Source organism: Chiloscyllium plagiosum, unplaced genomic scaffold (genome assembly GCF_037043375.1).
Source record: "Chiloscyllium plagiosum isolate Xiang-an unplaced genomic scaffold, Cpla_swu_hap1 HiC_scaffold_40, whole genome shotgun sequence".
NCBI classification, from domain to species: domain Eukaryota; kingdom Metazoa; phylum Chordata; class Chondrichthyes; order Orectolobiformes; family Hemiscylliidae; genus Chiloscyllium; species Chiloscyllium plagiosum.
Window position 1 is genome coordinate 55,593,201 of NW_028270178.1, and position 72,089 is coordinate 55,665,289.

The 72,089-nt window shown below is 41.1% G+C and overlaps 2 gene segments (V, D, J or C); both read right to left on the bottom strand.

Annotated features, from left to right (window-relative positions):
- Positions 1-13,074: 13,074 nt before the first annotated feature.
- Positions 13,075-36,158, bottom strand: LOC148138545 (Ig heavy chain C region, membrane-bound form-like). The segment is given in 8 exon segments: positions 13,075-13,539; positions 13,679-13,806; positions 16,616-16,945; positions 17,403-17,711; positions 20,349-20,660; positions 24,994-25,299; positions 35,024-35,116; positions 35,758-36,158. Coding segments are annotated over 7 exon segments (1,413 nt in total).
- LOC148138546 (Ig heavy chain V region-like) lies at positions 35,511-36,817 on the bottom strand. The segment is given in 3 exon segments: positions 35,511-35,526; positions 36,217-36,600; positions 36,753-36,817. Coding segments are annotated over 2 exon segments (402 nt in total).
- Positions 36,818-72,089: the final 35,272 nt, after the last annotated feature.

Sequence of the window (72,089 nt, forward strand, 5' to 3'; positions counted from 1 at the left end):
TACGGAATGGATTACAACAACTCATTAGACTTACACTGAAAGGACCTTTCCTGTCTATAATCTCTATTTCTGAAGAGAACTACGATCAGCTCAAGGCCTGTTACACCTGATTCTGACTTTGCATGGATATCTCTGTTCTTTTCTTATCACTATGGCAAATAATGCGATTTATTAAAATTGCACAGTCATTGACTAACTTAAGAAAACTAGTAAATCAGGCTTGGAATATTGAACCTCAAGTCTGCTATTTTTTTGTTGTTAAATTGCTTTGGACTTAATTCTGGATAAGGTTACTGATGTTGAATGACTGAATTTCTGCTCTTTGATGAATTGCAGTTCTGGAAACATTGTCAGTGCAAACAGTGAGGGAAATGGGAATGCAGGTTCTCCTGGATCAAGTGAAGTAATTGCAAAGTAAGTTTAGTTGCAGGCAAGACTAAGTTAGTCATTATATCAGAATATGACAAACCATTAGGAAAAAACTGGTGAGCTGGTAGTTTGTGCAATGCTATACAACGATCAATGGTAACAAATCGGACGCAATGATTTGATCAGCTCTCAAAGAGGAACTTGCCTATGTTCACTCCCAAGTCCTTTTACTATGTGATACTGCAAAACATCTCCTTATGAATATTGTAGATTCCTTTTGAAGACCTCAGTTGAAGCTGCCTCCTCCACTATAGCATTAGGCAGAACATTCCAGTTTCCGAACTATGCTTTTTTAAAAAGTATTCCTTGTCACCATTGATTTATTTTGCTGATCATCTTAAATCAGTGTCCTATTCTTCTCAAGCCTTTTTTAAATATAATCCGCACAGTATGGAAACGGGCCACTTGGCCCAATAAATCCACACCAACCCTCCACAGAGTAACCAATCCGGATGCTTTCTCCTACCCTTTACCCTACTATATTCAACTCCCTCATGATTTTGAACACTTATAAAATGTCTTATTTATCTTCAGTTCTCCAAAAAGAGCAACCCGGGCATCTTGAAACTATCCAAATAGTTGTCCAGTTGCTCATCTCTGGTACCAATTTTGTGTACCTTTTGTGCACCATCTCAAATCCCTTCCTGAAGCGTGCTGCATAAATACTAGACATGAGGGGAAAGCAGGACTGTTTATAACCATTTGTCATAATTTCCTTATTTTGCATGCGACGGTCCTATTTATAATGTTCAGAATCCTAATGATACCTTCAGTCTGCACTGTCAACTTCATAATTTGTGTGCATACACACAATATGTATAAAATGCATTAAATATTAGACTGGGATCATTTAAGTAAGCATTGATACTTACATCGAAAGAATTTAGATTGTGTATAAAATGAACAAGGAACAATCCAGAAAAGTTCTGAGGTGGAGGAGGGCTGAATTCAATGGGCCAAGAGGGCATTTGAGCAAGGACATTTGAGCACAAATCTGGGCAATGTTCAGCTTCAGTTGTCGAGTACAGCTTAACATTTCCACAAGCAGGAATTGGTGGCAAAAACAATACTCTCATTCCCTGCATGATGTTCCAAAAAATGGAGTATTGTTAACCCCAGTGAGAACCATACTAAATATACACAGTTCAGAGGGGAAATAAAGATTAAGGGAGACTGACAGCTAACTTTAAAACGGAATCTAAAAGTCATCATCAGTCACAAACAGTGAAAGGGTGGCAAAAGAATGAGTGGGGCCAATGATCATGTATCCCCTGTTTAAAATTCACAGATGCAGCGGCCTGGCTGAGGTATTATGAAGAGGAAGTTCATGCCCAGTTCATGGTGAAAAAAAGTAGTTGAGACTTGGATGAGATGAAGTTTGACAGAATTTTAGAAAGGCTAAAATAAATCAAAATTGCAGATGCTGGAAATCTTAAACAAAAACGAAACTGCTGGAGAATCTCAGCAGGTTTGGCAGCATCTGTGACGGGAAAGCAGAGTTAATGTTTTTGAATCCTGTGACACTTGAGCATCTCTAGCTGTTTCTGCTTCATTTAGAAAGGCTGATTGTCATTGAGTGTTGGTAACTGACAACAACTGAATTGGAGACACCTGAGGATACAGAGAAGAGGAGCATTGAAGCTGCAGTGGTAATATCCACAACAACCTAATCCTGTTCAAATACAGACATGGAATCAGAGACTGGAGAATCACAACATTTAAAATATTTTTGTTCAAAATTGTCTGGATATATCCAGCAACCAGATTCATCTTAGTGGTGGGAGAGCTTCAAATGAACTGTAATCTCAGCCTCAAGCAACAATACTGGGAAATCATATGGACTAACTTTTTATGCTGACTAGAAAATCTAATGTGTAACCTGTTTACCTAAATCATCTGATGACGGCTTATAAGTCTGAATCTTCAGTTTTCTTGGGTATTTAAGCCGGTTCAGAAACGTAGAAAATAGGAAGCAGGAGGAGGCCATGCAATCTTTCGAACTTGCTCTGCCATTCATCACGATCATGGCTGATTGTCCAACTCAATAGCCTAATCATGCTTTCTCCCCATAACATTCGATCCCATTTGCCCCAAGTGCTATATCAAGCTGCCTCTTTAATTGTAGTTGATAGTGCTTGCTTGAAGTGTCTTAATTTGTCCTTACGTTCAATTGAAGCTGAGAAACAAACTTGGAGTCCAAACTCTGTCCAAATTCTGAGGAAGTTGACAATTTAAATTCACGAGAAAATAAAGTGACAGTCAAAAAGTAAGTTTGATCCAATGTACGACCATGTTATGCTTCAGCATGTGTTCAGTCTCTTTCTGAACCTGTGCCAACCTTCAAAGTTTAAGTCTGTAGGATGTTGCTTGATTGGAACAGCATTTCCTCAATCAATATTATGTGTAGTGAGATTAGTAATTCCCAGGTTATTCCCACATATCTCCCCATGTGATTATACTAACTCTTTCAGGTCATTTCGATTTTCATCTGGAAGTAACTCAGCAGTTTATCCCAGTTTTCCAGAACGTCCTCATTGTTCAATTTAATTTGAGGAATGTCTAATTCACAATCATCTTGATTAGCTTTTGAACAAAATACATCTCTTCAAGCCACAGAATGGTCACAGAAATAGGTGGAGCAGTAAGCCATTCAGCACCTTAAGCATGCGCTGCTGTTCAAAATGATGATGGCTGATTGTCCAACTCAGTACTCGGTTCCATCATTCTTTGATCCCTTTGATCCCTTTAGTCCGAAAAAAAATCTATTATGTTTTGGAGTAGGTGGGACAGGAATCCAAGTCTACTAAATCTAATTTAGGAACTTAAGCCTACTGACCAAGGGTAGGGAGTCTATCATTCTATCATCAGAGTTCTGTTTTGCATCTCATACAGAATTGATGCAATTGCCCTTAATTGCTTCATTAATCCCTGGGGATGTAAATAATAAGCCACTTGTCAGAGCATTGTGTGTTGCTCAGGTGCCGCTCAGTATAATGCTGATCGTTGAGTCGGAAGATTGAGGGTTCAAGATCTACCATCGGCGTTAGAATACACTAATTGATACTGCCACGGCAGTGCAATCCTGAGATAATCCTGCACATCAGACGTATATGAGGCATAAAACCAAAGCCACTCTGCACTCTAAAGGGACCCTTATTATTTTGAATTAAAGTGAGATTATATCTGGTGTCCCGGCCAATATTTTTCGCTCAATCCCGATGAGCAGACGATCTGGTCATCATCTCCTTCCTGTTTTTCTCACGGTACACAAATTAGATATCACATTTCTGACATGTGACTACATAATCAAAAGTACTTCGGTTGTTGTATAGAACATCTCTGATTGAAAATTGACTTTGTCAGAACCTGCATATATTATTACTCAACTCAGTTCATTTTTCACTCTCTTGACCCTCTTTTGTAAGAAAGCACTCCTTTCCAACTTCCACCAAAGGAGAATGAGACAAAGCTCAGTGCTGTAATATTTCACTCTATACTAACATCTGGATCAAACTGAAATACCATTCAATGCAAATAGAAAACGAACTGAACCAGTTTTAAAGGATTAAAACAAATTATAATTTTCACCAAAGTAGTATGTTGAAATATTTCAATAGTTCTCATTGTGTCAAGTACCAACAAACAGTGGAGTCTATTGCAATCTATTTTATCTTGTCCAAAGAATAGGCTGAGGAAAAGCATTGCAGGCTCTTTAAATTCCAGAATGAGGAAAGGAGTACAGTGTGGAACAGTGACTAACAGCAGGAAAAGTATTCTCCAGATTAGAATTGATGTGTAGTGGAATATACTGAAATGATAGAATGAGAGAAGCTAAAGTGGAATATTATCAGCTGAATGTTTTATAAGCTTGTTATTATCGGGTCAGTCAGGATCTTATTGAATGGTGGAACAGGCTCAAATGGCCAAGTGACCTATTCTCATTGACTGTTCATACCTCAAAAGAATTTTGTTAGTTACTCGAGCGGAGGTATTAAACACATTTTAAACTGTTACATGGGCACATGCTGATATTTCCGTCTATGATTCCCTGGGTTTGATAGTATGTAGTTGACAGTCTCCCCAGGAGCCATGTACTTGTTTCAGAGATCTGGAAAGAGATGTTTAGGATACTCTGAGGTGGCATTAAGATGTTATATAAATGCACAATTTTTCTACTCTGCTAGGATAGAGAGGGTTTTGCTCTCTATCAAACCTGTGCATCATTTGACTTCAATCTGCTTTTCTTTGTTGAATTGCTGTATGGAGTTTATTCTCTTAAGTCAATAGCCTGGGCTTTGCCCAGAGTTTAAGGGGCTCTTACTGACATTCTGCATCCCATGAGGTAGATTCATTGCAATCATTAATGGAAAATATAGCAGATCAAATATAATATTGTTAATTGTTATTACATCTTTTAACATGGATAACTATGTGCTTTTCTATGAACCTCAGGATTTAAAATTGGAGCCACTACTGATTTACCCAATGCGCTATACTGGCGGACTCACTGATACTGAAACCTCTATAATCTGGGACAATGATGAAATAGAAACTGACTGGAACTGCAACTTATCAAGAAAACTAGGGATCGGCGAGAGATTGGGGCTGAAGCTCAGAACACAGAGGCACTGCAAACCCAAACACCCATTGACACAGCTTCTGGAGATGAGTTTCGATGTGGTTCTGCACTATTCAGTTCTGATCTCTGTGGTTTGGTGGAAAAAAGTGATATCTGCTAGAAGGCCACTACAAAGCTCTCTTACGGTAATATGACACAGAATCAAGTGAAATTTGGAGTTCTTCTTATGGGACTTCTTTCATCCTTTCAAGTGGCAGCTGAATTTGGTGATCAGGTATCAGTTACTATCGAATTGGATGAAATTTTGTTAGTGATTCCTTTATTTGCATTTCCCTATTTCTGAGGTTTGCCAAATTTCTTTATTAAAGAGCCAATGGGTGTGAGATCTCTTTAGTACTGTCCATAGGATAGCCGTGCTCCTGCCACTGTGCACTTTCATATTGCTATCTGCCTTTAAAATCAATCGGAATCTATGGTCACATACTGGTATCGGAACTGACCGGGGTTCATAATAGAATGACTAATTATTCAACTGCTGCAAACCAATGTGGGCTAGATTTTCCAACGGTCATTATCACAAAGGTGCTTTTGGTGCCACATTCAGTATTCAGAATAACAATGAGGTTTTCTGTTAGTGCAGAATTTCTCTCTGTTACTTTAAATAATAGTGTGCTGTGCGTATGTGCATGTGGTTTGTTTCTATTTATTTCTGTTCCTCAATGACTTTGAAATTGTTGTTGTATAGGATCAAAGGCAAAGTAATGTCTCCACAAGGACATTGTTGCTGGTTTTCCTCTGAGACCAGTGCCGAACTTTACCAGTTCATTGTAGGCCTGATACATTATAGTTAAGTTTCGCCTCTGCCAGCTGGTACAACATGGAAATTTGAGTATTGATGAAAATAAAGTTTTTTTTTTATTTAAGTCTTTAGTATTGTACTTATCAGGACACTCTCAAGAATTCCAATGGAAAGGGAGAAAGCATTTAATCTGTCTGGGTAATGAGTGCTGATTGGTAAAGGCATGGAGAGTGGACCAGGTGATGGTTGGCAGTTAACTGCCAATGCTTGTTGTAATTCGGCTAAATTAGTGATGGCCATTCTCTGCCTCATTTGGCATGACAATACTTTGACCACTCAGGCAACCTGCCAATTGAAAACATAACAAAGTTCAGCTGTCAACTGTCCATCACCATCTGACCAGGCCATTTTTCTTTTGGGAACATCTCGATCAATCATTGTGCACTTTCCAAAGCATCAGAACTCTTTTCGTGTTCAGCATAAAATGTTGTTTCTCTTTATGTCAAAATATTTCTGTATTTGCAAACAACCATTTGAATTTGGGAACCTTTTGTTAATGGAGTATCCAGCATCAAGCTGATATGATTAAAATGGAATCTAATTTTAGAATTTGAAATGATTTAAACCCCTGACAAGTCCACTTTGTTCATGCAGATCCTCTTTGAATATTGTATCAGTCTGGCTGTTGAAAGACAGCTTTGGAAAGTTGTTTACTTTGGTTAATTTCTATTTAATGAATTGCTGAAACGGTGGAAAATTCATTCTATTTCATTTACAAAACTAAGATATCTTGTGAAATCAGGAGATGTGCACAGTGCAAATGAAAATCCCATTTACTGCTGGCCTGGACAAGACTGGTAAACTTAAACTTGTGCTTATAGAGAAAGGACTAGATCTTAACTGGCTCATTATCATCTAAGGTATTGAGTTTAAACTTATGTCTATCTCTAAATTCTTCAAGGCCTTGATCCATGCTGTCTCTTGTACCCCTTATATACACACTCTGTTCTTTGGTTCTCTGATTGCTTTATATCTTTTTGTCCATGAGTATGGTCTAGCCCCCTTAATTAGCTGTACTTTACTGATAAGCTTCCTCAGATGCCCTCTGGTACTCAGTCTCTCTTTGAAAGCTTGCTTAAAAGCCGGTTTCATGTTTTTGGTATTGGTCCTAACTCTTCTGATTCATGCCAATAAACTTCTCCTATTTGGCATTTGGTGTATCTTTTTCCAGTTTGGAAGTTCCAACTCGAATGAATATAGGGTTAAAGACAGGATTCTTGGCAGTGTGGAGGAACAGAGGGATCTGGGTGTGCAGATCTCTCAAAATTGCCACACAAATGGATAGGGTTGTTAAGAAAGCACATGGTGTTTTGGCTTTCATTAACAGGGGGATCGAGTTTGAGAGCCACGAGGTTTTGCTACAGCTCTACAAGTCCCCGGTGAGACCACACTTGGAATATTGTGTCCAGTTCTAGCCGCCCTACTATAAGAAAGATGTAGAGGCTTTGGAGAGCATGCAAAGAAGGTTTACCAGGATGCTGCCTGGACTGGAGGGCATGCCTTATGAAGAAAGGTTGAATAAGCTCAAGTTTTTCTCTCTGGAGAGAAGGAGGAAGAGAGGAGACCTGATTGAGGTATACAAGATAATGAGAGGAATAGATAAAGTCAATAGCTAGACACTTTTCCCCAGGGCAGGATTGACTGGTACGAGGGGTCATAGTTTAAAGATATTAGGAGAAAGGTATAGAGGAAACGTCAGAGAGGGTTCTTTATGTAGAGAGTTGTGAATGCATGGAATGCATTGCCAGTGGCGGTGGTGGAAGCAGAGTCATTAGGGACTTTTAAGCGACTGCTGGACATGCACATGGATAGCAGTGAGTTGAGGGGTATGTAAGTTGTTATTATATTTTACATTAGGATTAAACCTTAGCACACTGTCGTGGGCCAAAGGGCCTGTTCTGTGCTGTACTTTTCTATGTTCTATGTTAAAGCATCTCATAAATGTGAGTATTAATGTCCACTTTGGCAGATTTAATTGATTCTAATTGGAATGTATCTGCCAAACCTTTAGCAAACTGAATCAGTAAACAGCTTCAAACTGTGCACACATCCAGCATATAACATTGCTGCTCCACATTAACTTTTCAAATTCACTGCTCCATTCCAAATAGCGGACCACCCGTTCCCAATCATAGAAATTTGTTTCTGATGGATGGAAGTTGTTGTTTCTGTAATTCTGCCATTTTTATTGAACTCATCTCAAGTTACACTTTAGAATTTGACAGTCAGGTCAAGAAAGTTTGTGTTGAGGTTTATCAATTTTGACCAGTTTGCTAGCACTTCATGTTCTTGAATATTGGAATGGGACTGGGTTCTATCAGCCCTCTAGGGACAGGCAGCAAGGTCATTAGGTGGATAATAATAAGGGAAGGAAGGAGTTTCAGTGGCTCTCATATTTTCACCTCCGTAGTATTTTATTGATCCCAAATTAGGGAAAGGATGGCCACTCAGGTTGTCAATGTAGAGTCTGTTCCCGCCAATGCTGGCAGTTTATTAGCAGTAGGTGGGTCCTCCATTGTGTGGGAGACCTCCTCCTGCATCCTAGAGACATGCCTGCAGGATGTCCCTCCTAATGAAGTACCTTATGGCTCACAACAGGGTATCCCATCTGCATACTGGAACAGGCTCCTGTCCATGGTAGCGATCATTATGAGAACTGGAAATCAGAGTAAGTGAGTGAAAGAAGCCGTGAGGGCTACAGTGTTCACAAGATTCCCAGGTCCAGGTTGGCAGGTCCTACTGAGACCATGAATAAGTCATTAAGATCCCGCAATTAGTGCATGGACAATGGGTTACTCCTACTCCTAGTAAGAGTACCGTGATTACTGCTGTTTCGGTGCTATCAAGCAAATAGTGAAGTGTGGCCATGTGATAAAATCATTTACATTCAGTGCTGAACACTTGAGACTTTTTTGTGAGAAACGTTATAATTCTTCTAGATGTTCTTAATACACTTTTTGTTTCATACAATGGTGATTTTCTACATAGAATTATAGAGGAAATACAGGCCATTTGGCACAATCAGTTCATGCCAGTGCTTATGTTCCACTCAAGGTGTTTCACATCTTTCCTCATCTAAATCGCTCATTGTAATTCTCTATTCCCATCCCTTCCAAGTGCTCGCCTAGTTTCCTTGAAATACATCTAAACTATTGATTTCGACTATTCCGTCTGGTCACATATTCCCCATTCTCATCATTCTTCCAGTGAAGAGGTTTCTTCTGAATTCCCTTTTGGATTTCTTGAGGTACCATCTTATATTGACAGCCTCTAGTTATGTTCTACCCCGTAGTGAAATGTTTTCTCTGTGCCTTCTCTTTTCAAAACCTTTCATAATTTTAGAACTGTCAGCCTTCTTTACAACTGAGAAGTGAACAGCACAACAATTCTTCCTTGATATCCACAGCCAGAAACTTGTGTAGCATTCTTATAAATCTTCTCTTCACTCTCTCTCTCATACATTCTATAATATGTCAACTCGAACTGCAGGGAATACTCTTAATTATAGTCAACCAAATTTTTATAGGGACCCTACTTTCAAATCTATCCCTTTAGAGATAAAGCTTAGAGCTTTGTTTGCATTTTTATGGCCTTTGGAACCTGTGGTGAAATTGTTAGTGACTGATGTAATTGTCTGAAATCCCTTTGTTTATCTCCCTCACTGAGATGTGCATCTTTGAATAAGTGACCTACACATTATTCCTACCAAGATGTAACACCTTACGTTTATCTGTGTGGATCTTCATTTGCTAATTATTTGAACATACCGTAAATTAATTAATGATCTCTTGCAACTTCTTGTACTCCTCAGAATTGGCTACATTTCAACATTCCTTTCCAATTTGGTGTCATTGAATTGCTACTTTTTTTTGTTGTAATTAGATACAATATTTAATTTGCAGTTTTACTTTATTTTGGTGAGATTATCCGTAGTGCAATAACTTTTTGTCCATTTTTTGGTTGCAGTTTATTTCCCCAGGTCTTTCTGTGCTACTGGTATGAAATTGCAAAGGCACCCAGCCTCCATTTTAAACCAAATGATAATAAAAAAAAGCATTTATATAAAATGAAACATGATTTATGAAGCCATCCCTCTAGGCTTATACATATTCACAGCCATGTAGAGTTATATAGGGAGAGGCTGAATAAGCTTGGGCTGATTTCCCTGGAGCGTTGGAGGCTGAGGAGTGACTTTATAAAGGTTTATAAAATCATCAGAGGCATGGATACGGTGAATAGACAAGGTCTTTTCCCTGGGGTGGGTGGAGTCTCATCGAAACCTATACTCGTGAGTACAGGTTTAGAGTGAGAGGGGATAAAGTTGAAAGTACCTAAGGAGTAACTTTTTCATGCAGAGGATGGTGTGTATGCAATGAACTGCCAGAGGAAGCGGTGGAGGCTGGTGCAATTTCAACATTTAAAAGGCATCTGAGTGTGTATACGAATAGGAAGGATTTAGAGGGATATGGGCCAAGTACTGGCATATAGGACTAGATTAGTTTAGGATATCTGGTCAGCATGGGCAAGTGAGACTGAAAGATCTGTTTCCAAGTTGCACATCTCTATGACTCTATGATCTACCACTTTGCTCTTAATGTACTAGTCAAGTCTCTTTGGATTATCTTTAACATTATCTCCCAAGGTTATATCATTTTCCTTTCTTGCCCTCCTCATTTTCCTCTTTAGAATGTCCCTGCATCTCTTGTACTCTTCGAGATTCACTTGATCTCATATATCTATATCTAATATACGATTCATTCTTAATCTGAACCAGATCCTCAATATCTTTATTCTTCCAGTGTTCCCTCCTCTTACCAGCCTTACCTTCACACTAACAGGAACATCACACCTCCGAACTCTTGTTATCTCACTTCTGAAAGCTTCACTCTTGCCGGCCGTCCCTTTAGCAGTTTACTCCAATCAACCCATGAAAGTTTTTGTCTCATACTATCAAAATTTGCCCTCGTCCAATTAAGAACTTTAACTTATATATAATGCCAATCCTTTCCATAAATATTTTACAACTAATCGAATTATGACCCCGGCCCCAAAAAGCTTCCCTACTAACCATTCAGTCACTTGCGCTGCATATTAATGAAGAAAATTGACTTTAGCACTTACCAAATTCCTCACCATCCAAGCTCTTAAGACGATGGCTGTCCCACTTTATGTTTGGAAGGTTAAAATTTGCTATTATTACAATCCTATTATTCTTACGTAAAAATAAGATCTTTCGACATATTTGCTACTCAATTTCACTCTGACTACTGGGGGGACTATTACAATCGCATCAAAGTAATCATGCTTTTCTTATTTCTGAGTTCCATCCACATAGCTTCACTAGACCATCCCTCAGAAATCCCTTGTTTTAGAACAGCAGTAATGTTTCACCACAAGAAAAGTTGACTCCAATCTCCTTCTAGCTCTTCCTACTTCTGCTGTACCTTTGATGACGGGAAGGGCTTTGGACATAAATTATTCCATTTACAGGTGATGGTTAGTAACTGAAAATAAAGATACTATGGGTGACTTGGGTGATGGGAAATAAAAGGTTACATTGTGTGGAAGGAAAATTCTGGAAATAAACAAGAATTTTAAAAAACGAACTCCATTCTGTCTGCCCAGGTCTTGCCTACACCGCTGTACCTCCAGAGTACTTTCCTTTTATTTTGATGAGTTCAAGTTAATCTCAGCCACTGTTTTGTACTTGTTAACCATTTGTTAACGGGTGTTTGCCGTTTCAGAATGTAGGTTGCCTTATTGTGTACGCTCTCAGAGTTCAGTGTTTGGAGTCCTTGTTGGTTCAACCTGTGCTTTGGTCTATAATGCAAAATTACAGAAAAATATTAATAGCAATTTAAAATAAAATGTTAGGATATCGGAGGCACAGCAAAGAGCTTCAAAGTTTGACAGAGGGATTGTGGGAAAGAACATGGAAAGCTGCAGGGTTTCCAGAACTTCTGATCTCTGGCTTCCCTGATCGAAATCAATCTGTGATTTATCATTTTTGAGGATTGTTATTCATTAATATCGGTGTGTCAGATAGATCGCAGTCTCAGGGAGGTGTGACCTGCTTCTTTGTTTAGTGATGAACTCAGGGGAACATAACAACAGTAAGGGTGTGAAGCCAAAGCGGTGCAGGAGCAGAGGATCCCCCGTGTGTATGTGCACAAATCAGGGAATGACACATGGACATAAGAGCAAATAATCCCAACTTCATCAATAACGCTGTAGAGAACAAACACAAAGCAATTATGTTAAACTGAAATAAAACAGTCTCTTGTCTCACCTGGAATGTTGCATCTAGTTTCAGGTGCCACGTTTTTGAAACAAATGCGAAATTATGAGATTGGGTGCGTGACTGATTCACAACACTATTCCCGGGATGATACACCTCACCAACTCGGAGAAATTGGGACTGTTCCCCTCTGCTGATAGTTTCCTGACTCTGTGAACAGTTGCTGTGATTGGTTCTCAATTCCATCTTGCGTCATATAGATCCCCATGGCTGAATATTTCAAGTACTCATGAGCTCTGCCTTACCCGATCAACATCGACCTCTAGTTTATTATTTTTGAGGGTTGCTGTTCAGTAATATCCCTGTATCAGATAGATCTCAGTCTCATTCCCTGGGATTTGACAGGTGTGGTGTGTCAAGTAGATCCCAGGAATTGTACTCCATGAGATTTATGTGTGAGAAAAACTCCAGCTCTGAGAATCCGCCCTTGGATTGTGCACGTGTTGTGTCTGAATACCTGACTGAACGTTGACATTTTTGGCTGATGAATGTTTCGTTGGGCGCTTTAGGTGGCGAGTTATGCATTAGGGACCCAGGCTGTACTGAAATTGGGAGTACTTTTAGTTTAGACGGTGTAGAGTAAACTTTCAAACTCCGTTGTCTGCCTTTTTTCAGCTTCTGGTGGAGCAAAGCTCCTAATTTGTATCATTAGGTGACCCGAGATCGTGATCCTTGGTGCATAAGAGGAAATGTTCTCTAATCATTCTGCCTCTGGAGTGTTCCATCAGGCACATTGTGTGAAAGGTGCATTTACATTAGTGGGCCGCATGGTAGCGCAGCATTAAACTAAATGACTGGATGAAACACAACCAAACGGAACAAGTGAGTTATTTGGCTGGGAAAGGAGTAGGATGTGGGAAAATGTATTATTACTGACTGGCCTAAAAGAAAGAATTAAGCAAACTCACGGTTAGTGCATATTCATTCAAATTTATTAACCATTTCAGAAAGCATTTTTATCCAAAAAGTTGATGTAAAAGCTAACAGAAGTGAATATAATGGCTGGATGCCACATTGAGACAAGAACACATGCGCTGTTAGGTGGGAATTTTCTGTACATCAGTAACAATCACCAGAAAGGGAATACAACGGCTCATCAGAAAGGGTAGGCAACCATTCCGAGTCAGGAACAAATAAAAACAAAACAAATAGGCTTCAAACAACTGGGAAGCTCCACATTCTTCCAACCACAACCATCTCAAAGATATCATAGTAAAAAGGAAAATCCATCAATAATTGTCTCAGTTATACGCTGATAAACTGAAGTCATCTCACTGTTAGAGTCAGCAACAGGACAGACTGTAGATTGGGAAGTCAGAGGCCTTGATAAGCAGATCAGGAAAATCAAAGGGGTCCACAACTCATTCACTTAACCTGGAAAAGAGAGATAAAGCAATGACTCATTTGTTTATGATCGGGGGCATTCAGATTTAATTTTTATTCAATGGCACACTGAGAGATTTCACAAAACATATTGGGCTGCTTGGCGTGAGAAAGATGTGATTATTCTCACCTTCACTAGAGTGACGGCAGCGCTATAGAAAATACTCAGGAAGAACAAGGTGATGAACGTGGAAGCAGTTGTCCAGATGTTGCTGTTATCATCCTCATAGTCTTCAATCCAGGTGCGATCTATTGAATCTATGAATATAAAGCCGAGAGAACGCATTTAGATTGTTTATTGATCCAGATCGATCTATCTGCATCCAAGTCATGTAATTAGAGACCATTACATCTTCATAAAACAGTCAGGTATTTCTCAAATGTGACTCTTATCTGTATCTATTAGTGCATTATTGATTCTCAGCAAGAAATTACAAATACTAACTGCACATGTTCATTCTTCATTGTCCATGTCAGAACATTTTAAATTAGTTTATTTCTTTATTTATTGAAGGATATTATTATTTGGCGAATGCTTATAACAAATGATTATTTTAATTATTTCATTATATTTTAAATATAGGCTGTGACAGTTTAATTGAAAATTGTGGCCATCGCTGACTAAAAGTTCAAATGTGATTCTCATCTTTATGTATTGGTGACCAATTGCTTGGCAAATCACAAATATGTTACATCACAATCAGAGCATTGCTTCATATTTTTGTTGTAGGATCTGAATATTTAGGAATAAATTTTTGTGCATGTGTCCCTTAATTTATTTGATCTACTGCTTGGTGTTTATGGTTTTCCTTTAATGTTTGTGCATGTGGTTATGAGTGTTTCTTACTTCACTCTTGCCCATGTTGGAGTCTGTGCATGAATAAACCTATTCGTGTGCTCATGTTTGTGTACATAAATTTTGGCCTTTTCCCAGTGTGTAAGCATCATCATGCAAATATGCCACTTCGTTGCTGCCTATGCTTATCTTGTAATGTCTTTGTGAGTGTTCACTTTTCATTAGTGCTATCTAAAATGTGTGTTTATGTGTCTATTTCACATCCTACCTGAACTAGATTATTTTCATGTTTGTGCTTAATAAATGTTAGCATACAACGTCACGTTTTGATGATGATTATATTTATGTGATGATGTCTGCTTGTGTGGCAATCTTTCCTAAACTATATCCTAATAAGCTTGTTTGTGATATTGTGTGTGGATGCTTGCTGATGGTTGTGTCCATTATCCTTGTTTAATAAATGCCCCACTGTTTGTTAATTTATGCACTTGTCTGCATGTGAGACTCTAAATTTGTGTGTATGTGTGACCGTGTATACATGCTGATCAATGTGGTTTAAAAATAAATAACTAAGCTGCCTCTGTCATCGTATGTTTGTGATTATGAAAATGGGAAAATAATGATATTAATGTTTATTCTGTGCACTTATGTGCCTGTGTGAGTCAACATGTGGGAGGACATTTTTCAGATTTTGTATCTGTGTGTTCATGTGTGTGTTATGTCTGTACGCATTGTGCTGTATGAATGTATATGTATTCGTGTCCATTTGTGTGTTACCGTGTTTCTCATGGTTATGTGTGAGTACCCCTGCTCAGTTGTGCAAATGCTTTTCTTTTGGTGTATGTGAGTTTTTGTAAGAGCTTAGGTGAGTGCTCAAGTACCATTTGCATGTGTAGCTCTGTGCAAGTATACGTGTGTGACGTCTTATCTATATGCACATTTGAGTGTGCACAAAAATATGTGTCTTTAGGTGAGAGCCTGTATATGTGTCTTTACATGTGTCATTTGTGAGCATCTCTGTATCTGTGTGCGTTTCTGCTCTTATACCAGACTGCAATTTTTATTATTCTAATTTTATTGTTCTAATTTTAATGGATTGCCCACAATTAGATCTGACCTTGGTGTTGTAGGAAACATTTTCCATCACCGTGGAGAAATAAGCGTTTTATGAGCGACTCTTCTGTTGCAGTGATAGAATTTCTGTTTCTGAGACAAAAGGCCTGAGTTCAAATCCCCACTGTCCCAGAGATAACATTTCTGAATATGTTTATCATAAAATATCTACTTATGTTCTGTATGTGAAACAAAATAATATCAGGTGTTCGAATACAGAATTGATCCCATGTGCTCCAGGAAACTGAGACAACACTATGGAATTCAAACTGGGACGATGCAAACACCAGTTTTGGATTATGGGAATCAATGTTAATCATTTGTTAACAGGGCCAAGCGTGTCTAACATGCTTCAAAGGTATTGTTTTGCATGGAAGTGTTAAATCTTCGGACAGTAAGCAAGAAGCTGACTGTTCCTGTTAGTAACTGGGTTACATTACAGAGGACATCTACCATGAAAACTCTGCGCAGGGAGCAAGAGGACAGACCATTCATCGTTCCCCTCTTCCCTTTGCTCCAGAATAACTTATCTGTCGATTCTCTTTGGTGTGAAAGTGAAGATACATTCTGTCAACTCATGCATTGGTGCAAGATCTCTGGCAGTTCCCCAGAAACAAAGGTTACATTCAAACTGCTCTGCACTCTTTACGATTGGTATGTTCCAATCAAAACTAATTTTAAAAGTCTCTTAAATTTACATTTCCAATTGGCACAATGTGGCAGTTTAAAACTGACGTGAATTTTGTCAGAATGTCCAATCGGGGGAATCAAGAACACCAAGTTCAAAACGCGTGCTCTACTCTTGACATAAAATGGACATTGTTAGATTTCATCACAAAGGGATTTAGGATAGATAACGTCCTTGGCGGAATCCTGCAATGAGTGAGCTTTACTCTGTCTCTGACCCAGGGTGTATCTGAGCAGGGAACATTAACTGCACAAGACACTCGTCCTAGACCTGTTAATAATCCACTTTAACTACACAGATGCAATGTAAGTCAAAGTGAGAAACGACTAATTCAGTATTTAACTCACAACTGGAGGAAAAAAAAACTTTATTATTTTTGTTGAATTATTAAATGTAACTTTGAGATTTTTATTGACATGAATTAACAGTGTCCATCAGTGCAAGTGAAATGTTTACGAAACTCGGTTTACCGCTGGATTTATCGACTGTTCTGTTGATGATTTTCAATGGAATCGCTTCATGTCCCACCACACAGGAGTAAGAAGCACCGCTGGCCCACTCCTCCGCTGTAATGGATAACAGGCTGTACATGAAGAAGGAGGTGTTCTCGCTCTCCGCCATCACCTCGGTGTTCTTGTAGTTATTGGGATTCACCGGTTTGTCATTGTTTGTCCACTTGACGAAGATCTCTCGGGGGGAGAAACCTCTCACTAAACAGGTGAGGGAGAGAAACCTCTGAGCGGAGATTTCTTCTGTTGGTGGCAGGAGGACCGACACTGATGGCTCCAGCGGATTAATCACTGCAGAATATTTGAGATAAATATTAATTAACTATAAAAATCCAGAATCAACATCGCAATTTCACTAAAAATTAAAATACACCATTTTTAATTTGGGATTTATTCACTTTCGTTTTTTAAAGGAGCAGAATGGTATCCGTGATGTTCAGTAAAAGAAGTAAAGAGTTTAGTTTGAAAGTCGCCTCCATGTTTCCAGCCCACAACGAGGACATACTGTCCATTTGTCATTGCTGATGGTGACATCACAACCCAGGCTTCTTCCCACCTTATCTGACTTAATCAGAATACAATATCCTTTGGTCAGTCTTCTTCTTAATCAGCTACTTAGCTATCCTGCCTTCAGATACATCATTAATGCTCCCAAAGGTGTTTGTTCATTTCCAATCAAAGCCTGCCATTGATGTAACTGGATCTGGATGACACATGGGATGCTTTGTGTTTTAATCTCACCGCTCACCTTTCTCCTTGTGGATGGAGTCTCTAACCGGAGTCGGTAGATTCTGATGGCACACCACACATTCAAAAGTAACGCCACTCAGCCAGGCTTCAGTAGAAATGTCTAATTTGCTGATCACGCTGTCGGGATTCTGTCCAGGCTGCTCAGCAATCTCTGATTTCAGAGGCTTCTTTTCTTGTTTCCAGGTCACGTTGACTCCAGAAGGAAGATTGGACACAACGCAGGTTAACGCCACCGTCGCCTCCAGTAAGACTTGTTCTACTGGCGGTGGGAGGATTTTAACGGTGTTAGCGTGGCAATCGGTATCTTCTGTGAACAAAAATCAAAGTCAATGAAAAATGCCCCTTTATGATACAAACAGCCAATCTTCAGATTACTCCTTCACAGGGTGAAGACACCACCTTCAAAATGGCAACTCCAACTATTGCTGAAACGATGCTTACTATTGTTGATGTATTTTGATCTGTGAAACATTTGTGATTACCTATAACATACCCTGTGTAATTATTCTTAAAGAACACTGGCTTTGTAACAAGTGAAACCGTGAAAAAAGTAAAATCATCGAAGATACCATCATGTAACCCATGGAATTACCTTTCTTTCAGAGTTTGTCTCTCACTTAAGGCCATCTACTGATAGTAATCTGAATATAATGAGTTCATTTCCATGTTCATAACCCTTACTGCTGGTCACAACTGCCAAATCAAATCCCAAATTTTGGACAAATTGTAATAAATAATAATTATTTTCTTTGCAGAGTTCTAAAGTGTTATGGGAGCGGTGAACAGCCATGGAAATTCTGTTCATTATATTTAAAGTGATCGAAAAGACTTTGCGTTATTGGTGTGAGATCATTCTCTAATTTACGTCATTGTTCCTCGTGGGCTGAGTGTGGAGTAGATCTGAAAACAAGACACTGAGTACAGCATTGGATATCGGGAAGGACACCCACCCCCCTTAAGTCTTTCCCTCCATTCAGTTAGTTCATGACTGGTCTGTACTTTCACTTTATTTACCCGCTGCATGTTTTAATTTCTTCATAGATCAGAGAGAAAAAAACAAGCAAAAGCATCTTAAATGAATCTACAAATGCAATGGAAATGTGCACTAGTTTCATAGACATCCATTTCTAACTGTGTAAACATCACCACACCCAAACCAGGCTAAATCAGCCTGTCTCAAATTCTTAGTTCATTCATCCCTATTGTGGCATTACTACCAGAATATATTTTCCTGCCTCATCCACTAATTACAGAGAGCTCAGTGAGATCACGTTTATCCTATTCTGGATTAGTGGTGCTGGAAGAGCACAGCAGTTCAGGCAGCATCCAAGGAGCTTCGAAATTGACGTTTCGGGCAAAAGCCCTTCATCAGGAATAAAGGCAGTGAGCCTGAAGCGTGGAGAGGTAAGCTAGAGGAGGGTGGGAGGGGGGGGGGTGGTGGAGGATGCTACCTGAACTGCTGTGCTCTTCCACCACCACTGATCCAGAATCAGGTTTCCAGCATCTCCAGTCATTGTTTTTACCTCGTTGATTTTAACCCTACTGCGAATCCTCTTGCAAGGATACCTGCCTTAAAGACGTTTTCCTCCTCTCTCTATAAGAATCTCAGGGAGTCCCTCTCCCACTGCAACTCCCAAGTCATTTCCTCTGCCCTGAAGCTCACCCATTGTACTCTATGCTACTTTCTCCCCACCCCCACCCTCCTCGAGCTGATCTCTCCACGCTTCAGGCTCACTGCCTTTATTCCTGATGAAGGGCTTTCCAGAATCTGGTTTCCAGCATCTGCAGTCATTGTTTTTATCACGTTTATCCTAGTTAATCAAATATGATACCCACTTGGTCTGTGGCCTGATCCCATAAATGAAGGAAAAGAGCTCAGTACCAGATAAAAATCAGTGTCGTACAATGTCCAAAGCCAACAGGTCATTCCTGAGCAGGGAATGAAGCATTGAACGCATATTGATTTATTTTCAAGTAAGGGTCACTGCAAATTTTAACCATGTCATTTTGAGACCACAACATCATAAGATAGAGGATCAGAATAAGGTTGTTCAGCCAATCCAGAGTGTAGATCAGAGTGGCGCTGGAAAAGCACAGCAGGTCAGGCAGCATCTGAGGAGCAGGAAAATCAACGTTTCGGGCTAAAGCCTTTTTGCCTGAAACATCGATTTTCCTGCTCCTCGGATGCTGCCTGACCTGCTGTGCTTTTCCAGCACCACTTTGATCTGTACTCTGGTTTCCAGCAGCTGCAGTCCTCACTTTTGCCTGTTTCGCTTATCCAGTCTGATCTGCCATTCAATCATGGGTGATATGTTTCTCAACCCCATTCTCCTGCCTTCTCCCCGGACTAAGCAAGAACCGATCTTTCTCTGTCTTGAATACACACAATGGCCTGGCCTCCACAGCCCTCTGCAGCAACAATTTCCACAGATTTATCACCCACTGGCTGAAGAAATTCCTCCCCATCTCAGTTCAAAACGGTGCCCCTTTGACCCTGAGACTGTCCCCTTGGGTCGTAGTCTCGCCTACCAGTCAAAACATCTATTCCACGTTTACTCGACCTCAGTCTCTCAGTATTTTCTATGTTTCAATCACATATCTCTCCAATACCCCCCCTCCACCCCCAAACTTATCCTTGAAGCCATTACCAGGCAAGGATTCAGCACTCTCAATTCCTCTCTCTGCATGGTCAGGCAACAAACTATTTAACACAGCTCACTGTCTATATAACTATCATCAAAGAGAGGAAACATACTTTTCTGACTTGCCAAAATGTTGAATTATGAGCAATGCTAATGTAACACTCAAACTGAAATAAGAGACACATGGCATATTGGGAAATGAGAAGCTGTACCGTGCTGTTTACTACGCCTGATAAATTAGTGTGTTTGATTCACATCCGAGTTCAGAGTGATTTGTAGCTCTCTCAGTCTGTGTCTCTTACCCTGGAATGCGGTGATGTTTTTACTTTGAGTGTTCTCTCCATGAGTGACCTGGCAGGTATAGACCGCGCTGTTGTACCATTCACCATAAGGGACCATCAGCCGACTCGTCACCGAGAAGTTCCCGTTCGCCTCACACACGGGAGACGTGAAGAAGCCAGAATCCAAGGGTCGGCCATTTTTCAACCAACTCACGGAGATTGACTTCGGATGGAACTCGATGATTGAACAGACGACGGTTGCAAACTTGCTGCTTGCGATTTCTTCACTGGAGCTCACAGTTAGGAGAAGAGTTGGTGGGAGAGGACCTGTCCCTTTAGGAAACACATCGTATACATTATCTGACGAATTTCATAACAAATACAATCAGTTCTCATATATCAAGGTTTCTTGTGGTTAATGGATACTAACCTTGATATTATAAAAATCATAATTGTGCAGAGTGCTGAAGAAGCTGGGATCCACACAGAAAGATCATTGGGGAATGTGAAGGACTAAAATTAGAGGACACAGCAAGGGAGTCAAGGAGGCATAGAAACTATAGGCCGGTTAAATCAGAAGGGAGATAGCAACGTTGGATGGTATTCGTTTTAATGAAAGAGTCTGATGAACAAGGCAGATGAATTACCGGCATAAATGAGGAAATGATGCCGTTGTTATCATGGAGACATATTGAGAGTGGGGCAGGAGTGGCTATTCAATATTTCAGGATTTAGTACCTTCAGGTGAGACAGGGAAAGATGGAAAAGGATGGGAGTGGGGTGTACGGTACAGAATGTTGCTTCTGTCGCAATTCTGACAGGAGTAGTTTTAGCTGGAAAGAGAAATGACATCATGGATACCTCCTCGAATGAAGGCAAATGAACAGTACTTCAAAACCAAAATACAGTAAACATAACTACTGGGAGAGCACAATAAGACCTTACTATAGGTCCAAAAGACCAAGTGCAGATACATGGGCAAATTTCAGAGTAACGTAAATTAAATAGGGGAATGAGAAAAGCGGTTTTTAACTTCCTCAGTATAGGCTTGGATATTCATTTTGTCAAAAGTTTAGAGGGAGCAGAATTCTGAAAATGTCCCCAGGAGAATATTTTAACAAAGTATGTGTTTAATACAGAGAATTTTAATCCAGACCTTGCAAGAAAGGGGTGAACCTGGACTTAACTTTAGGGAATGAAGTCGACCCAGTGGGTAAAACATTAATGGACAGTGCAGACAGTGATCATAAATCTGTTGGATTCCAGATTGTTCTGGAAAGAGATAGAAATTGGCCCAAAGTTCTGAAGGGGGAAGGACAATGTTAATAAGATCAGGTAATGATTGGACCAGAGTGGACTGGAACTTAGTGGTAAATCTAAATCATAGCAGTGTGACACATTTAAGAAAGAAATAGGAAAAGCACAGGGAGGACATTTCCCAGGAAGCCACTGTGTGGGACCAAGAATGTAGCGGGCTCTCGACATCAAACAGACCATGAGAAGAGCAAAAGGGACCATGAGAAAATAATAGCAGTCAAAATAAAGGAAAATATTTTAAGACGACACAGGCTCGTTCATAAAAGAATAATATGGGAAACAGTAATGCCCATTAAGTATTATTATTGGAATGGAGCCAGAGGATTAGGTTGCGGTCGAAATGAATCTGTTTTTTTTTTAATATTAGATTACTTACAGTGTGGAAACAGGCCCTTCGGCCCAACAAGTCCACACCGCACCGCCGAAGCGCAACCCACCCATACCCCTACATTTACCACTTTCCTAACACTATGGGCAATTTAGCATGGACAATTCACCTGACCTGCACATCTTTGGACTGTGGGAGGAAACCGGAGTACCCGGAGGAAACCCACGCAGACACGGGGAGAACGTGCAAACTCCACACAGTCAGTCGCCTGAGGCGGGAATTGAACCCGGGTCTCTGGCGCTGTGAGGCAGCAGTGCTAACCAGTGTTGTGTCAGTGTTCACTAGTCAGATGGACAATGTGGGGACAGAAATCATGGAGGAGTGTTGTGATGTACATTCAGAATTAGGACAGATGTAATGCTCTGTGTTGTCTTGCTGGATGAAAAGGACAGATGAAATGTATACCAAGCTGTTGAGCGATGCAAAGGATAAAATAGTTGGTCAATGACAACAATTTAGAATTCCTGTCTGGTCCCAGCAGTTGTGCCAAGTGAATGTAGATCAATCAACATTGCACTGTTATGCAGGACGAAGGAAGGCATAAACAATGAAAACACAGATCTGTCAATCTAGTCTAAGTGGTAGGGAAACTATTGAGAAGCGGGATTAGTCTTCATTTAGAAGATCGGTCAACAATTTTCAGTACGGTTTTATTGAGAGGAAGTCATGTCTAACAATTTGATGGTAGTTTTCAGAGAGATAACTCAATGTCCAGATGATAGCAATAATCAGAGCCAATGGGATCCGAGTTAATCTGACGGATTGGATTCAGAACTGGCTGAGTGGTGGGAGCAGGGGATAATGGTCATTGTGTGTCTGCGTGACTGGAAATCTATGTTTCGTGGTGTTCTGCAGGGATTGGTGTTAATTTCCTTGCTGTTTCTCTTATATACCAATGATTGAGACTAGAGTGTAGGAGGGTTAACCAGTAAATTCACTGATGAAAGGAAAATTATCATGTTGGTAAGTCATGAGCATAATAGCTTTAGATTGCAGGAGGATATACAAGGGTTGGTTATATGTGAAGAGAAGTTGCAAATGGAAACATTCTGGAAAAGTGTAAGGTGATGTACTTCGGCAGAAGAAACTGCGAGGTATTACGTTTTAAATGATGGAACCCGGGAAAGGACTGAGGATCTTTGGTGTACGTATCCACCGATCCCCTATAGTACTGTGTCGTCTGGATAAAGAGGCTAAGAAGGTAGGGAGGATATTTGCTTTTATTAGCCGAGACATTGACAATGAGGAGTAGGGAGATGATACTGGAACTTAGTAAAACACTGGTTCGGCCATACGTTGTGTGCATGTTATCGAAGGATCTACAGTGTTATACGTTGGGTGCTCTTTGCTGTCCTGGTGATTTGTGCTGTTTCAGTGACAACGTTTACAAGAAAATCTAAGGTAGGGATAATGTACAGTGCTGGGTCCTCTACTTTTTGTCATTTACATAAATGATTTCGATGTGAGCATAAGAGGTTCAGTTAGTAAGCTTGCAGATGATACCAAAATTGGAGGTGTAGTGGACAGCGAAGAGGGTTACCTCAGATTAAAACAGGATCTTGACTAGATGTGCTAATAGGCTGCGAAATGGCTGATGGAGTTTAATTCAGATAAATGTGAGGTGCTGCATTTTGGGAAAGCAAACCTTAGCAGGATTTATACACTCCTGGGGAGTGTTGCTGAACAAAGAGACCTTGGAGTGCAGGTTAATAGCTCCTTGAAAGTGGAGTTGCAGGTAGATAGGATAGTGAAGAAGGCATTTGGTATGCTTTCCTTTACTGGTCAGAGTATTGAGTACAGGAGTTGGGAGGTCATGTTGCGGCTGTACAGGACATTGGTTAGGCCAATGTTGGAATATTGCGTGCAATTCTGGTCTCCTTCCTATAGGAAAGATGTAGTGAAACTTGAAAGGGTTCAGAAAAGATTGACAAGGATGTTGGCAGGGTTGGAGGATTTGAGCTACAGGGAGAGGCTGAACAGGCGGGGCTGTTTTCACTGGAGCGTTGGAGACTGAGGGGTGACCTTATAGAGGTTTACAAAATTATAAGGGGCATGGATAGAGTAAATAGGCAAAGTCTTTTCCCTGGGGTGGTGGAGTCCAGAACTAGAGGGCATAGGTATAAGGTAAGAGGGGAAAGATAGAACAGAGACCTATGGGGCAGCTTTTTCACACAGAGGGTGGTACGCGTATGGAATGAGCTGCCAGAGGAATTGATGGAGGCTGGTACAATTGCAACATTTAAGAGGCATTTGGATGGGTATATGAATAGGAAGGGTTTGGAGGGATATGGGCCGGGTGCTGGCAGGTGAGACTAGATTGTGTTGGGATATTCCGTTGGCATGGACGGCTTGGGCTGAAGGGTCTGTTTCCATGCTGTACATCTCTATGACTCTATGAATGTGATTACACTGAAGGCAGCATTGATGAGATTTGCCAGGATTTTGCCTGGATTGGTTTAGTTATGAAACTAGATTAGATAGACGGGGGGTTTTCCTTGGAACAAAGGAGAATTAGGGAGAAGATTATCATGATATCTGGAATTATTTTAGGCATATTCAGGGTAAACTGGACGAAACCTTTCCCCTTGATGGAGAGATCAATGCCTCAGGAGCACAGGATTAAGGTAAGGCCAGGAGGTTTACAGTGGATCTCGGGGGAAACAAAATCAAACAGAAGGTGATGTGAGTCTGGAGCTCAGTGCCTATAAGTCATGTAGAGACTAAGCCCCTCATAATATGTATGAAGTATTTAGACGCATACTTGCAAAGGCAAGTCACAGAAGGCAATGGATCAAGTGCTGGCACAATGAGATTGGAATAGGTGGCTATTATTGATAGGTGTGGACTGGATGGACCAAAGGGCCTTTTTCCTGTGCTGATTCTGTGAAAACTGTTATAAATAATGCCTTATTCATGTAAATCCACAGATGCTCTGTTTATCTCAGTTCCCACAACACTTACCAACACATGGCATTTCTTTGCTCTTGTGTGACCCGCTGTGTTGAACCTCACAGTAGATTTCACTGGGGAAATCTACCGCTGACCCAGGCAGGGTTAACTGGCTGCTCAGGGTGTAGGTTCCCTTCTTGTTTCTCACTGATGGGTAAGTCTTCAATCCAGTCGTGATCAGCTCCTCACCTTTCTTCCAGGTTACCTTGGTGACGTCAGGGGAATAGTCCATCGCCAAACAACCAAAGATCAGAGAACCGGTGTTGTGCTCCTGACAGGAGGAGACCAGGCCATAAAGTGTGGGGGGAGACGGTGTCTCTACAATAGAATGACCAATTGAGCATGTTAGTTTCTGTTAATTTGACCTTATCAAATGTATCCTCATCTGTAAACGTTTGCCAGTATGCACCCGCTGAAGTTTACAGCATAACTGGAGTTTATTTTTGTTTCCTACCAATTGCTGGCCCTCTACCTTGACCATTACCATAATTAAGGAAGAAGAACATCCTTATCCCACACCAGTATCTGATTGAAGATCTCACCAACTGACACTTTCAGTGGATTGCAAGTGAAGACTAGAGAGATTTCAGTAAATACAAACCAATGATATGCAGATTCATCGAAATTCTACAGTGTGTGCAAACAGGCCATTTGGCCCAAGTCCACACCCACCCTCTGAAAAGTAACGCATCCAGACCCACTCCCCTACCTTATTACTCTACATTTAACCCTAACTAATGCACCTAACCTCCCAATTCCTGAACACAACATGGCCAATTCACCAGTCTGCACATCTTTGGACTGTGGGAGGAAACCCATACAGACACGGGGAGAAAGTGCAAATTCCACACAGACAGTCACGCGAAGTTGGAATCGAACCTGAGTCCCTAGCACTGTGAGGCAGCAATGCTAACCACGGAATCAGCGTGCTGCCCCACTAGGGCACAGTGCTGCTAGACATCAAAAATAAAACAGATATTGCTGGAAATACCCAACGGAGAGAAATCAGAGTGAATCAGGTCCAGTGAGCCTTCCTCACTTATCAATGCAAGGTAGAATGTTCTCTCTGGGAGGGAGGTCACTGCAGCATCAGCACAGGCAGGAGCTGAGCACTGGGACTAGGAGGATGGCTGTCACAGCTGACCTCATGCCAATTGTCTGAAAGTTGAAACTTCTAATTTACAATTACCTGAATTTCGAGGCCTCTGAAAAATGGAGGACCATTAAGGTTCAGAGACTTTGGAGTGTTACACCTGAGTATTTACGTAAATATGATTTGAGAAATGAACAAGTACTCTTTAACTTTAATAACTATCAAACTGATACGCAGTTCACCATCAAACCTCAACTCTCAGACTAACCACTGCACGTACACTCTGTCTAGACCTAAATTTCCATTCACATTGACAAACCCTACCCTGTCATATACCCATTCATACCCAGAACACACAACCATATCACAAGAAACACATCCAAGGCAATCCATATTGGTAGTGCAGCTGAGCAGAGAGATCTCAGTGTCCATGTACATAGATCCCTAAATGTTGCCAGCCAATTTGATAGGGTTGTTAACAAGGCATACTTTGTGTTGGCTTTCATCGATAGAGGGACTGAGTTTCAGAACCATGAGGTTCGGCTGCAGCTGTACAAAACTCTGGTGTGGCCGCACTTGGAGCATTGTGTACTGTTCTAGTCACCACATTCTCGGGAGAATGTGGAAGCTTTGGAAGAGTTCACAGGAGGTTTACCAGGATGTTGCTTGGTATGGCGGGAAGGTTTTAGGAGGAAAGGACGAGGGTCTTGAGGCTGTTCTTTTTGAGAGAAGACGGTTCAGAGGTGACTTAATTGAGACATAAAAGATAAACAGAGGGTGATGGCTAGCAGGAGGAGACATAGCTTTACATTAAGGGCTGATAGATAGATAGAGGACAGATGTCACAGGTTGTTTCTTTACTCAGGAACACACTGCCTGCAACAATAGGACACTCGCCAACTTTAAGGGCATTTAAAAGGTTGTTGGATAAACATATGGATGAAAATGGAATAGTGCAGGATAGACAGGCTTCAGATTGGTTCCACAGGTCGGTGCAACAATCGAGGTTTGAAGGGCCTGTACTGCACTGTAATGTTCTATGTTCTATATTCCAGATCGACATATAATCTTAATTCTTTTCACTCATTTCCACTCCTGCCACCCTGCACCTGGTCCATGATGAATCTGGTCCTGACTGGGACCTGGCACCGTAATTTGCACAACCTCTGACCTCACATGTTACCCAAGTCAACCTGTGCACATTGTGCTCCCTTCGCATCGGTGCTTTACCACCTGCCATTTTCCAGACTCCGAGCTTTGCATTTTGACATCACGTCCACCTGTCACTTCATTACAGTGACCTTCCAACCCCGCAACAACCTGGCATCCTGCCCACCTCTACACTAACCAGCCTGGCACTCTTCCCACCTCTCCACAAACCAACCTGGCAAAGACAGACCTCCTGCCTTTCAGCTCAAACTACCCCTCACCTACCAAGCACAATTTGACCAAATAAACCTGTGACCATTACCATTTACCTTGATGCCACCTTGCCAGACAGAGTGCATGCAAGCTTACCCAGCAGCCAGCCAACACCTCACAGCCTACCAGCCCAAACTCTCCCACATGCCCAATCTAGCCCCTCACTTGCTCACCACCTTCCAACTTTGAGCCTACTCCACCATAAAGTCAGTGAGTCATAAAGTCGTACAGCACAGAAACAGTTCCTTTGGTCCAGCTCATCCATGCTGACCAGAGTTCCCAGATTAAACTAATGCCACTTGCCTGCCTTTGGCCCATATCCATCCAGACCTATCCAGTTCCTGGAGCTGTTCAAATGGCTTCCAAATGTTGGACCTATCTCTGCATTTACCACTTCCTCTGGCAGTTCATTCCAATGTTTTGGACAGTTACAACATGAAGCCCTAACTCCTGCACTCAGTGCTCTGACCAATGAAGGTACATTTGCCAAACACCTTCAACACACGAGCTACTTGAGACAACGCTTTCAAGAATCTATGAGTCTGAACCTCAGGGCCCTGTGTTAAACATCACTACCCAGTGCCCTACCATTAACTCTGTAAGTTATGACCTGATTTATCTTCTCAAAAAGCAACATTTCGTATTCATTTAAATTAAACGCAAAGTGCCACTCCTCAGCCCATTGGCCCAGCTGATCAAGATCTCATTGTACGTTTCGATAACTTTCACTGCCAATTATACTATCAATGTTGGCGTTACGTGCAAACTTACAAACCATGCCCCATTCAATGTTTTCATGGCTTTCAGCCAATATTATACCCTGCCTGCCCTTCTCCCACATATCCGTAGCATTTTCTTTTAAGGATTGAAGGAATCTATCTCCTTCTTGAAATCATTTAATGTTTTGTCCTTAATCAATTTCTGTGGTGGAGAATTCCAAAGGTTCACCATTCTTTTGCTGGACAGTAAACAATCAGGACCAATGTTATTGGTGTGTTGGGAAGACTGGTGAGCAGCAAAATTAATGATGATCCCATGAATGGAATAGCCTTCTAGAGCGGCCGAGGGGCCTTCTTCAGCTTCTAATTTGAATGCTGACATGTCCCTTCGGCAGCATGTTCCAAAACTGTGATCCTTGAGGATAAGGGCGCACATGCATGTAAATGTTTCACCTGAGAGCTTTCCTCCAAATTAGACTTCAACTTGACTCTCAACTATTTCCCCGCCCCTTTCCTCTTCCTCAATCACAGCCATGGGACTCACTTCTAACAGTGCTGCGAATGTGCTAATACCACACAAACTTCAGCAATTCAAATACGCTGATGACAACTGGTTTCTCAAGGCGATATAAAACGTCTGACACTTCCACACCTGTCTAGAGATGCAAACAACCACTGGAAGAATTGAAAATTATTTGAGGTACTTGTGTGTCCACACAAGATGACATGGTTTCCTTCTGGGTGATTTGACTGTGTTTTCACTGAATGAACAGAGCTATTTCTTAATCATATAATGGGAATGAAGCTTCCCTCATTTTTAGCAAGGCAATCACACATTATATTTCTTTATTCCAGGGAAGTGTAGTGCTAAACTAATGGAATATGATGATTGGGATGCTTCAATTGGAAATTGTCAGAGATTTAAAGCTTACTTTCATGAGCAATTAATTCCAGCCTCATTGTGTCACTTTAAATACTCACAGAAATGTCTTTCAGAAATGGTGTCTCCCTTTGTTATGGGCAGTCGAATCATTAAATCTGGGATAGTTTTTGCTTGTTAATCAAAGGCATTAAAGAGTTTTAGCCAAAGGGAGACCAGTGGATTTGGCTCACAGATGCACCATGATCTAAGTAAGTGGTAGAACAGCTCAAGGGGCTGAGTGCGCTCCTCTTGCTCCTACCTTCCTATCATTGTGTCATTCATTAAGCTAGCACTGGCAGTGAACGCTTTTTATTAAAATATTTCAACAAATTAATTGTTTCACACATGCTTTAAAAAAAAACTTCTGTTGATTATTTGGAACGGGATCATTGACATTCTCTATTTGAGTGATCAAAATAACTTTCACCCAATTACAACAGCCACTGCGCTCTGGAGTGTGTTGTTACTTCATGATAGTTTCTTGTGAAACTACAGCTCGAGATCAGGGCGCTCAAATTCAATGATTCTCTGATATTTAATATCTCTGAAAATTCGCAATTTGTTCAAATGCATCTTCTCTCTGAAGAACGTGTTTCATCGAACAGAACCTTTTTCAATGAAACAACAAACATTAAATGCTAGAAAACCAACATACAGACAGAAATTGCTGAAGAAACTCAGCAGGTCTGGCAGCTCCTGTGGAGAGAAAGCAAGGTTAACCTTTCACTTCCAGAGACCCCCCTCTTCAGCAAATTGTTTTCATGTGTTTGGCACCAGAGGTCACACCTGCTGAGTTAGACAGCGATTATGTTGGCTTGACTCCTGTTGGAAAAAGGATTCTTAGCAGAGGTACTGGATGGTCTGAGATAGCAATTGAAGACCAATTGAAAAGCTATCACCATCTGCTGCAAGTGTTGGATTCAGCGGAACCCCCACCGTACTAAACAATCAAATTCAGCTACAGCACTGGTTTAATATAAAGTAAAACAGCCTAAGCATAATCTCATCAAATATGCTTCGAAAATGATTCATTCTGGTTTAGTTATAAATGATATTGTTAGAACAGGAAGTAAAAAGCTGGGATTTCTTTGAGCACTTACTCCATTAACCCCATCTAGCGATACCCAAAAGCTTGTGAACAAATTTTGATCTGGAAAAAGCTGCTAACCGCCAAAATTCTATTTAATATCTAAGAGACACAAGTCAGGACAGCGAATTGAGTAGATTTCACTGGCCTCTGTGAGTGGAATTCCAACAAGCACCCAAACATGTCAATCTGCTTTCTTGCACTGAAGTAACCTGATAAGAGATGGTGTTACATACCTCTCTTACAGGTTGTAAGTGAACACAGGCCACCTGCCACAGAATCAGGGACCCTATTACAAACCACAACAGACCTGAACACAATGAGCTCGACACTATCGCGGAGAACACAGCCCACCTGTTTGACAGTGCACAAACCATGTTAGTTATTAACACCTTCCAACAACCAGAGACTGTTCCAGAATGTTTGTACAATAAAAGTAACATTTCAACATTTATCCAATAATACTTTGACAGCAGCTCAGATTTGTTCAAATTCTATGGGAACTGCAGAAGAATAAAACTAGGAATTGCATTGCCATCTATTCACTGTCACTGGATTTCAACCTAGATCTCCCTTCCTCTTAGCCCTGTGAATGTTACTGCACCAGATGATCTTAGTCTGAAATAGATTTAAATGTTTTGAAGTGTATTATGACCGTTGCCAGTGACATTAAAAGCTGATGATAGGGTTTTAAATAATAGGATGCAAAATAATTTCTGCTTCTGCATTGTGCCACTAAACATGTCCCGGATAACTGAGGCACAAAGAAAATATGTAGCACATCTCCCTCTGCCTCGCTCAATCAAATATCCCTTGTTGCCAACAACCAATTTCAAAACTCTTATAATCTGCCTTTTGTTCCTGAAACGTTCGTTCTGATTGCTACAACTTAGTCAGGGCTCTCAATTCTGAAGCACCTAATCGAATATTGCATTTCTGATAAAAGTGGTTTTGAAGTGCAAGATAAAATTGAACTGTCTGAGATACAGGTATCCGAACTGGACAATTTACAAATGGTCAGCACAAGTTGTCAAGTTAGCCGGAGATAGCACTGAAACAAACTGTACAACAGCCTTGATCCTAGCAAATACATCTGCTCAATTCCTCACATCAAGTATTTACTGGAATTGAACATTCATCAGAGGAACTAACCAGAGGATTAATGTGAACAAGAATGTGTTCACAATGAACATTGATAACCAATGGGTTTAAACTTAATAAGTCATTGTAATTAACAAAATTATTGAGGTGGGATATATCGCCAATTAAAGCACAGCCCCGGAGGAAATGGATTATTCTCTAATTTATTTTTTACATATTCTTAAAACATTTCTTGAACTGTGGAGATTTTGCATGCACTGCATAAAGCTAAAACAGCATTCAGTGTGGAAATGCATTTCTATTGAAGAAATTAGTGCAAGTTCATTTTCTTGTTAGCTGCTTTTAATGTATGAAAATGTTTAAATAAAAGGTATGAATTGAAAACATGCTTCTGTCGGGAACTGCCCGCTTTAACGGATGTGTAAGTAAATGTGGGCAGTTTCGTGGAGAGCACTGCTGTCTCACAGCTCCAGGTACCCGGGCTCGGTTCCAGCCTCGGGCGACTGTTTGTGTGGAGTTTTCACATTCTCCCCTGTGTCTGTGTGGGTTTCCTCCCACAATCTAAAGATGTGCACGTCAGGTGAACTGGTCGTGTTATATTGTCCATAATGTTAGGTGCATCAGTCACCTGATGGGTCTGAGTAGGTTACTCTTCAGAGGATCGGTGTGGACTTGCTGGGCCAAATGGCCCGATACATACTGCAGGAAATCTAATCTAAATGATTGTCACACTTAACCAATGTGAGCAGATTCCTTCCGATAGCTACATTGCAATAATCGGTCAAGTATATTAATTAAAATAAATATTACTCTATTTTCAGTGTTTGAACAAACAATGTGCTCTGTTATCCTCTAGTTCATGTCTTCTGCAAATTTGTGAACTCTGCATATGTCTGAACACATTGATGTAAAATACATTCTCTGCGTTTGCAGCAAATACTCCCATGGTTTTAAGAGTAGATTTCCTACAGTATGGAAACAGGCCATTTGGCCCAACAATTCCACACTGACCCTCCGAACAGTAAGTAGCCCACTCAGACCATTCCCTCTAACTTATATTTATACTTATATGTATAAGTGTATACTTATATGCACCCTAACCTCCACATCCCTGAACACTATATGCAATTTAGGACAGCCAATCTTTTGGACTGCGGTAGGAAACCAGAGCGTCTGAAGGAAACCAACGCAGACACAGGGAGAATGTACAAACTCCACACAGGCAGTCACCCGAGGGTGGAATTGAATTTGGGACCCTGGCGCTGTGAGGCAGCAGTGCTAACCACTAAGCCATCATGTTGCCCAGCGAATTCATGAGTGGATTATTTTAATTAATTCGAAATTTGGTCTTGGCCACATAATTCACAATAGCAGTTGTTTCCAAAAGAATGACTCTTCAGTTGATAATTTGTTGTAAAATGTAACTATTTATTTAAACGCACTGATTGGGAACACCTAAAGCACTGTGCAGATTAAATAATTCAGTTAATGTTTTATTTTTATCCTGCAAATCCAGTTTAATCAGGGACATAACAATTAATTAACTCTTGTGAAACAATTCAAAGCAGTGAAACTGATCTGTTCTTCATAGAATTGAGCAGAATTTCCAAATGGTCTTTGCCAATGATCTTTTCCAGCCTGAAAAATTGTATGTAGTGTACAGCGGAATTGAAAGGTGTTTCTTGATCAATTATTACACCGTCATGGCATTTTTGCTCAAGAGCAAGAACTATTAGAACATTAGACTTTTGAAATTCTATTTATATTTCGCTATGGCTTGTAATCTGTTTAAAGACAGACCTTGTAAATGAATTGGACAGTTTAGTTCTGAATTTGGACTGTAAAGCATGGATTAGATTAAGCCTTAATTACTACTTCTAAGTAAAAATGGCGACCGAAGGTATATGTTTTCCCTTCATTTCCAAAACCTTTGCGATTTGCCTTTCACTTAATATTAGGCTTTATGAAATTTCAACTGGCATGCTGATTGCATTGAATGAGGAACCCTGGAGCAGTTCACTGTCACCAACCATATAAACAGTGCAAAAACAATGTAGAAACCAGAAACTGTTTCCCAAATATAACTAATTTAATATTACCCAAGCACACTCCCTCCTCAACAGAGCAAAGATCACCAAATCACAACACGGTGTGTTTGCAGCAGAACTCGCTCTGCAAACATTTCCAACACAACCAAGAACATGGTGTAACCTCACAAAAAAACAGAAATTGAAATCTAACAAAACTACTCAGAATCAAGCAAACTAATGATTAACTTGAACAGTCATAACAAGAAATAACAAGTCAAAACAGTAGCCTGTCTGTGAGGGGACTTAACACTTAAAGCTGTAACGTTTCCAGCAACAGTTCAATTTATTTCCAACCTGTACACCCTTCCTGATCAGGACAATCTTGTGCAGTCTACAGTAGAGCGGTTGAAGGAATATATTGATTAATCACTTCAAGGTCAAACAAAAATATTTGAATGGACAAATATTACCACATTATAATTTTAAGTTAGTTTCAATTACGTAATCTGATCAATTCTGCAGTTTCAGATTTTAGTCCCAAATTTTATTTTGAATGAGGCTACTCAAAACAAAATTCATTTAGTTTACATTAGAACTCAGATTTTTTTTTAAAAAGTCAGTGCATTAAAAACTCGTTTCTTTTTCATTTTTCACACTTCCGTGTTTCTGACTTAAGTTGGTTTTCAGACAGTTACAAACGGATGTAATGTTTTCAATCAAGCAGAGAAAAATATGTCATGAGTTTAACAAATCCAGAAATGATTCATGAAAAACAAAGAACTTCACAAATATTGGTAATGAAAAGTAATCCAGAGAGACAATCTCCTCACCAGAAAGAAAACACCAATTACAGAAAGCATGAAAACGCAGATCAAGTCCACAAACTGAATAAGAATCCAATCAACTCAAATTCAACAGAATCAAGGAAAATAAAATCAGAATCCAATCAACTCAAAACAACAGATTTAAATGAATGATAATCAGAATCCAAGCAATTCAATTCAACAGAATCAAATAAAACAATTTCAAAAGCCAATCAACGCAATTCAACAAAACCAAGTAAAAACAAAGCCAAAATCCAATCAACTCACTTCAACAGAATCAAGTAAAACAAACTCAGAATCTAATAAAAACAGAATGAAATATAGCACAGCAGGAAAATTTTCTGACAGTTTCTAACCTGCTTGCCATCAACAAAATTAACAAAATAAATGAGAAAATATAATCATAGTAAGAACATTATGTATACGGGGAATATATTCAAGAAATGAATAATGATATTTTAACATATTTTAATCATGTTTGGTAATATTTCAAATATCTTTAAATTCTCAGCATTTGTTGCTGATAATAAAACTCACAGTCAGGGTGTCACTGACATTAAACATTATTTATACCTGACTGATTAAGAGACATTAGGTGCTTCAAGTAACCCAGCCACACAGAATGCCCATCTGATCCAAAAAAAGAGATACACCGAGCAACTGACTCCATCATCACCATTGTAACTATTTGCTGAGCCTTAACTGGTCTATAAATCAGTCTGAACAAAAATCAATCCGAACTAAACCAAACTCAGCACAGAATCTGAGTTTCATTTAATTCAGAAATTAGTCACATGAATAGAATGTTTTTTAAAAAGTCACTAAGAAAGTTCAAAGTTCTTACCTGAAGTCACTGTCACCATGGTCCCTTGGCCCCAGTCAGCAAGATAGTCACACAGTGTTACATTCTCTGGTCTGGGTCACACAATAACTAGCTCTGCATGAAACAAATCAAAAATCTACCATTATTTTAAATTTTCAGAACCACAGGCAAAATAACGTCACGATTAATCTTCATCACATAATTGCGCTAGTGAATTCTGATCATTCTTGATACATTTTAATACTGTTTTATACTTCACAGAGTAATACATGAGCTGATTCTCAAAATCCCCAACTGGTGTATCAATAATTACCCAAACACTCTCACAAATTAAATAGTGATGCTAGCATAAAACCCCACAGAACTAATACTGCACTGCAAGTTAAGACGGTTTGTAGAAGTAATCGCTGACTAGTGTCAATCAATGGAGGCTGAATAGGTTTTTGTATTGGTCATAATTGCAGTGTCACCCCAGCTATATCACTGTGAGACACGTTGTGTCAAATACTATGACAGACTGTAAACTGTAAGATGCAGATAATTTCATCACTCCCTGGAAAGCAGTGATTCAGACTCCTCTAAAAATGATTCAGTGCATTATTTCAGCTTTTACTATTCACTGTATTTTGAAAGCTTGGAATATTTTTACAGGTCTGGTCTGCATTTAACTTGGCAATCAACACAAAGAAGGGAGAAAAAAAAATACACATTTTTACAAACTAGAACTACTGGATTGCATTTAAATTGCATCTCACATTATTTCTCGCTCCTGCCATGGTAGAAATCATCAACTTGAGATAAACCCTTGTCAGCGGTTTTTGTATGAGGATGTCACTATGCACAATACTGTGACCCACTGTAGTATCACAATGATGTAGACCAGTACACTCATTCTCTGTTCTTTACTCTAGGTCTCAATTTTCATTTGAAAGAGCCATTTAGTACTGATCATGATTAGAATTAATGCCATAGTTGACATAACAATTAGCAGTGATTTCCTGAGCTGTCAGATATATTAAAACTAATATTTTGACCAAGCATTTAATTGATGGCAGTGATAGCAGTACATATGATAAGCCCATAATATTGTCTCATTGTACCACCTAGTTTGCTAGTTTAAATGGTACACTTCCTTTTTGATAGTTTTGTAAGAGGCAGCCTGAGGTCTGCTTCAGATTGCAGTTGGTATAATTGCATTTAAAACTCGTACTGACCATCAGTTTATGATGGTATTGACAAAATGTTCCTTCGAGCTGTTTTTGAACGGGTCCAGCCCTGGTTCCTCTCGCTGTGGTCTCTTGCACAGTAATAGATGGCGGTGTCTTCGATCTTCAGGTTCCCCATGTCCAACGCGAAAATGTTGTTTGAAGTGTCTTTGGACGCAGTAAATCGACCCTTAATCGCTGGTGCATAGTTATTGCTGTTTGAATTATAGTAGTTCAGCAGCCATTCCAGACCCTGTCCGGGAACCTGTCGGACCCAGTGCATGGTGTAGCTGCTAAGATCGAACCCGCTGGTTTTACAGGTCAGTTTCAGGCTGCCTGCGGGACGGCCAGTCTCTGCCTCTGGCTGGGTCAAAACAACCTCCGACTGGACACCTTTAAAAAAGAAAACAAATAAACCATGAGCATTAATGCTGATGAAATGATAGCTGAGTCTTTTACATTCCTGCGGTAGACTAACATTGAGACAGTCACAAAGAGAGACTTGAACAAAAAACACTCAGATGATAAGAAAGTCAGTAACAAACTGAGAAAAAGTGTCGACACAATCATTCTGATAACTTGTGGGAAACGGTTCTGTCAAGATCTTTCTAAACAAAGTCGACCCAGGAGTGTTGAATTACGGTCTAGTGCCCAGGATTTATATGACCATCGGAAGGGGCAGGCTTACAGCTTCCGCCTGTTGGTGTCCTGCTGGAGGCTGAGACTGGATCCTGGTATCAGCTTGCACAGCCCGAACACATGGGGTCATGTCTTTACATGAGGTTCTGCTTAAACATAGATATATACACATCTTGGGATATTTGTTTTGCTGAATAGCTTCTTTGGAAGTAAATTTGAGTAGCTTCAGGTCTGTTTCAGATGATAGTTGCAAATGTTTTGTTTAACAAAACAAAACTAATTCAATTGGAAGTTCGCTCCCTTTATTTCTACAGTTGAGCTTTTTTCCCCTGCACACCGCAAGTCTCTGTCGCATTACAAAATAACATGTAATGCATAATAAACATTTAAAAATTCAATTTAGGCAACTGAATACAGAGCGTGTCCAAAGTGATTATATTTAGAATATTCAATTAGAAGTTAACTCTCTTTAGTCCTACCTTCAACCACAAGCACATAAAGCTAAAAAGAACTTCAATAATATTCGTGACTTTATTTTTGCTGTCACTCAAAGTCTCTCTCACATTACAAAATAACATACCATTTCTAATCTGCGTTTCTAAATTCAATTTAGGCAACCTAATATGGAGCATGTCTAAAGTGTTCAGAATGTGAGTGTATGTCACTAAACAGTTTGGACCCGGAGATTAGAAGCACCTCCTTACATTGCAGAATGTCTCTCCTTGCATTTTTTTTTTCAAATTGCTCCAACCCTAAAATGCACAGTAAAGGAAAGCTGTGTGCCTGAGAAACAAAAAGTGAGTTGGCAGTGAAACATAACACCTAGGTAAACTTTTGAAAGTGCATCTAATGAACTACAACAGGACAGTCCATAAGTTTTTTTTTGAAAAATCCTCAACATCTAAACCATTGCAGGTAACTGTCTGGGTACATCAGGAGTGTCTGGTTAAATTAGAGAGTATTACAATAATCATTACCACGAATGTAGGTCATAAACAGTACATTTCTCTGCTCACTAATAGCTTTGACAGAGGCAGTTAACTCATAAAAATCAGCAAAAATTCGCCATTACACTACAGTATTAACCCACTCAGTTTCAATGAGATGCATGAATCAGAGAATGTTGCAACAAATGATGTGAGTTTGAACTAATTCAAGTTTATTAATTTACTTTGAGATGATAACAAATGTTACTGCAATGTGGGATTTTGGATCCATTAACTTCATATTCAGGAGCTTTAAAGATACTCAATAAACAGGCTGAACTAACCAGAATGTCAGTGTCCTGTTTTCTGATAGTCATACAGTGAATGCTGTATTCAGTGACTTTCCTTTTTAAAGAAGAAATGCCAAGTGAAATGTGTCCATTGTGAATAAATGGGAAAATATTGTTTGTTTGGTAGGATTTTACTTTAGTTGATTCATTTTCCCTTTAATCGGCCGGATACTGCAATGTGGGATGCAATTAAGCTGCAATGTTGGCAGCAATTAAGCTGACTGCAGAAAAGGTCCTTGAGTTCCCAGTTTCATTTACTGGAAGCAGATGGAGTTTCTGCAGTGGATCAAAGATATTTTGCCTCACTGTTGACCACTTGGTGGAAAACCAACTGCAAACCATAACCACTGCCTCCGCACAAACAAATCTACTCAGCAACAATGCTGGAGAAAGGTTTATTTTTCAGTTGTGTAACTTGGAGAACTAGTCTCTCCTCTCACGGAAGGAAATATTCGCAGAGTCTCAGACACAACCAACATCAACAGCTCATTCGAGGATCACTACAGCACTGTTTAATATTGAGAAAAATTGATAAATAGTCATAGAGTCATGGAGTGATACAGCATGGTTACAGACCCTTCGGTCCAACCAGTCCATGCCAGTCCTAATCCCAAACTAAACTAATCCCACCTGTGTGTACTTGGCTGATATCCTTCCAAACATTTGATATTTATTTACTTATCCAAATGTCTTCTAAAGGTTGTAAGTATCCACCACCAAATCATCTCACACAAAAACCATTCTCTGATATCTTTTTTAAAATTTTTCTCCTCTCATTGTAAAAACATTTTCCCTACTGTTGAAATCCTCCACCATAGGGAAAACACGCCAATGTCTGGGTCAAAAATTAAAACAATCCCAGCTCCAAACATTTACAAAATATCACTGTGGATCTTCCTCGAATCCAAAAAAGATTGCCCCCTTTGATCAATGATTTCTAAAATTTACTCGCATATCTGTTGTGAAGGACGTTTTCAAATAACTTCAGAAGTGCAAATGGTTCACATCAGTCGGATTAAAGTAACATTTCGTGCGTTACCCCACACACAAAAAAGCGTGTTGACATGAATTGCTCTGAGGAAGTCTACGATGGATTCTTTTATCAAACAAAATCATTTCCAATGTTGTGAGGGCTCGTCCACCTTCTGTGCGATGATCTGAATTTTAAGTTGTGTCTGACTGCAGATGAAACTGGCTGATCTGTGTAAAAGTACAGTTTGTGCCTATCACATTGTTAATTTATATTGCTGACTTTAGTTGATAAAGTGACATTGTCCCAGGCATCATCTGGCACCAATAATTAGATCATTAATTTCCGCAGCGCTCGCCAGAGAGTCAGGTGGAGTTTATTGATATGTGATATTTTTGAAACGAAAGCTTCGTACATTTCCAGGGTGAATCATGTCAATTAGAGCCATTCACCTTTCCACTCATGGCTTTATAAACTTATATGAGGTCACACCACCCCCTGAACTCTCACCGTCCAGTGAAACAAGTTCCAGTCTATCTGGATTTACAACGGTGGTTCTGTTCCCTCACATTCTGCTGTTAAAGATCATCCTGCCACCCCAGATCCACAGAGAGCATCCCTTGTTACTAGTTCAAAGAAATGAAAGGAACTTCTCCCACCATATTATTCAATTTTAGTTGGCTTCAAACACCATAAAAAATAAATGATCATGTCATTGCTGATTTTTGGGAGAATGCCGTGTACACAGTATCTGCTGAAATACCTGCAGTACCATCCTGAATCTGGTTTGCAGGTTCATCTGTTGCTCACAAACGCAACCAGACATCAGGGAACAGTGAACATCGCTCAACCCCACTCCTCCACCCTCCCCCCACCCCCGTACTTTGCTCTTTGTGAAATCTGTGTTGTCAATAATAAGTTAAAAGAAAGTGTTTTTTTTAAGCGTTCTTAATTCATGTTGCTGATCTTGGCTGAATGTTGCTGTTAGCATTTCTGGGGAATATGTCTGTATCTTTTTCATGTCGGTTAACAATGATATTAAGTCAAGAATAGTCAAAATGTCCTGAGAAACAATGTTTATAAATGGGCCTATTAGCTCCTCAGGGCTGTACCAACTGTTTGAATATTGATACAGTTCTGCCCCTACTTTTTCCCCCATAAGCCAGGATTTACAGCATTGGAGATCATATCTATGTTGATAATGGATTAGACCCCACACAATGTTCCCGAATGTTTACAGTGCTATCACCTGCAGGGTCATGGACAACATGCTATAAATTGGGTTTTGGCTGGAAGGCTCTGTCTTCATGTGATATGGGTGCGATAGGTGAAATGATCTCTCTCTGTCGTGAAAACTTTCTACTACTCTAAATTCATCTTTCCTACTATGTTTCGTTCAGAGGCTCGAATTCACATGATTCATGCCGGAAATATTCCAAGCATTTGTTTCAATGAGATCAATAAACTCCACCTGATAGTCTGGCTAGTGATGTGGAAATTAATGGTCTAATTAATGGTGCTAGATTTTGCCTGGGACAACATCACTTTATTCAACTTTATTCAACATCACTTTATTCAGCAATATACATTAACAATGTGAAAGGCACAAACTTACTTTTACCCAGATCAGCCAGTTTCATCTGCAGTCAGACACAACTTAAAATTCAGACTATTGCACAGAGGATAGACGAGCCTTAAAACATTGGAAATGGTTTTGTTTGATAAAACAGTCCATCGTAGACTTGCTTGAGCAACTCGTGACAACAAACTTGCTGGATTTTTTTTTGTGTGGGGTAACATATGAAATGTTATTATATTCCGACTGATGTGAACCATTTGCACTTCAGAAGTTATTTGAAAATGTCCTTCACAAAAGGTATGTGAGTAAATTTTAGAAATCATTGATCAAAGGGACAATTTTTTTTTGGATTCAAGGAAGCTCCATAGTGATATTTGGTAAATGTTTGGAGCTGTGATTGCTTAAAACTTTTAACTAAGACATTGGCATACAGTGCACAACTTCTCAATTTGCTGTAACATGAAACTCGTAACCACTGTGAACCTGGAAGGCGATGGTTCAGAATTTAACAAGGACCTAGCAAGGTTCGTGGAATGGACCAACAAGTGATTCATGAAATTTAACAAAGGCATTTCTGAAATGATTAGTTTAGCTAGGAAGAATGTAGAGACACAAATTCACATCTCTGTTTGCATTTCAATATGCTATAAATTACTTTTCCATTATATCCTAAAATACATGTGTCTTTGTTCATATTTAATACACTCTATCTTGTTCCAGTATTAAGATAGTTTCTTTATTTATTTCACTCAAGACTGTATGCTGTATTTTTGCCTCAGTATTGACCAAACTCGGTTTGGTGCCAGCTTATATTACTTGAGCTGCTTTTTCAGGAAGTGAATCTCTCCACCTGCTATGTCAAAATAATCTGTTCATGCTTAGATAGAAATAAATCCTGTTATTATCATCCCAAATTCAGGCTCGGTTATTTTGTAATTATTCATTGGAAATGAACAGAATATGACTGGCCTGCTGGCTTGTTCTTGGTGGAGTGGGAGAGGGAGTTAAAGTGTACAGCCATGGGGCCATGGGGTTGGTGTCCCAGAGATGTTCTCTGAAATAATCCGCAAGTTAGTGTCCTGACTCCCTGATGTAGAGGAGACCACGTCAGGTGGAACAGACACAGTGGATGACATTTGTGGAAGAATAGATAAATTTCTCTGGGATGTGAAGGATCATTTGGAGCCTTGTCGGAGGTGAGGGGGAAGGTGTGGGCACAGGTTTTGCACTTCCTGTGGTGGCAGGGGAAGGTGACAGGGCTGGGGAGTGGGCTGATGGAGGGGCATGGGCCTGACGAGGGAGTCGCGGAGGGAATGGTGTTTCCAGAATGCAGATAGGGATAGGGAGGGAAATATACCCGAGTGATGGGGTCTGTTTACAGGTGGTGGAAGCAGCGGAGGATGATATGATGTATGCAAGGTTGGTGCGGTGGAAGTTGAGGACCAGGAGGGAAATTGCAGTCTTTGAAAAAGGAGGTTATCTGGGATGTTTTATGGTGGAACTGGTCCTCCTGGGAGCAGATGCGATGGAGGCAGAGGAACTAAGAATAAGTGATGGCATTTTTACAGGAGGTCGGGTGGGAGGAGTGTAGTTCAGGTAGCTGTTGGAGTCAGTGGGCTTGTCGTAAATGTTTAGTCGGTCACTGGAGAAAGAGGTGGAGAGGTCGAGAAAAGGTAGGGAGGTGTCCGAGATGGTCCCTGTGAAGTTTAGGTCAGGGTGGAAGGTCTTAGTAAAGTTGATGAACTGTTCAACCTCCTAGTAGCAGCATGAGGTGGCGTTGATACAGTCATCAATGTAGCGGTGGTAAAGGTGGGCAATGATACCAGTGTAGCTGTGGAAGATTGACTGTTCCACATATCTGACGAAGAGGCAGGCATAGATGGGGTCCATACAGGTGTCCATGGCTACCCCTTTGGTTTGGAGGAAGTGGGAGGATTGAAAGGAAATGTAGTTGAGTTTGAGCATGTGCTGCTTGGGTTGGCATGACAGGAAGAAATGGAGGGCTTCGAGGCCGACATCATGGCGTTTGGATGTGTACAGGGCCCGGACATTCTGTTCATTCTGGGGCTTATCAATAGCTTGCAGTTATTATGGAACTGCAAGGGCAATGGCTGGGAACTCGGAGAAACCAATGTTTAAGTCTTCTGCTTGAAGCAAATTCTGACTAAAACATTTAAACACCACAAAGCTCACTGTCGGAAATGCCAGTGCTGCAACTTTTAATAATATTTGAAACTTTGTTAAAAATAGGGATTTTTAGTCATAGTTTCTGAAAGAATCAAGAAAATAATTATCTGTTAGAACAAGCTCTTTCAAAGAGAGAGGATTTGCAAAGTTTGAAACCATACGGTGCTGTGGTTTATTTGAATTCAATGTCGGCCAGAGTTAGATACAGACAAGGTGATCTCTCCATATATTGGTTCTGTTAATCGGACACACCGACATACCTGAATGTACAAAACTGTATTATTTGTTTAAGTTGATCAAAATCTAGGAAATAGATCAAACAGAATGTATTCAGCTGGGGAGGTGATGGATACAGAAGACAGAATCTAAAACTGGGAACATTAAATCTGAAGAGAGAGTAACAAGTAGTACAAGATCAAAGACATGACAAGGTGCAGTCGATATGTCCCAGACCTTAGTGAATCGAATGAGCTTGTTAGATGGTCGAGAGACTCGTCCAATGACGTCCTGGAATCAGACTGTGAAACAGAGATCGAAAGGTCGATTTGCAAATGTCACTTCAAAGTCACTTCACATTCTGTGTCCTGATATAGGCCACATTGGCAGATGTTTCCACCAGATTGCATCCCCTGGGTTTATTTTCTGATCAGAAGTGAGATGTGTGGCTTGCTGCTGGCACATAGAAACAGGAAGTTGTGTGCCTGCTGAGAATGATACATCAGGCGTTACTTTCCGTATTATCAGCACAAACAGTCTTCCTGCCTCTGAGGGTGAACACACACTGACAGTGTCAGGAACAAACGGACTGATTGCTGTTGGTCTCAACATTGTATTCAATTCCATTCCCATTTTCCAGAATGAAACAGAAGAGACACAAGATTATTTCTGCGATAGTAAATTGTCTGTCAGAGAGATAAGAAGAGTTATCACCAGGCGAAAGGAGCTAAATGACAATGTGTAGTTTCGCTCATAAACCTATGTTTAAAAGTAGAAAGTTTGAGGGAAGTTAATAAGTAAATCTAAGAGACAGCATTGATTAAAAGTTGAAATTGTAAGGTTTAAGCAATAAAATTCAGCACGGCTTCAGTGGAAGTGATATCACATCTGACATGGCTAATACTGTTTTCCGAAGAGGCAATGAGATGTGTCATCGAGTGTAAAAAATGGATGTAATGCTTATTGATTTCAATCGGATTTTTGACAAGATCTTGCAACTTCAATAAGGTAAGGGTTCATGGGATCTGGTGCAGTTTGGCAAATGCATCGAAGGTTTATTTGGTGGCAGAAGGTAATGGCAGTCTTTGTGAAGACATCTTGTGTCCAGTGGCTTGCTGTTAGACTTGGTGCTGGATCCTTTGCTGTTTGCAGCGTATATGAACGATCTAGTCAAGAATGTAACAATTTTCATCAGTAAGTTCAAAGATGAGGTGAAAAACATTTGACTTTGCAATTAATGAGGATGAAAGCCAGTTTGACATCGATGACCTTGCCTGTTGGAGAGAAGAATTGAAACCAGAACATTATATCCTGAAGTCTGTGAAGTAAAGCATTTTCGAGACTAACAATTTAAGCGAAAATACAATGCACGGTAGGAATCTACAAAATACAAAAGATAAGCGATCTTCTGTTGTGCATATCTACATCATGGGGGTGGGGGGATATTGTGGCTAGACTATTAATTCAGGAAACTGGGGTCTGAGCCCGCAGTGCTGCCACATAAAGTCGTGAATTATGGTTGACAATTAAACAACTCGTTGGAGGAATAAGCTCCACAGATATTCCCTTGCTCTGCACAAAACATCAGCGCAAAAGTTAAGGCTGAAGCATTCACAGCAATCTTCAGCCAGAAGTGCCAATTGTCTGATCCATCTCGGCATCTTCCAGTGATCACCAATATGACAGATACCTGTCTTCAGGGAATTCACTTCTCCCCATGTGATATCAAGATACTGTTGGGCGGGGGGCACTGGTTACTGCAAATGCTATGGAGCCTGACAAAATTCTGGCAATAATACTGATGACTTGTGCTAGCCAAGCACTCCCGGTACAGCTACAGCACTGGCATGGACAATGTGGAAAATAGGCCAGGCGTGTCCTGTGCACAGAAAATAGGTCAAACCACCCTGACAAATTACTGCCCCATCAGTCCATGCCCAACCATGAGTTAGGTGTAGAAGGTGCTATCAAGAGTGCTATCAAGCAGCACTAGCTCAGCAATAACCTGCTCGGTGACATAAAATGTGGGTTACACAAGGCCTACTCAGCTCATGACTGAATTACAGACTTGATTTAAACATGGACAAAGAACTGAATTCCAGAAATGAGGGGAGAGTGACAGCCCTTCACATTAAGGTCACATTTGACAGAGTGTGATATTATAGAGTCCAAGCAAAACTGGATTCAATGGGTATCAGGCGACAAACTCCCTGCTGCCTGCAGTCATACCTCACACAATGGAAAATGTTTCTGCTTGTTAGAGGTCAGTCGCCTCAGCCAAAGCAAATCTTCGTTGGAGTTCCGAAAGAAAGTGTCCTCGGCCCAATCATCTTCAGCTGCTTCAGCAATGACCTTCCCTCCATCAGAATGTCAGAAGTGAAATCTGCATTAATCTAGCACTTTTTTGTGACTCCTCAGTCCACATTCAAATGCAACAAAATCTGGACAATATCCAGACTTGAGCTGACAAGTGGCACATAGCATTCACACCACAAAACTGCAAGGCAATGACCATTGACAATAACAGACAATCTAACCAAAACCCCTTCATATTCAATATTGTTATCTTCACTAAATCGTTCGCCATCAACATATTGGGTTTCCTTGTTCATTAGAAATTGAGCTGGACACTCCATATAAATACAATGGTTGTAAGAGCAGGCCAGATGCTAGGAATACTGCAGCGAGTAACTCACCCTCCTGACTCGCAAAGCCAATTGACTGTCTAAGAGACAGTGGTCAGGAGGGTAATAGCACAGCTCGCCCCTTGACTGGATAGGAGCAGCTTCAACTGCACTCAAGAAGCTTGGCATTGTCCAGGACAAAGCATCCCACTTGACCGGCAGCACATGCACAAGTGTCCATTGCCTCCAAATCTGATGCTTAGTACCTGGCGTATGCACTATCTAAAATACTACACTGCAGTAACTTAGCCACTTCCTTAGACAGTACCTTCCCACTGCCACTTGCATCTCGAAGGACAGGAGCAGCAGATACATGGGAACAGCACCACTGTAAGCCCCTCTCTAAAACACTCGGCATCCTGACATGGAAATATTCACTGATCCTTTACTGTAACTGGGTCAAAATCTGGAATTCCCTTCCTCAGGGCACATGTTATTTCAGAAAGGCAGCTTACTGCCATTTCCTGAAGGACACCTACAGACAACTAAAAGCAACCACTGTGTTCCATGAGTCAATTTAAAAAAATCATTCAAGCTAACATGACAGTTTGATAAAGGTTGAGGAGGCATTATGAGCATTTAATAAGCAATCGAAAGGTTTGGAGTAAAGTTCCAGAATCAATCTCTACCATGGTAGCTTCAATTAATGAAATGAAAATGCTGGAGTAATGAACGATATTCACAGACCTACCAAAGGTTTGAAGCATGTTACATGGTTCAGTATTGTTCTTCAGAGGAGGATGTGTGACCTTCCTACCTGGCCTGCCCTACCCGTTCAACAATAAGGCAATGGTCCTTTCCTGTGCCGAACCTGACTAAGAAACCAATCAGGAGAAAGTGAGGACTGCAGGTGCTGGAGATCAGAGTTGAGAGTGTACTGCTGGAAAAGCAGTAGGAAAATCAACGTTCCAGGCACAACCCCTTCATCAGATATCCTAATGAAGGCCTTATGCCCGAAACGTCGATTCTCCTGCTCCTCGGATGCTGCCTGACCTGCTGTACTTTTCCAGCACTACAGTCTCGACTGAGAAGCCATTTGGTTGTAATAAAGCTTCTTAAGAAAGATCAACCATGATTAGCTGAGCAAGATGGCAGGCCTTCAAAAAGGTACCACCTTCTTGGGATATGTCAGTAAAGAATTCAAAAAATGCAAATGACGGTGAGTCAGGCTCTTCAGACAGAGTCCGGTACACAGTTTAGATTGATGATTGGATGCAAAGTCTCCTGTGATGTTGCTGTGAACAGCAGGAGAGTTCTTGCCAGTATTGCACTTCAATATTTGTTCATGATGTAATGTGTCAGATTTATTGCATTTCTGTTTGTGACCGCTTTCTGTGCTTTCCCAACATTAGGATCACAGTGGTGATATCACGAGACCAGTATTCCCAAACTCCAGTTTGGTGTTGAATGGATGGCGTTTGGAATACCATCGTTTGCCCAGGGTGAAATTTGAATTTAAAGAAAGCCTGGAATCGAAAAGAAAGCCAAATGGTGACCATGTAACCCGAGTCAATGGAAAAATACAAGAACAGCTGGTTCACGAATGACAAAGTACCTGTCACCTTTACAAGGTCTGGCCGACATGAGATTCCAGACCCACTGGGAAGTAATTGACTGTGTTTTGAAGTGGCTTTAGCAAGCTATTCAATGGGCAATTGGGGATAGGGACTCGATGCTGACCCTAGCCAGAAAGTAATAAGTGTAACGAAACCTCGCAACAACTATATCAATTAAATGTAATTGTTGAGGCAGTTCCTGATGTCATTCAAGTATTTCATGTGAATATTCTAAAACGCACTTTGAGTGATGTTGCATCGTCTAAACGGACTGCAATATAACTCAGTGGGACATTCAGAGTAGATCCAGTTCCACATTGAAGTTTAATTGCAGAATTTTCAAAACGGAATTGGTAACCTAAATAAAAGTTTTAAATTGTGTTTATCTTCCAGAAATAAATAAAATCTGTTGCAATTCATCTTCATAAATTTGTATTCACTTCTGCAAATGGTCAACATTCTTAAAATAAACTTGTTTCGATTTGAAACTAACCAATAAATCACTTCGTTCATCTGGCTATGCTGTCATCATCACTTCCTTGAAACTAATTAAGCATTTATGTAAATAAACACAGAAATAGAATTCTCAGAATAGATTACAGAACAACAAAACCCCAACTTATATTTCCCCACAAGCACAGCACACGAATTGTGGAAAAATGCAAATAACTTAATGGATTCCAATACTAATTGATGTTAGGACTTTTTACGATATAAAAGTTGTATGATTGTTGAATGACAGAAGTATCAATTGTCATGTTTAGTCAAAAAACCTATAATTAAGAGATACATTGGCACAGCTAATATTACTGTCTCTCTTTTTCTCTCTTCCCCTCCTGCCTTCCCCCCATTTTTCTTTATATCTGATGCCTTGTTTTGCCTCTCCACAATCGGACAATGTTTTCCTCAATAACATGAAGCCAACACCTCACCAACATATCCTTTCAGCCAAATTCATCCATTTCTCTAGAGAGATTGGAGTCATTAGAGCAAGATTTTCTCAGTATTGAATGATCTGGAAATGCTTGATAGGAAAGAAGCTGCAAGACTTTACTGTGTTAGTGTTTTCATTGTATCTCAGCAGTATTGTTCTTGGCTGAGGAATGTTTAATAGTGTAATGCATATTTAGTCTATAATTAACCTTTACTGCACATCTCATGGAATGTTTAATATTGTAGAGGTCGATTTATTCTGTATCGACGCTGTGTTGTACCTGCTCTGGGAGGGTTTTTTCAGGGAATCTTGGATGCAGATCTACTCTGTGTCCTAACCAAAATGTATTTGACATATTTGCATTGGGCAGCACAATATAGAGGGAGATTTACCCAGCACATTACATGAGCTGTACAATCACAGAAAACATTTGATGTAGCCGTGTAAAGGGGCTTGAACTCCTACCCACTGTCATTCTGATTTTGAAATGCTTGATACCAGAATAAAAAGGGAACAACACTATGCTTCAAAAATTTGTTATACAAGTAGATTATCATCTACAGGCACAGACATACACATGCACATATGCAAATCATCTATGAACAACCCTTGCAGTGTTTAATGGATGAGTGCTGAGAGAGCTTTAATTTGCAATGTGTGTATTCCATGCAACACATGCCGACAGTTTGTTTGATATGGTAGTTTAAATATAGTTTTGATCTGTCTTTAACCTTTTCTGTGACAGCTGTGGTTGTGTTTGACAAATATTCAACAGAACTGGAGGACTGTAAATGCAGTCACTGCATTAGAGGCAGAATGCAATGCCATCAAACAGGGAGAAAGGCGATCCCTGTGTATTTTCATGATGAGGAGGGATTGAAGCAGCTGAGCGTCAAACATGAAATGGAGGTTAGTTTGACTGAGGCCGAGATAATTCTGAAAAGACTAACTTAGAGCAAAGGTTCATGATAGAGAACCATAAGCAGCCTGTTCAGCCAATGGAGTTTGGTCTTCCAAACAATGACGTCATAGCTGAGCTGATAATCCTCACCTCCACTTTGGAGTGTTTTAACTGTCAGCATTGATTCAATTACCAAATCAAAACCTGTCCATTTCAGCCTTCAAAATACTGAATGACCCAACCTCGACAGTCTTCTGTGGTAGAGAATTCCACAGATTCACAACATTCTGAGAGACAAAATTCTCTTCTGCCTGAAATTTGTGACCTCTAATTCAAAGATTCTACTCCCTGGTCTGAAACTCTCCCACAAGGGGAAACAACATTTCTGCATTTACACCATCAAGTTTCCTGAAAATAATAGATGTTTCAGAATGTCACCACTGAATCTTCTATGTTCTAATGTGTATTGGCCCAAACAACTCAATCTCTACTCCCAAGGCAGTCATTCCATCTTCTGGATCAGTCGACTGAACCTCGTGTGGATTGTCTCACAGTCCAGTGTACCTTTTCTTTGATATTAGTCCCAAGAACAGGTCACAGTATTCCAGTTGTGATAAGAATAGAGCTTTTTTTTCAGTTTTAACAAACATTATAGTCATTCAGATATCCAGCACAGAAACAGACCCTTCAGCCCAACTGCACTAACCAGATATCCCAATCTGACTGAGTACCATTTGCCAAACATTTGGCCCATCTTCCTCCGTTATCCGTTCATACACCCATCCAGGTGCCTTTTAAATGCAGTAATTTAACCTGCCTCCACCACTACCGCTGGCAGCTTTTTCCGTTCACTCACGCAAGTGGGCGGCACGGTGGCACAGTGGTTAGCACTGCTGCCTCACAGCGCCAGAGACCCGGGTTCAATTCCCGACTCAGGCGACTGACTGTGTGGAGTTTGCACATTCTCCCTGTGTCTGCTTGGGTTTGCTCCGGTTTCCTCCCACAGTCCAAAGATGTGCAGGTCAGGTGAATTGGCCATGCTAAATTGCCCGTAGTGTTAGGTAAAAAGGGGTACATGTAGGGTGGGTTGCGCGTCGGTGTGGACTTGTTGGGCCGAAGGGCCAGTTTCCACACTGTAAGTAATCTAATCTAAGAGAAAAGGTTACCCCTCAGGTTCTTTTCAAATGTTTCTCCTCTCACCTTAATCTGCTGTCCTCTAGTTTTGGACTCTCCCACTTGAGGAAAAAGATCTTGGCTATTCACCATATCAATGCCCCGCATGATTTTATAAGTCTTGTTCAGGGCACTCCTTAGCCTCCTTTCCTCTCACTTTAGGGAAAAGAAAAGCCCCAGCCTATTCAGCCTCACCTTATATCTTAAACACTCCAGTTCCAGCATCATTCTTGGAAATCTTTTTTACATCCTCTCAAGTTTCACAAAATCCTTGAGCGGGATGATCAGACAGATTTGTCTGTAATAATTCTAAACGTAGCCTCATAACTGTTCTGTACAGCTGAGACATGACATCTCGACTCTTACACTTAATATTAAGACCAATGAAGGAAAGCATGCCAAACACCTTTTTCCCCACCCTGTCTCCCTGCAACTCCACTTCCAAGGAATGATACATCTGCACCCTTTGGTTTCTTTGCTCAGCAACACTCCCCAAGGCCCAGCCATTAATTGTATAAGTCCTGCCCTGGTTTGCCTTACAAAAATACAACATCTCACATTTATTTAATGAAGCATGGGTTCATGAAAGGCAGGTCATGTTTAACTGATTTATTGGAATTCTTTGAGGTCATAATGAGCGTGGTAGACAATGGGGAACTGGTGAACACAGTGATCTGGATTTCCAAAAGGCATTCAGCAAGGTGCTGCACGAAAGGCTGCTGCATAAGATAAAGATGCAGTGTTACAGGCAATGCATTAGCATGGACAGAAGATTAGTTCACGAACAGAATGCAAAACGTGTTTTTCTGGTTGGCAATCAGTGGCTAGTGGTGTGTCTCAGGGATCAGTGTTGAGACTGCAATTGTTTACATTTCAGGTAGATTGCTTCGAGTTAGAGACCAAGTGTGGTGTGTTGTAGTTCGCAGAAGGCACTTAAATGAGTGATAGAGCAAAGTGTGCAGAAGGATATAGACAGGCTAAGTGAGTGGGCAAGGGTCTGGCAGATGGAGTACAATGTTAGTAAACATGATGTGATCCATTTTGGTAGGAATAATAGCAAAGTGGACTATTATAAAATGGTGAAAAATTACAGAATGCTGCTGTGCAGGGGGACATGATGCATAAAACACAAAAGTATGGTTTGTAAGTCCAGTAGCTAATTAGGAAGACAAATGGAATAATGTTCTTCATTGGCAGTGGATAGAGTTAAAATTAAGACTTTCTGCTGCAGCTGTATAGGGCGCCGGTGTGGCTACGCCGGGAGTACTCTGTATACTTTTCATCTCCTTACATGAGATGGTACTGGGTTGGGGTTTGCTGAGGAGGTTGACCATGTTGCTTCTGGAAATGAGAGAGTTGTTTTATGAGGAGAGATTGAGCAGACTGGGATTACACTCATTGGAATTTAGAAGAATGGGGGAGGGGATTGTAAAATTATAAATGGGATAGATACGACAGAAGCGGGGAGGCTGCTTCCACTGGTGGGTGAAATTAGAACTACAGGGCATAGCCTCAAAATAAGGGCAGCAGATTTCAGACTGAGTTGGGGATGAACATCTTCACCTAAAGGGTTGTGAATATGTGGAATTCCCTGTCTAGTGGAGTAGCTGAGGTTAACTTGTTGAATGTTTTAAAGGTCAAAATAGATTTTTGAACAGTAAAGGAATGTAGGGTTATCGTAAGCGGGTGGGTAAGTGGAGCCTCAGTCCATTGAAAGATGATCCATGATGTTATTGAAAGGCAGAGCAGACTCATGGGGTTAGATGTCCTTCTCCTGATCGTATTTCTTATGTTTGGATGTTGCTATGTTCAAACAGGCCACCAATCCGAAAAGTAATGCTCTCTGACTACTAAATAAAAACTGAAAGAACAGTGGATGCTGTGTATCAGAAACAAAAACAGAAACTGCTGGAAATACTCAGAAGGTCTGGCAGCATCTATGGAGAGAAAGGCTCACCAGTTTATGGTTCCCTGGCTTTTCCATACAACTTTCTTCAATACTGCCGCCACATTAGTCACTCTTCAGTCTTCTGGCATCTCACCTATGATTATCAACGATACAAATATCTCAGCAAAGGGTCCAGGAATCTCTTCCTTAACTTCCCACAAAGTTCTGGGAAATACCTGATCAGGTCTTTGAGATTTATTTCCATTCTTCTGCTTTAAGACCTCCAACACCTCCTCTTCTGTAAGATGAACTCTTTTTAAGATCTCATTATTTATTTCCCAAGTCCCTTAGCTTCCATGTTTCTGTCTACTGTAAATATTGATGCAAAATATTTCCTTAGTGTCTCAGCCATCTCCTGAGTTTCCATAGAAAGCCATGTTGATCTTTAAGGGGCTCAATTCTCTCCTTAGTTATTCTTTTAACCTTAACATAATTTTAGAATCTTTTCGGATTCTACTTAATTCTATTTGTCAATGCAATTTCATGTCCCCCTTTTGCCCTCATGATTTCCTGTTTAAGTATACTCTTACTGCCCTTATACCCTTCTCAGGATTCACTCGATCCCAGCTGTCTATATCTGATGTATGTCCCGTTCATTTTCTGGATAGGAGTATCAATTTTCCTTGTCATCGAACTTTTCCCATGCCTTGCCCTTCACACAAATGGGAACATACCAACACTGAACTCTCACTGTCTCATTCTTAAAGGCCTCCCACTTATCAACCGCCCCCTTACCTGTGAATAGCCTCCCCCAACCAACTTCTCAAAGTCTAATACCATCGAAACTGGCCACAGTCCAATTTGGAACATTCATTTTTTAATCAATTTTATCCTATCTCGTCATTATTATAAAACCAATAGAATTATGATCACTTTCCCTGAAGTGTGCCCCTATGGACACCTCAGTCACTTGCCATGCCTTGGTTCCCAACAGAACAAGTTGCACACTCTCCTAGTAGGTGCATCCACTGATTGAAAACAAAGTTTTTTTGTACACACTTAACCAATTTCTCCCCATTCCAAGATCTTAGCACTATCCCAAACTCTGTTTGGGAAGTTAAAATTCCCTACCATTATCCTTTTTTTCTTACAGATAGCTGAGACCTCCTTTCATATTCGCTTGTGAATTTCCCACTGACAATTGGGAATCCCATTTTACAATCCCAGCAGGGTGATCACCTCTTTCTTATTTTTAAGTTTCATCCCTATAACCTCACTGGACAGTCTCCAAGGAATATCCTCTCTACATCCGGCCATAATGTTCTGACTAACCAAAAACACCACTCCTCCTCCTCTCTTGCTCCCCTGCCCATACATTCTATCATATCTGTATTCTGGAACATTAAGCTGCCAGTCCTGTCCATCCCTGAGCCACAATTCTGTAATGGTTATGATATCCTTGTCCCACATTCCCATGCATGCCCTGTGTTCATCTGACTCACATGTCAGGCCTCTTGCATCAAAGTAAATGGAGCTTAGCAGCCTTACCTTGCTCTTGCCAAACTGTTGTCTGCCTTGACTCTTAGAATTGCTCACCTCACCTCACCTCAAATGTCTCTTTTCTCACTATCTTGTTGGTTATTATCACCTCCCTTACTAGTTTAAAACCTTCAGCATACTGCTAGCAAATTTCCCCACAAGAATATCGGCCCCCATCCAATTCAGGTCCCTCTGAAATAGGTCATTTCTATCTCTGAAGAGATCCCAAATAATTGAAAAATGGGAATCCTAGCCCCTGCAGCAACTCCTCATTTGCTGCTCTATCTGACTATTCCTACTCTCAATATTTCATTAGTTTTTAAACAAATCGCAACATGATGTTTGCCATCCTTACTGACAGTTGAAATTGGGTGGCATGGTGGCACCGTGGTGAGCACTGCTGGCTCACAGCGAAAGAGACCCGGGTTCAATTCCCACCTCAGGAACTGTCTGTGTGGAATTTGCACATTCTCCCTGTGTCTGTGTGGGTTTCCTCCGGGTGCTTTGGTTTCCTCCCACAGTCCAAAATATGCAGGTTAGGTGAATTGGCCATGCTAAATTGCCCATAATGTTAGGTGAAGGGGGAATGGGTCTGGGTGGGTTGCTCTTCGGAGGGTTGGTGTGGACTTGTTGGGCCAAAGGGCCTGTTTCCACACTGTAAGGAATCTAAAAGCTAACTTTTTGTGGTTCGGACATGCGGACTCCCTGCAGATTTCAGAATTCAATCTCTATGTCAATAATACTCAGCCTCTCTATCTTGCCTGTTAAAATGCATAACTTCACTACTTGTGTCTGTTCTCATGTATTTCATCCGCATTGCATTAATCTGCAAAGCTCCTTGTTCACTCTGTTGTCCTATCTGTATCCCTCCGAAAACTTCTTTTTGTGTCATACTCACCACTTGCCTCCTCTCCAATTTTTGTGTCATTCGCAAACTTGCCTACAACATATTCCCTTTCCTCATCTAAGTCATCAAAATATTTTGTAAATTTTTGTATCCCCAGAACTGATTTATGTGGTACTCCACAGATTGACATCCAGTAAAATAAAACTCTTAATCAAACTTTTCGGATTGGGATTTCAAAAATCCTCTCTCAACAATACCTCCAAAGCCACGGGCTCCTATCTTATTCAGTAATCTTATGCATGGTTGTTATCAAACACCTTCAGAAAATCAAAACATATTACAATCCCTATTTCCTCCATTTTCTCAAAGAATTTCAATACATTTATTAGGCAACATTTCCATTTTGTAAAGCCATTCTCAGTGTTCTGCTGTAAAATCTTTTTTTATAGACTCCACCATTTTTCAATAAATGATGTTAAACGAAGTAGCCTCAGTCAATCTTTTTTGTGCCTTGACTTTTTTTTGAGTGAAGGTGTTGGTTGAAGGATCTACGATCAGCCCTCACTTCCACCTGCTGGAGAAGTACTGCCATTGCATCTGCTGTGAAAATCTCAACAAAATGTATCTGATGCTCATCAACTGAGATAGTAATTCCACAAATGATCCAGCTCATCACCTTCTGCTGGTGGTCCCAGATTTTACAAAGCAACTCATTAAAAGTCGACAAGGCTTAAATAGCATCAAACCAAGATCAATATTGGAGCAAAGATATCTCAATTCCTGATCACATATTTTTGTTCATCTCTTTTTAGGACATTAGCTTCGACAATGTGGAGTCTGCATGGGGGGAGTTGTGAAATACCAAGGGACAAAAAACATGAGTGGGTGTCATACACAGACCCCCAGACTGCAGTAGTCATGTTGGAATAGCATTAAACAGGAAATTAGCCAAGCATGTGAGATGGATACATCGGTGATCATGGGTAATTTTAATTTGCATCTAGATTGGACAAATCAAATTAGCCACAATGTCTAAGAGGAGGAATTCCTGGAGTACATATGAGATGGCTTTCTTAAGTAACATGTGGATGAACCATCTAGAAAGCAGGCCATCTTAGACTGGGTACTGTGTATTGAGAAGGGAACATTGCCAATCTAACTGCGTGAGACTCCTTGGGGATGAGTGACTATGACATGATAGAACTTTTTTATCAAGATGGAGGGTGAGGCAGTTGATTTGGAGACTAGGGTGCTGAATCGTATTAATGGAAACTAAGAGGATATATAAGGTTTGAGTTGGCGTTTATAGATTAGTGAAAGTTGCTTAAAGGTGTGACAGTAGATTGGCAATGGCGAATAGCCAAGGAAATCATGGGGGAGCTGCAACAACTATTTATTCCTGTCTGGTACAAAAGCAAAATGGGTAACAGGACCAATCCATGACTTAGAAAGGAAATTAGATAGTATCCATTTGAAGGAAGAAGCATAGAGATTGGCTAAGAAAAATAATAGGTCTGATGTTTGACAGCAGTTTCGAATTCAGCAAAGAAGGGCCAAGGGATTGATTAGGATGGGGAAAACACAGTACAAAAGGAAGCTTGCATGGAACATGAAGACTGAGACTACAATGTTCTACAGTACGTGAAGAGAAAGAGATTGGTGAAGACAAATGTAGATATTCTACAGATGGAAATGGGGAAATGTATAACAAAGGACAAAGAAACAGCTGAACAACTAAACACATACTGTCTTAAAAAAAAGACAGTTGTGCAGGAGATTAGTGAGGCTGCAGTTGGAGCATTGTGTTCAGTTTTGGTCACCTTGCTCGAGGAAGGATGTTATTAAACTGGAAAGAGTGCAGAAGAAATTTATCAGGATGTTGCTAGGACTCAATGATCTGAGTTATAAGGAGAGGCTGAACCAGCTAGAAATTTTTTCTTAACTGTCTAGGAGACTGAGAGGGGATCTTAGAGAAGTGTAAAAAATCATGAGAGACATGCACTCAGTCTTTTTAGCCAGGGTCAAGGAATCGAGCATTAAATGTCATTAGTTTAAGGTTAGAGGGGAAAAATATAAAAGGGAATCTGAGGGGCTATTTGTTTACACAGAGGCTGATACGTGTATGGAATGAGCTGCCAGCGGAAGTGGTTCAGATGGGTACGTTAACAACATTTAAAGGCATTTTGGCAAATACATGGATAGGATGTGGACCAAATGCAGGGAAACAAGGTGAGCATGGGTGGACATTTTGGTCGGTATGGACTAGTTTAGGCCAAACGACCTGTCTCTGTGCTGTAGGACTCTCTGAATCGAAGATACAAATCAAGTACCAGAAATCCTGGAGAATGCAAGATTTAGTGAGAGGGAAGAACTGAGGGAGGTCAATAATAGTAGAGAAATGGTGCTGGGAAATTGAGGGGATTAAACCCAATAAATCCTCAGGGCCTGATAAATCTACAGCCCAGAGTATTAAGGAAGTGGTTCGAGAAATAGTGGATGCTTTGGTTATCAGGATTCTTTAGATTTTAGTGCAGTCCCTGCAGATTGGAGGGCAGCTACTGCCACTCCAACATTCAGAAAGAGCTGTACAGAGAAACCAGGCAATTATAGACCAGTAATCTTCAGATCGTTAGTGGGGAAAATTCTCTAATCCTTTATCAAGTACTTTATGGCAGAGCATTGAGAAAGCCATGGCAGGATCAAACAGAGCCAGCGTGGATATATGGAGGGGAGATCATGCTTGATAAATCTATTGGAATTCTGCGAAGATGTAACTGTCAGAGTTGACAAAGGGGAACTAATCAATATGGTATATTTGGGCTTTCAGAAAGTGTTTGACAATTCCCACTTAAGACATCACTGTACAGGATTAAAGCGAATGGGATTGGGGTAAGTGTACTGAGATAGATAGAAAACTGATCAGCAGAGAGGAAACAGAGTAGGGCTTAAGGGGTCCGTTTCAAATTGGCAGACAGTAACTAGTGGGTTACCACAGAGACCCCAGCTATTAACAATATATGTTCATGATTTGGATGAAGGAATAAAATGTAATATCTCAAGATTTGCAGCTGATACCAAATTGGGTGGGAGGGTGAACTGTGACGAGGATGCAGAGATCCTATGGCATGATCTGGACAGATTGGGTGAGCGGGCAAATCAGTGGCAGATGCAGTTTATTTTGGATAAATGTCAGATTATTCACTTTGGAAATAAAAGCAAGGTGGTGGATTACAACCTGACTGGCTGTAAAGTGGGAGAGGGGAGTGTGCTGCAGGACCTACATATCCTTGTGCACCAGTCGCTGAAGGTACGCATGCAGGTGCAGCAGGTAGTAAAGAAGGCAAATGTTATATTGGCCTTCATTGTGAGATGTTTCAAGTACAGGAGCAGGATGTGTTGTTACAGTTGTACAGGGCTTTGGTGAGGCCACACCTCAAACACTGTGTGCAGCTTTGGTCTCCTTTATTGAGGAAGGATGCTCTTGCTCTGGAGGGAATACAGTGAAGGTTTACCTGACTGATTCCGAGGATAGTGGAACTAACATATTAGGACAAGTTGTCTAGGTTAGGATTGTTTTCGCTGGAGTTTAAATGAATGGGAGGGGATCTCATTCTAACAGGACGAGAAAGGGTAGATACAGGGAGGATGGTCCTGATGGTGGGTGTTTCCAGAATCAGGGGACGGAGATGAGGAGATACTTCGTCACCCAAAGAGTGATGAGCCTGTGGAATTCATTACCACCGGAATTAGTTGATGCCAAAGCATTGAATGTATTGAAGACACGGCTAGATGTAGCATTTAGGGAAAATGGGATCAAAGGTAATGATGAATAAACAGGACAAGGCTATTGAGCTAGATGAAGAGCCATGATCATGATGAATGGCAGAGCAGGCTCAAAGGGCTGAGTGGCCTCCTCCTGCTCCTATCTTCAACGTTTAAGAGGATATTGCCCTGAGAAAACCGTGGACATTATTAGTGCTTTCCCATTTACCTCAAAATATTACTCATCACCCCACCCGAAAAATAATGTGGAGACATAACTTCTCAAATATCAATGACACAGCTCCTCCCAAAAGTCAAGATGTGATGGTTGAAGTGCAGCTTTGCTCATTCTTAACACAAGATGTCATTTTGTTCTGTGATTGTTAGGGTGTGTGTCTGCGTTTCTGTATGCGTGTGTGTATGCGCGCGCGCGCATGAGTGTGTGTGTGTGTGCATGTGTATTTGTGTGTGCGTGTGTCTGTATTTCTGTGTGTGTGCACATGTGCATTTGTGTGTGCATGTGCATGTGTCTGTGTATATCCATGGCCGTGTGTCTGTCTCTGTATAGCTGTAAGTGTGTGTGAGTGTCTGTGTGGGTGCCTCTGTGTGGCTGTGTGTCTGTGAGTGTGTGTGTGTGTCCGCGCGGATGTACATTTCTGTGTCTGTGGCCATGTGAAGCACATCATATTTCCTTGAAACTACTTTCTTTATCAGAGGCCACCAGCATGCTCCAGTTGCTGAAAGGTGCTCTCATGTATTTCAGATTGTGTGCCTCCATGCAATGTAACGCTCCTGTTTGACGAAGAGACTAATTCATAACAGACAGTTTTTTTACCACCGATTTCTTACTAACAATTATAGAGTGTCATTATGAGTTATTGCCTTTAGTTTTAGCGTCTAAGGTGATGTCTGGTCACCCTAACAGCTCATGTCAAACCAATGGAAATCTTCCCATTCATTTCTCTCAGCCAATAGGGACTCTCTCCATATATAGTCGATGTTCAGGGCTGTCATACCATTCTTCAGCATACCTGAAGCAGATCCTTTGGTCCATCACTAGCTGCCTGGCTGTAGGAATCTTACCATGCAAGAAGTACATTGTGTGGGCGGCACGGTGGCACAGTGGTTAGCACTGCTGCCTCACAGTGCCAGAGACCCGGGTTCAATTCCCGCCTCAGGTGACTGACTGTGTGGAGTTTGCATGTTCTCCCCGTGTCTGCGTGGGTTTCCTCCGGGTGCCCCGGTTTCCACCCACAGTCCACAGATGCAGGTCAGGTGAATTGGCCATGCTAAATTGCCCGTAGTGTTAGTTGAGGGGTAAATGTAGCGGTATGGGTGGGTTGCGGGTCGGTGTGGACTTGTTGGGCCGAAGGGCCTGTTTCCACACTGTAATCTAATCTAATCTAAATTCACAAGTCACATGCTTCCATTCTGTTGACATGTCCAAGACATGTTTGTTGGATGATTTAGGGACTCTCCATTTGAGAGGACACAGAATTCAAGAATTTGTCATGTCACCTCCGAATCTCAGCATTCCAACTGGGATACCCTCACCCAATTCAACCCAACAACTCCTGCATGTCTCCATACAACAGCCTTTTCACTCCTCCCTCTGCATGTTCCAAGACCACAAAACTCCTCACAAGTGCACCTGTATCTCTCAGATTACTTCAGACCAGACAACCAAGGGAAAAGCAGAAAATGAGGACTGAAGCTCAGAGTCAAAACATGTGGTGCTGGAAAAGCACAGCGGGTCAGGCAGCATATCCAAGGAGTAGGAGAGTCAATGTTTCGGGCATAAGCCTTTCATGGAGCTTCCTGCCCGAAACGCCGACTTTTCGGTCAGAAGTAAAGACAATTGTTGTGACAAGGTTTGCTGTTGGAATTGGGCAGTGAAAATCAATAACTTAGTAATCATTCTAATAGAACGCAATAAATCAACATTCTTGTGGATGGATTATCTCATGTTCTAAATAAAATACAATAAAATACATTGTTATGTGAATCATGAAAGAATTGGAGAACATTAACAGATTGATAACAAGGTCACAAAGCCCCCAGTTGACACAGTAGAAGAAAACAAAGAGTGCAGATAAGCAAGTTAAAGCAGAATTATCAGAGATCATATTAGATTGAATGGCTCAGACAAGACAAGAACAGGTGACGAACAAATGGATATTTTTAGTTCAGAGAAATTGACTCAGCTACAATAGAAAGATGAAAACCTGAAGCAATATATTGAAAAGCATACACAGAAGAAGAATCTGAATGTATTCCGAAATTTTACTAACTTTAAAATGATGTCTTGATGAGGAAAGGGAGACCATCGCATATTCAGGCAGATGGGAAAGTGGCAGAAATTCATTACTGGGCTCATAGAAAAGAGGTGTGGCAGGGAGCATATGAGCTACCAGTGGGTGATTTTAGGAGTGATAAAACTCACCAAAATCCAAGAACATTTTTACTGGCCTAGACTGCATTAAGAGTTGAAATTTGCCAGAAATGCCATACCTGTCATGCAACCGGAAAGCCTCAAGCAGGAATAAAACCAGCAGCACCTTTAATACCCACCCCTGCATTTGAGGAAACGTTTACAAGAGGCTTAATTGATTGAGTAGGACCCCTACATAAAACAAAAAGTGGGATCAGGATTTGTTAACAATAATAATTGAGTCCATTAGATTTGCAGAGGCCATTCCATTTGTGCAATACCACTGCTAGAAGGATTGTAGAAGAGTTACCCCAATGTTTAACTCGATATAAACTACCCACAGAAATACATGTAGATCAAGGGTCAAATTTTACATCAAATTTATGCATGGAAGTTATGGGTAGCTTAGGAAAAAACAATTCAATTCTACTACTTCCTAACAAGGATGCCAGGGAGTGTTAGAAAGGTGGCATGAAACTTTAAGAGTATTAGTGAGTTTAGCGATGACCATATTGAGGGCTTATTATCAAGACAATCCAACCAACTGGATAAAGGAATTCCACTTGTACATCTTGCCAATAGGGATGTACTAAATGAACCTACCACATTCAGTCCATTTGAATGAGTTTTGGGGCATGAGCTGAGAGGACCACTGGAATTAAATAAGGAACAATTAGTGAGTCAGAGTTCAGCTACCATAAATTTGAACTGTGCGTCAAATTTTACAGAATGAATAAATTGAGTGGGGGAGTTGGCTAGATGGCATTTAAAAGTAGCACAGTATGTCATGAAGCAGGAAGCAGACAAAAGATCGAAAATTTGCAATTTTGTGAACAGAGATAAAGTGTTAGTGTTACTTCCAGTGGGAGGTGAACCTTTAAAAGCAAGATTTAGTGGAACTTATCAAAGTGAAAGGAAGTTGAGTGAGTTGAATTATTTGATAAGGACTGCAGATAGAAAGAAATCTCAGAGTGTCATGTGAACATACTCAAAAGGTATTGTGATAGTGCGACAAAGCTGTTCCTTTAACAAGGTTAGGTTGTCATTCATTTTTTTCCTTCTGGAGGTCATAAAAACACAGGTTCGGAAAAGTCTGAGTTTGGAAGGGTTTTAGGGCCAATTTGACAATAGCTAACAGATACTCAGGCAGAATGCTTTCACGCTTAAAAAACAAACACTTGCATAATGAAAGGGGAGCGGCCAGTTCTCCCAGCTCAGCTGCTCTCAGGTTTGGCTTTTATTAGCATTTGTGTGAAGAAAGGCTGCTGGACCCAAAGAAGCAGGTCCAGGCTGACAATCTCTCTCAGCCGTCTATCCTGTGATAACTTGTGTTTGATTTGACCTTTTGTGCCAAGGGGTGTTTATGGGGATGTTGCAAGTATCTTGGAACAGATAAACTGTTAGGTTTTAGGATAGGATAAGTTATTCAGTATTCTGTTTTCTGTTCTTTGTGTTTCATTCAGTAATCTTGTAAATAAATCCTGTTTGGTTTAAAATGAGGTGTTTTGACCAGCTGATTCTCTCCTTGAATATCCACTGTACACCTTCTCAAAACAACTAGCAAAGTTAGGGTCTGGGCTACCTTCTTGAAATGTTTTGAGGGGTCTAGCCTGGTCCATAACAATCGAGAAAGAAAGTAAAAGAAGAATGTGTCACTAGATCAAACACGAGTGATGAAGTGAGTTCAGAGGATTCTGAATTGGACTTTCCTCAAATTAAAATGGACAATGAGGACGTTCTCAAAATTTGGTCTAAATTATTGAGTTATCTTCCCCAGGAAATCAAAATGACCTGAAAGAGTTATTACTATTGCATGGTGAGATATGTGGGAATAAGCTGGGAAGTACAAATGATGTAGATATAGGAAATGCTGTTCCAATTAAGCGATATCCTTATAGAGTTACGCCAAAGAAAGTTGGTATAGGTTCAAAGACAACTTGAACGCATGTTCCAAAACAACAGCATCAAAGTGAGTTGCAGCAACTGGAGCTCAGTCATAGTAATGGTGCCACAGCCAGATGATTGTGTGCCGACTATTGCAAAGTTAGAGTTTGATTCATATCCGATTCCACATTGAGAAAACTGTATTGAAAAGGTAGAACAAGCATTTGTAATTTGGCCTTGCTCAGAGGATACTGGTAGGTACCTTTATCGGAAGGAATGAAGACAATTTCGGCTTTTGTCACAATGAATGGACATTACCAACTTAAAGTCATAGAGTCATAGAGATGTACAGCATGGAAACTGACCCTTTGGTCCAACCCATCCATACCAACCAGATATCCCAACCCAAAGTAGTCTCAGCTGACAGCGCCTGGCCTATAACCCTCCAAACCCTTCCTATTTATATACCCATCCAGATGCCATTTAAATGTTGCAATTATACCAGCCTCCACCACTTCCTCTGGCAGCTCATTCTATACACGTACCACCCTCTGTGTGAAAAAGTTGCCCCTTAGGTCTCGTTTATATCTTTCCTCTCTCACCCTAAACCTATGCCCTCTAGTTCTGAACTCCCCGACCCCAGGGGAAAAGACTTTGTCTACTTATCCTATCAATGCCCCTCATGATTTTGTAAACCTCTATCAGGTCACCCCTCAACCACCGATGGTCCAGGGAAAACAGCCCAAACCTGTTCAGCCTCTCCCTGGAGCTCAAAGCCTCCAGCCCTGGCAACATCCTTGTCAATCTATTCTGAACATTGTCAAGTTTCACAACATCTTTCCTATAGGAAGGAGACCAGAATTGTACACAATATTCCAACAGTGGCCTAACCATTGTCCTGTACAGCTGCAACATAACCTCCCAATTCCTGTACTTAATACTCTGACCAATAAAAGAAAGCATACCAAACACCTTTTTCACTATTCTATCTATCTGTTATTCCACTTTCAAGGAGCTGTGAACCTGCACTCCAAGGTCTCTTTGTTCAGTAACACTCCCTCGGACCTTACCATTAAGTGTATAAGTTCTGCTAAGATTTGCTTTCCCAAAATGCAGCACCTCGCATTTATCTGAATTAAACTCCATCTGCCACTTCTCAGTCCATTGGCCCATCTGGTTAAGATCCTATTGTAATCTGAGGTAATCCTCTTCACTGTCCAGTACACCTCCAATTTTGGTGTCATCTGCAAACTTACAAACTGTACCTCTTATGCTCGCATCCAAATCATTGAAGTCATGCAATTTGGTTTGGAAAATGCACCAGCCACATTTGAAAGACTAACCAATAAATTAAATTCTGGGTTATCCAATTGTATGGTGTACATCGACAACCTTGTGACCTCGAAGTTACACATGGAAGGAACATGTGCAGCATTTATTGGAACTATTTTACTGACTTTGGGAGGCAGGCTGGTGATAAACCTGACTAAGTATGGATTCGCCAAAGTCGGAGTCATGTCCCTGGACAAGTTGCCAGGCATGGACAGATGGCCCCGACCATAACATTGACAAAGACAGGAGGACTATGATTCCTGGGAGTGAACAGGTTTACCAGAAGTTTGCACCAAATTGTAGCAATGTGGTTGCTCCACTGACTGACTAATTGAAGAAGTGCCGGATATTTTAGTGGACAGTAGAACATCTGGAGGCATTTGATAGCCTGAAAGCTGTGTTAGCCATTGCCCCAGTGTTAGCTCTGCCTAATTACACAAAGCTACTCAGCTCCTGACCTCATTAGAGCCTTGATCCAAATACGGACAAAACAGCTGAATGCTTGAGATAAGGTGAGAGTGACAGGCCTTGGCATCAAGGCTACATTCGATTGAATGTGGCTTCAAGGAGCCCTAGGAAAAATGGAATCAATGCATGTTGGTTGCAAACTTTCTGACGGTTGGAGTCAGACTTGACAAATAGGAAAATGAATGTGGTTGTTGGAGGTTAGTCACCTCAGGTCCAAGACGTCTATGCAGGAGTCCCTCAGGTGAGTGTCCTCACCCCGACCATCTTCAATTGCTTCATCAATGACCTTCCCCTCCATCACAAGGTCAGAAGTGGGGATGTTCGCCGATGATTGCATTACGTTCAGCACCATTCACGACTCCTCAGATACTGGTGTCATCCATATTCAAATGCTACAAGATTTAGACAATATCCAGGTATGGGCTGACAAATGGCAAGTTACATTGGTGCCACACAAATGCCAGGCTATTACCATAAAAAAAAGACAATCCAACCACCGCCCCTTGGCATTCAATGGTATTACCATCACTGAATCCCATAATATCAACATCCTGGGGGTAATCATTGACCAGAAACTCAACTGCACTTACCACAAACACATTAGCTACAAGAGCAGGTCAGAAGTTGGAAATACTGCAGCGAGTAATACTGCACCAGTCTACCATCTACAATGCACAAGTCGGAAGTGTGATGGAATACTCCAAACTTGCCTGGATGGGTGCAGCCCCATCAACACTCAAGAAGCTTGCTACCATCCAGGACAAAGCAGCCCACTTGATTGGCACCACATCCACAAGCGTCCACTCCCTCCACCACACATGCTCAGAACACACTGCTGTTGCTATAATTTACAAGATGCACTGCAGAAATTTACAAAAGATCCTCAGACAGCACTTTCCAAACTCACAACCACTTCCATATAGAAGGACAAGGGCATCAGATATATGAGAACTCCACCATCTCCAGTTCCCCTCCAAGTCGGTGGCACAGTGGTCAGCACTGCTGCTTCACAGCGTCAGAGACCCGGGTTCAATTCCTGTCTCAGGCAACTGTCTGTGTGGAGTTTGCACATTCTCTCCGTGTCTGTGTGGGTTTTCTCCGGGTGCTCCGGTTTCCTCCAACAGTCCAAAGATGTGCAGGTTAAGTGAATTGGCCATGCTAAATTGCCTGTAGTGTTAGGTGAAGGGGTAAATGTAGAGGAATGGGTCTGGGTGGGTTGCTCTTCAGAGTTTCGGTGTGGACTTGTTGGGCCGAAGGGCCTGTTTCCACACTGTAAGTAATCTAATCTAAAAAAATGTCATACACTATCCTGACTTGGAAATATATTGCCTTCACTTTTGCTGGGTCAAAGTCCTGGAATTCCCTCCCTAATGGCATTGGGAGTTAACAGCAGGTGGACCACAGCAGTTCAAGAAGGCAGCTCACCACCACCTTCTCAAGGGCAATAAATGCTGGCCAGCCAGTGACACCCACAACCCATAAAATGAATAAAAGAAAACAGTTCATTGTATTTGTGAGAAAGAGAGAGAGAGAGAGAGAGAGAGAGAGAGAGAGAGAGAGAGAGAGAGAAAACACCATGCCTGTGAGTGTGCATGAGAGAGAGAGAGATAGAGAGCGAGTGAGTGAGTGAGAGAGAGAGAGAGAGAGAGACCATGCACACGTATGTGTGTGTCAAGGGGGCAGGGGGAGTAGGGGCAGTGGGGGGTGTGGTGGTGTGAGGATGCTGTCACTTTAAAAAGGTTATTTTGTCCTGTGTTTTTTTGTAAAGGCAGAGGTGCCAAAAAGAGTCTAGAGTGCCTTTAGGTTTTTCTTAGAAACAGTTTAACAATAGAAAAGGCATGGCCAGTTCTCCAGTTCAGGTTCTTCTAGTTTTGGTTAAGCTGCAGCAATATGAAGATGTTTTGAGTATCAGAAGGTTGCAAGCTTCAGTAAATGATTCCAAACTGACCACTCGGACATTTCTCTGGATGTTGTTCCCTCATGCCTATAAGAATACGAGTTTGAATTTACCTTTTTGCTGAGGGATGTGTTCATGAGATGTTACAACATTGGAACAGGAAATTAGTAAGTTACTGTATCAAGTAGTCGGTTATGTTTTCCAATCATTGTTATTCTAAATGCCACTTTCTTTTGTTTGTGTTTCAACCGTAGTGTTTAAATAAATTCTGTTTGGCTTAAAGCTGAAAGGTTTAACCAGTTGTATCATACCTAGAACATCTGCCTTTAAACAAAGACAACCTTATTTACCCTAACTATGCCCCTCATGATTTTACAAACCTCTATAAGGTCACCCCTCAGCCACCGACGCTCCAAGGAAACCAGCCTCAGTTTCTTCAGTCTCGCCTTGTCGCTCAAACACTCCAACCCTGGTAACATCCTTGTAAATCTTTTCCAAACCCTTTCTAGTTTCGCAACAGCCTTCCTTTAGGAGGGAGACCAGCATTGCATGCAATATTCCAAAGGTGGCCTAACCAGTACCCTGTATAGCCGCAACATGACCCCCCAACTTCTATACTCAATGCTCTGACCAATAAATGTAAGCATACTCAATCCCTCTTCACTATCCTGTCTTCCTGAGACTCCATTTCCAAGGAACTGTGAACCTGCACTCCAAGGTCTCTTTGATCAACAACATTCCCCAGGACCATACCATGAAGTGCGTAAGTCCACTGCTTTGCGTTTCCAAAATGCAGCACCTTGCATTTATCTAAATTGAACTCCATCTACCAACCTTTGGTCCATCTGATCAAGATCCCGTTGTACTCTGAGGTAACCTTCTTCGCTGTCCACTACACCTACAATCTTGGTATCTTCTGCAAATTTGCTACATATACCTTCTATGTTCACATCCAAATCTTACATATAAATGATGAAAAGCAGTGAACCCAGCAACGATCCTTGTGGCACTCCACTGGTCACAGACCTCCAGTCTGAAAAACAACCCTCCACCACCACCCTCTGTCTTCTGCCTTCAAGCCAGTTCTGCATCTAAGTGGCTAGTTTTCCCTGTATACCATGAGATCTAACCTTGCTAACCAGTCTCCCACGAATAACTTTGTCGAATGCCATACTTAGGTTCATATAAATCACGTCCATTGCTCTGCCTCACTAATTCTCTTTGTTACTTATTCAAGAAACTCAATCAAGTTTGTGAGACATGATTTCCCATGCACAAAGCAATGCTGACTATCTCTAATCAGTCTTCGTCTTTCCAAATACATGTACATCCTGCCCCTCAGGATTCCCTCCAATTGCAACATGCCCACCAATCATGTCAGGCTCACTGGGCTATAGTTCCCTGGCTTTCCATACCACCTTTCTTAAACAGTGGCACCATGTTAGCCAACCTGCTGTCTTCTAGCACCTCACCTGTGACTATCGATGATACAAATATCTCAGCAATGGGCCCAGCAATCACTTCCCTAGCTTCCCCCAGAGTTCAAGGGTACACCATATCAGGTCCTGAGGATTTATCCACCTTTATGTAGTTTAAGACATCCAGCACCTCCTGCTCTGTAATCTGGACATTTTTGAAGATGTCACTATCTATTTCCTTACATTCTATATTTACCATGTCCTTCTCCACAGTAAACATTGATGCAAATACTCCTTTAGTATCTCCCCCATCACTTGCGGTTCGACACATTGGCTGCCTTGCTGATCCTTGAAGGGCCCTATTGTCTTCTTAGTTATCCCTTTATCCTTAATGTATTTGTAGAATCATTTTGGATTCTCCTTAACCCCATTTTTGCTCTCTTGATTTCCCTCTTAAGTATACTCCTACTTCCTTTATACTCTAAGGATTCACTCGATCTATTCTGTCTATACCTGTAATATGCTTCCTTCTTTTTCTTGACCAAACCTTCAACTTCTCTAGTCATCCAGCTTTCCTCACACCTACCAGCCTTGCCTTTCACCCCAACAGGAACACACTGTCTCATTATCTCATTTTTGAAGGCTTCTCGTTTTCCAGCCATCCCTTTACCTGCAAAAATCCGCACCCAATTACCTTTTCAAAGTTTTCGCCTAACACTGCCAAAATTGTCCTTTATCCAATTTAGAATTTTAACAGTTAGATCCTGTCTATCCTTTTCCATCACTATTTTAAAACGAATAGAATTATGGTCGCTGGCCCCAAAGTGCTCCCCCACTGACAGCTCACTCACCTGCCCTGCCTTATTTCCCAAGAGTAGGTCAAGTTTTGCACCTTCTGTAGCAGATACATCCACATACTGAATCAGAAAATCTTCTTGTACACACTTAACAAATTCCTCTCTATCTAAACCCTTAACACTATGCCAGTCCCAGTCTACAGTTAGAAAGTTAAAATCCCCTACCATAACCACCCTATTGTTCTTACAGATAACTGAGATCTCCTTACAAATTTGTTTCTCAATTTCCTGCTGACTATGTGAAGCTCTATAGTACAATCCCAAAAAGGTTATAATCCTTTCTTATTTCTCACTTCCACCAAAATGACTTCCCAGATGTATTCCCAGGAATATCCTCCCTCAGTACAGCTGTAATGCTATCCCTTTTCAAAAATGGCACAACTCCTCCTGTCTTGCCTCCCTTTCTATCCTTCCTGTCGCATTTGTATCCGGGAACATTAAGCTGCCAGTCCTGTCCATCCCTGAGCCATGATTCTGTAATTGCTCTGATATCCCAGTCCCATGTTCCTAACCATGCCCTGAGGTCATCTGCCTTCCCTGTTAGGCCTCTTGCATTGAAGTAAATGCAGGTTGATTTATCAGTCCTACCTTGTTTGCTGCTTTGTCCCGGCCTGCCCTGACTGTTTGACTTGCTCCTCTTCCCAACTGTACCAGTCTCAGATTAATCTCTTTCATCACTAGGCCCTGGGTCCTACCCATCCACCCCCCCACCCCCCTCCCCGACACCACCTCCCTAGCTTAGTACTTTCAATCCTCCCAAGCAGCTGCAGCAATCTCCCTTCCAGTATATATTAGTCCCCTTCCAATTCAGGTGCAATACATCCTTCTTGTATCGGTCACTTCGACCAGAGAAGAGCTTCCAATTATCTAAAATGTGAATCCTTCTCCCATACACCAGCTCCACAGCTACACATTCATCTTGGACACTGCCCTCCCTCCCCTTCCTGGACCTCTCCATCTCCATCAACAGTGTCCAACTCAACACTGACATCTTCTGCAAACCCACCGGCTCCCACAGCTAAACAAGGACAGAACCTCCCTGGTCTTCACCTTCCATCCCACCAACCTCCAGATACATTTCATCATCGTCTGCCATTTCTGCCCTACAAATGGACCCCAGCACCAGAGATATATTTCCCTCCACATGCTTGTCTGCTTTCTGTAAAGATCATTTTCTCCACAACTCCCTTGTCAGGTCCACACCCCACCAACCCACCCTCCCCTCCCAGCACCTTACTCTGCCAACGCAAGAATAGCAATACCTGTGCCCACAACTCCCTCTCACTTCCGTCAAATACCCTGAAACAACCTTGCACATCCATCAGAGCTTTAGCTGCACTTCCACACATGTCATTTACTGTATCGGTTGCTCCCGATGCAGTCACCTCTACATCAGGGATGTAGGATGCCTACTTGCTGAGCGCTTCAGAAAACATCGCCAGGACACCCAGACCAACCAACCCCCTCTCATATGGCTGAAAACCTCAACTCCCCCTCTCACTCTGCCGAAGACATGCAGGTCCTAGGCCTCCTCTATCACTTAACCCTAACCAACCAACGCCTGGAGAAAGAACGCCTCACATTCTGCCTTGGGACACTGCAAATACACGCTATCAATGTGGATTTCACCAGTTTCCTCACTTCCCCTCCCCTCCCAATCCCAGTCCCAACCTTCCAAATTGGCACTGGCCTCATGACCTGTCCTACCTGTCAATCTTCCTTCCCACCTATCCACTCCAACATTTCACCTTTACCCCCAACTCCATCAACCTAGTGCACTCTCAGCTACCTTACCCCAGCCCCACCCCCCTCCCATTTATCTCGCCAACCCCTTGGCTCACTGCCTCTGTCCTGATGAAGGGCTTTTTCCTAAAATGTCGATTCTCCTGCTACTCGAATGCTGCCTGATCTGTTGTATTTTTCCAGCAACACATTCTCGACTCTGACCTCCAACATCTGCAGTCTTCACTTTTACCCAGACGTTCATCTGCTCGATCCTCCTATTCCTAGCCTCACTAGCTCAAAGCATCGGGAGTAATCCAGATATTACTACCATCGAGGACCACCTTTTAAAATTCCTGCCTAACTTTCTATATCCTCTCTGCAGAATCTCCTCCTTTTTCCTTCCTGTGTCATTCATTCCAATGTGCACAGTGACCTGCTGCTGGTACCACTGCCCTTTGAGAATATTCTGCCTTGATCCTGGAAACAGGGAGACAACACACCATTCTGATTTCTCACTGTTGGCCGCAGAAACAATGTCTGTGCCTCTGACTAGAAAGTCCACTATCACAATCGATCGCTTGGTACCTGACATTACCTCATTACATTAGAGCCTGTCTCGGTCCCAGAAACTAGGCTGTTCATGCTGCATTCTCCTGAAAGGCAATCACCCCCTAAACTTTCCAAAACAACATACTTGTTTGAGGTGGGGTTAGCCACAGTAGACTCCTGCATTACCTGCCTCCCTCTCCTACTTTTCCTGGCAGGAATCCATCCACCTGACTGTATCTGCGGTTTTTCTCCCTTCCTATAAACTACCATCCGTCAGATGCCCCTAGCTCCTGCAAATTCCTCATTGCCTCAAACTGCCGCACCAATTGATCAATGCGATGTGATAGGATTCGAAACCAAACACACTTACTGCTGACATAATCATCAGTAATAAGGAAACTCTCCCTAATGTCGAACAGCCGACAGGAAGAGCACATCACTCTACCCAAGGACATCTTTGTACCTTAACAATCTACAGAAAATAGCATAGTCTTAGGCTCTTAAAAAAACACTGATCCAGTCTAACTAAGTATCTATATTTCATATTTTTAAATTTAAATAATGGACAGATCTCAAAACAAAAGAAAAAAAGAACCCACTCTGCTCACTATTAATATTACACTTAAAAACCATGCACTTATATGTTCCTGTTCTGTGAGCTCTCCCAACAGGTTCCTCCAATGTCAGCTGTGAATTTCACTGTTTGTTAATTATTTTTTCAGTCACTCCGATGTCCAGAAATACTTAAACTCAAACAGCAAAGGCAGTAACTGTGCAGATTCACTGCGGTATCAGTCAGCAGTGTAGGTTTCTTTCTCTCTCTCTCTCTCTCTCTCTCTCTCTCTCTCTCTCCCTGAACATGTGGTCGCTACCTTTGTTCTCTTCCTCCTTTTCTCCCAAAATTCCAAAACAATGCAACAGCTTAAGAGCAGTAATTACTGCTTGTGGAATTTGAGGAGCTCCCTTCCAACACCAAAAATACCCCAAAAGCCAGCACCTCTTTCAGCCAAAACTTTTTCTCATCCTCCATCTTGGCTTACCCAAATCCTGATAGTTGTTGCTCCATATCCATGTCAATCCTTCTCAATCACAATAAATTGGTTTACCCTGTTTCAGTTTGGTTACTTGTCTTCTAATCCTAACGAATGCAAGGCAGAAAGTTTCAATTTT